Raw genomic sequence first — 72,089 nt, 5'->3', positions numbered from 1 at the left:
AGTGTCATTACTGAAAAAGGCAGTTTCAGGTGTCACATCCACTCATGTCTCACACTGTTCAGTCTTTATTAACCTACCCACACTTATTTCTTTTTATACCCCAGTCATACTGGTATTTCTAAGCATTCTGTTGGGCCTGTCCTTATTCTACTCAATAAGTATTCTTCAAAAGTATTGTTTGCTCTGTTGTGGGAAAAGAAACTGAGAAATGGAGCTGAGTTTTCTGCCTTGTTTGCTCTGTATTCTTTTCTAGACTGCATCACTCTCTTATTTTCTTTTTTAAGTACAGCCAATTCTTTACAGTCTCCTACTCTTAGCAATTTTTCTTATGATGTTTATTGCTGACAGTGTTCTTTGCTATGTCACTCTAGTCCTATTTACAGCTGGGCTGGGCCAGTGTTGTTCCAACTGCTCTAGCTGAGGTCCTGGGTGACATGACAGACAGTCACACACCCCCTGAAATACCACGTACACATACATGTGTATGTGCTCAGTGTTTGGTTTTGGTTTTTGTATATATATATAGATAGTTTATATGTTATCTGTACATCTGACAATGCCTCTTAGACAAGAACCAAAACTTGCACTTGAGGAAGAAGACAGTAGGTTTGGGATTAACCTCATCTGCTGTGGGTGCTTGGTCTAATCTTAGACAAGAAACCTCTATTCTCAACACAGACAGCAGCACCTTTATCTGTAGCAAGTTCTGTTTCACTGGTGACACAGAAACCTTGTCCTTATCATGAAGCTTTTGTTAGCTGTGTGTAAACTGAACCCCAGCCATCAGAGGCCAGAAGCATGAGGTCCAAAGCCTTGAATTTTATTTGGACTTCTGCAGGTTGGTTTGGGGAAAAGATCTTATGTTTGTGTGGGTTCATGTTGTTTTCTGCAATGTGCTGGAATGGTCAGAGTGCCAACCCTCTCCACACTTCCTATATATTTATCAGAGATAACATCCTGCTACACAGTGCTTCTTTTATTCTGGGGTTCCTGTATGCAGTGAAACAAACAGCAGCAAGGAAGCACAGATATATCTGCCAAATACTGTTTTCTTCTTCAGGTTCTGGAAAATTTTTATATTTGATGAACAAATATAGATGTGATTATTACTTTAAGACCTTTTTTTTCACTTGAGAGCTGGAAGTTTATCTAAGAATGTATTTAAGATCTGTAGCATACTCTTTTTTTCTGCATGTTTTGCAAAAAGAGGCAGTCAAAACTTCATTTTTTCCCTTTCAGTTCTCCCTATTAATGTGGATGTTGAGAATTTGATTTTATGTCTTGTTATTGACAACATATTAAGGCCACACACCAAGAGTTTGCTCTTGAATACCACATAACCAGTAGAAACACATTTTTAAACTGGTGACTTCTCATACCACTGGAATTTTCTTCCAACACTGGAACAAACTTCTGATGAAAGAGAGGCACTTATGCAGTTGATAGACAAGAGGTCACACCTGTACAAAGCAACGGACCTGTGTCCATAGATTTCTTCCAGATGCCATTAAATGCACCAGTCCATGTGTATTTTTCTTGGAGTTACTGATAAACTATTTTTCACAAATGAAAATATCTATGAATCCTGTCTGTAACTCAATCAGCTATAATTTTCAGCCTCAACAGCGGTACAATGTGATAGATAAAATCCCTTGTCAATCCAATTCCTTGATCACAGCTGACTGTCTTGGACAATGCTGTGAGGAGTAAGAAAACAAAGCATTCCTATTTCATAGTAATGCCCTGGTTCTCTAATGACAGTGAGGATTGTTGCTGAGAATCCTCTTTATAACACTGACTTCATACACTTCTATCTTAGGATATGTTTTTCAAGCGATCATTATCTAATAATGAATTCATTCAACAAGAACTTTGTCTTCACACAAAAAGATATGATGTTATACAGTTTTAAATAAAACATGGAACTGCAACCATCCATGTATTTAACTTTTGCTTGCAATGCCAGAATACACAGTTATGCTAGCTTTTCAGAGGAAGCACAAATTAAAAATGCATATTATGAAATGCATTTCATGTGAACAAATGTCAAAATGGTACATAGTTTCACCACTTGACTAAGCTATAGAATTAATTTAATATATTAAAATGAAACTACATAAATTACAACAGAGAAAACATTGGCAGAGTAGCAAATTCAGATTAATATTACCTGCTGTCCTACAGAGATTGCCTAAAAATGAAGGATTCTATATTCTTGTTTTTCTACTTCAACTTACCATCTACACCACTCACGGTTAGAGATCACATTTAGTTTAAGATATACTGGGGTGGCAGATGTAGCTCACACAAGCCTGTGGGTGAGCTGTAATGCAGAGTTGTTAAATCTTAGGAGCAACACTGCGCTTTACAACCTCTGCATCACACAGCCCAGCACCGACACTGCGGGGATGCTGCAGGGCCAGGGTGCACCAAGGTACAGCCCTCTTTAAAGGCCCTTCACTGCACTTCACTAATACAAATTACAGTGAGACAGAAAGGACAAGATAGCACAGATTACCCTGTGCCACATTAACAAAATTTCCTACAGCCGTGGATTTTTAAAGGGTAAGCAGAATCTGAAATCTGTCGTGCTTCTAAAAGATGAGAAAGGGCTGAAGCATCTGCACACATACAGCAGGTAGCTAATTTCAGTCCTTTTCCCTACATATATTCGGGAGAAACTAACATAATTATTGATAGCAGAATCCCCATTTTGAAAGCTTTTTCCAGCACAACAAAGTATGTAATAACACTATCTCATGGACATTAAATGCACATAGGACATGCAAAGAAGCTAGAGAAAACAGTTCAAGTGGGAAAGCACACTGAGTTTAGCAGCTGTTTTCCTCAGCCTGGATCCCATTCAATCCATTAAATAAGGGCATAAATAGTTAAATAATAGCACCTTCTGAAGGTGCTCAGCTTGCTCCAGGGTGACCCAGAACAGGCTATCTAGCCAATGGCCATTTACACCTCCCTCCTGATCCACTTACTGAAATGTTTTTCCCCACTGATAAAGGCTGTAAGCATGATTTTCCTTGCACCTGCTTTGGGGACTTGCCCAGCTCTGTAACCAGTTCAGCTACACAGGGGAAAGGCTATAAGAAACTTGGGTTTCATAGCCTAAATTTTTTAAGTATTCATTGGGAAAAGGTAAGATCAGACCTCATTCTAAGAGAGAAAGAAAGTGAACAATGGTAAGACTGAGCAAGACATAAGTATTTTGGAAGAATAGACCTTGTCCTTACAAAGAGGAAATGATAGAGACAGAAACTGCTTTCTGCTGGAAAAAAAAACTGTACTGCATATGCAAAGCTGGAAGATGCCTAGGGGAAAAGACAAAGTTGATATCAGTGTGAGTGGCATCTTGGGGAAAACCCCAGCTGACAGAAGGAGGTTGCATAGAGGGAAGAGTGCTGGGAACTACTAGACGACTGACTGGCACATATGTGCTTTCTGGTGATTAAAATAAGCCATTTAAAAACAGACCTGCCTGAAAAGCAAAAAAGTAAATTACATTATACTGGATGGAACAGCTACCAGATGGTCCAGTTACCAGCAGCTACTAGATTTTGGTTTTGTTTTTTTAAATGCACACATGCACTCACACGAGCAAACGCTCATGGGCCAAACTGGACTGTAAAAGCCATCTGGCACTGCCTGTGTAAGTTTACTACACTGTGAAACCTCATTCTCTCTGACATTATTTGTGGTTAGAAGACTAATTCCAGTTTCAGCCAGGCAACTAGACTGCAATCTGGAGCATAAGAATCAGAGGGCAACAGAAACAAAGAGGGAGCCATAGGGTGAATTTTCAGCTGTGAAGAAGCAACTTCCAAAAGGAAAGTGAACTTTATTCTCTCAGTTCCTAAAATGAGTAATGGATAGTAACAAGAAAATTTCCTCCATTCTTTGCTAAATCAAATACTGTAAAACACACATGTACCCCTTTATACATGGCAGAGGTCCACAATCCTTTTCTAAATAGGATTTGTATTTTTTACAGTCACCTACTGCTTTAGTCACCTACTCTCCATTAGGACATCACAATATTAGATGAGTTTCTATTCTCTATTTACTCATCTATACTTCCAGTTCAATTCCATTTCCCTGCTTTGGCATATTAAGGGGTCTGTAATCAAATCCAGGTATATCCTAAAAATAAAGAAGTATCTGCCAGCATGCACAAATGCCATTTGATATGTCATCACAAGGCATTTATAAAATATGCTTATAGCACTCATCATATTAATCTCCTATGCACCCTTTTTCCTAACTTTTAAGGAAGATGTTTAACAATGAGTATTCCTAAAGAATTTCATTCTGGTAGTAACTAGGAATTATTTTATAAAACAGTCAAGGCAATAAGAAAAAGTAAAACATGTACCTATTGTTGCACTAGAGACAAAATCCTTGCCCTGAGATCTAATCTGGCAAATAACTCAATACAGTCAGAATTCAGCTTAGTTTCATTAAATACTCTTCTTGCCTATAATTTTTTGTTGTAAAGAAGGAAAAAGAAACAAAATGCAAACAACAAATTTCAGGTCTACAAATATGCACCAACAATCAGTATAGAGCTAGTTTTCTACCATATTAAAAGCTACCATATTAAAAGCTACCCATAACCCATGTGTTATGGGTACCTCCCCAGCTGAGGATGTAATACCAGTGCTGCAATACTGGTGCTAGACCAATGCCCAGAGCCCAAGCTGAGGTTCAACACACAGTACAAACACAGCCCAAAGTAAATGCTTGGCCCCTATTTACCTTCCATCTCCAAAATTCACTCACAAAGCTGTGAATTGTGTGAACATGAAATATCTCTGATCTTCAGCGCATCCTGACAAAGCTTAAAGCACTGCAACCAATGCACAAGGTACTAACACTGCCATGTGGCTCACCTGTGAGGGTGGAGAGGCTCAGCCTTGTTGAATTCATCTACATGGACTTGTCTTTGCTGTATTTCACAAAGAAAATTCTAATAGCCTAAATTGTGGCTGAGCACGTTTACACAGGCACTGGATATAGCTCAGTTTGTTTCCAGTATTCTGACATGGCAGTTTAGAACGCTGAAGAAGGAGTTTATAAAATTTATGAGTCTTCAATATAAGAAGAAAAATGCTTGTGAAGGAGGTAGTAGAAGCTTCAAGCTCCCCCCTGTAGGCCTACCAACTCTTTGCAACCAATTCAACCCAAAATGTTCCCAGGAGAGTAGCACGTCAGATAAAATGTAATAGAACGCCAATTATCACTATATAACTCATTCTTAAATTAATTCAGGTTACAGATAATGCTCTGGTCACAAAAGATGACACCTGCAGTGCTTCTTAGCCATTTTCTCCTCAGAAACACTCTAGAAAAGTAAAGCAAATAACGAATGTGAAAGCTAGGATAGCTCACTGGCATTTCCATAAACTCCTTTCCTCTCCTTCCCATCTTAAAAGCATTGTTTTCATGCTTGAAAACATCTGCTGAGGAGGCTGATCCACAGAGCTCCAACCCAATTCTCTCCAGAGGTCACGGTGGGCTCAGTCCCACATCTGATTATTGTCTATATTTTAGAACTGAGATATCAGCTATATATAATAGACTAACTTTACAAAGCAGAAATATCAATATTTTGATTACAGCAATTTGATTATAGTCAGGCTGTAGGTATTTCATTTTACAGCAGTGGAAGTACTAAACTTTCATTATGATAATTCTGTGGAATTTAGAGAGAAAGATCCATTCCCCAAGGACCTGTGAATCTCTTCACCAAATGTTAGAGGCAGCCTCTGAATTCTAAAACTTGAAACTCACTAAATCTTCACATGCACTTATGATGCCTTTAATGGAATTTCACTGATGGAGGATAGCTCTTCAAAACTTCTTGTTGTAGGACCAGAAGATGACAAAGGTATTCTTTGCTTGAACTCTTGAGAAGCTGTGTACAAAAATGTTCATTGGGTCAGACTGGAATTTCTCAGCCCTCTCCCAGTCCCACCACTAACAAAAAGTGGGCTGGAGGTCTCACTTCCTCAACTTGTAATAATCCCTCTCATTTAAAAAATACAGTTTGCAGCAAATTTGGTGTAATTTAAGGATTTCTGGTTCATTTGTGCTCATTTTCTGATCACATAAACTAAGAGACATTCCTTTGGATTTTTAAGTTTTTGACAAAACTAATCCTTGGGGTGCACTGATATCTTTTAGGCAAGCCCCAAAAGATCAGACCTGAGCACACTTTCCCAAGGAGGACACAATCAGATGTGCCATAGCACAGAATGTTCTATTCCTGTGGTCCTGGAATCCCTGGTTACTCAATACACAACTTCCTATTTAAAAGCAAATGCTCCCACTAAAAGAAAATACTTTTATCCACAGCTGACCTACCCTTCTGCAGGCACCTGCCTCGTCTTTTCTACTTGCAGCTATATGCATTTTCTGGAGGGAAAAGAAAGAGTTAAAAGAAAAGCAGCCTAATCTCCACTCACACATTTGTCAACTTCCCCAAAATAGCTGCAGAATTTAAGCATAGTATGCCATTTTCCTCCCTGACAGGTTAATCCGTTTATTATTCATCCATTTAATGAAAATACCATGTCTCCATGCTAAGAACAAAACAAAACCTCCAACAACACTGGTTCTCTTCAAATCATATTAATAATCTTGCACAATTTGATTTGTCTTTGAATTCAGCTTCATTTTTAACTCCAATTTAGAAGCAGGAAACCTATTTCTTCAGATTTCATATTGCTGCCTCTAGCCACATTTATGGAATGTTTTCTGCAAAATTATCAGCATTTCATTACCTGCTTCTGCAACAGCCATGTATCTACTGTGAAAAGGTCACCCAAAAGTTAATGAACCTCATGCTTATCCAAGCTGCTCTTCTCCGGTGGGACAGAAATTTTCATGAAACTCTGCAAGGCTCATCTTGCAAAGTTTCCTGAATTTACTCTAAAAAAAGAATATTAGTAAGTCACGGAGAAAATCTGTCTCCTTTTCACAGGCTTCATTAAGCTTTCTACAAAAACATGGGGCTTGAGTTCTCAAAGGCATTACTCCTAAAGGGAAGCTACAGCAGTGTTTTGAACCAGTCACAGAACTATTGTGACCATGTACTACACAGAACAATCATACTCCTTTTCAGGATTTAATTCTTTTGCAGGATTCCCTGTCTTACCTGGAAGCACCTTTAATACAAAAATGTGGGGTTTTTTACAGATTAATCCTATCAGAAAAGTGGATTCATGATCCATTCAGGTAGTGTGCCTAGATCTTTCTAGCCCAGCTCCGGCCAAGCAGCATGGTTCCCTATGTTTCATTAATGAAGGGAAGAAACAGGAATGGCCCCATGAACAATATTTGATTATCTCTCTGGTATTTCTTTCTCCAGTACTGATGACTGTTGCCATGGTCTCTGCCTTCCAGTTCCTTCAGGTAGCCTCCACTCCAGCAGCTCTCACTTGAAGACCACACCAAAAGTTTGCTTTCATCAAGAGGTGACGTGAGAGAAGTGCAGCACAACCTATTATTTGTGAGCCTCTTTTATTATGCCTCACTAGCCTTTATTAGGTCCTAACACCAGAGAAAAACCTGTGGCCATTTACTGCCTGTTTAGTTGGAGCTCACAACACTCTGAAACATTTTTGTGGAGCCTGACACTGTCTCAAAAGTGAAACACTGCTGTGACTTAGATTTTTAATCCAATATAGTGCTTAGACAGAATATGTGTCTGAAAAAAATTGCTGGGAAAAAAAGATGATGAAAGGATGATGATGATGAGAATGATGATTATTAAATTTTTGGAAGACAATTTCTTGTACCGAGGATGACATTTAAAAGAAATTAAGAAGAAAAAACATAAAAGTCAAAGACAGTTGTTTTGGAATAGTTCTGCTTTGCATTACAGGCAAATTGCTCCAATAAGAAGAGGGATGTTTTGTCTTTTACTCTCAGAGGAAATGATTACAGCACTAAATGTCTGTAAGGAACTACAAATAGAACAAGACTTGTGTTTAAGGATTGTTAACTCAACTGAATGCAGATTCTGCTAGACTCTGTGGAGTCTGGATTTCATTCACTGATATCCAGAGTTTCCAGTTCAAGTGAACTGTGATTTCCACCTGCATTGGCCACTCAATGTCATTTGACATTGACAAGTTCAAACAATGTCATTTGCAAATGAAACTATGTTGTCTAATGCTTTCATCTCACAATTAGGAGTTGGTGTTTCCCAGCTAGATGAGGTTATGGAATTGAAAAATGTGTGTTCTAATAAAAAGCCAAATTAACAGCAAGGGAAAAATGTAATAGGGATAGATAGATAGATAGATAGATAGATAGATAGATAGATAGATAGATAGATAGATAGATAGATATAGATAGATAGACAGATAGATAATTTTTAAGGGGGGAGGATGGAGACAGCTGAGTAAGTTTGTAAAAACTATAAAAGCTTCTGGTAATGACTAGAAAAAGACTAGGAAAATCCAAAATATCTATCGGTCAAAAAATCCATGATGTTTCTCATTGGCCCAGAAATAGTAACCTTGTCTATTATATGTCCTGCCATTGCACCTCTCAGTTATTGGTTATTCTTAGATCCGAATAAAAGAAAAAAAAATCCTTTCTCTATCTTGTATTTGAAATGTCCATATTTCAGCCTAGTACAAAACAAGAAATTAATTTGGAGTGGAAAAATTGTTCCTTCTCCAGCTGCATTACCAAATCCCAGTCTCAGCCCTCATGGAGGTCTCCCTGGGGCTTCAGCCAGGGTCACCTATTTCATGGTTTTCCCGATAGTAATATGGGATAGCAGCTCCCAGAACAACTGAAGGGTAAGTGTTGTCTGAAGCACAACTTGGAAATGACAGGCACTCACAGACGTCTTAGGGCCAGGACACAGAGGCACAGCAGGGCTTGGCCAGGTTCAAGGTTTGAGGCACTGCAGAGGACCATGTGCATGATCACAACAACTCAGGCTGGAAGGGACCTCAGACCAACCTCCTTATCAAAGCTGGGTCAGCTGTGAGATCAGACCAGGGATTTAGCTACTTGGGTCTTGAAAACCTCTGAGGACAGGGACTCTAGAACCACTCTATCCAAAATGTTGGATATTTTAAACAACATGTTTAAAATACATGTTGTTCAAGTGGTGCCTCATAACAGCAGTTATGCCAGGGCTGAATATCCCACTGGTTTTAAGTCAACAACCCTTCCTGCTTATCTGTCTTGACAGGAGTTGTCACCATGGCATCCAAGCACCTGAAACAACTACCCAAGGAACAATACTGAAATTGCAAGGCAGCTCCCAGCACAGCTATGAGAACTCAAGGACAACACAATACCCAGTGCATTTGCAGGCTGCCAGGAGCTAACAGGATGCTCTTATTTCTCCCTAAACATGGGTGACCCTGCTCCTGCAGGAAACCTCCAGCTGCCTGCCTGTGGTGAAAGCCAGCAGTGCTTCCCAGGCTGCCAGCAGATGCTCATTACTCATCACAAGCAGCAGAAATGTAGGTGGAGCAATGAGACAGGTCATAAACAAAGCAGGTGAGGCTCTGAATAAAAGCAACTCTCTTTGAGAAGTTACACTAGAAAATGTAAGGAACTCCATTTTTCCTCATCTGCTGCTGTAACTACAAACTGCATAAAGCTCTCCCCTCAGTCTTTAACTGAACAAAAATAATGTTTTATATTCTGCTTTTGACCACCAGACAGAATGAATCCATGCAGGTTCATTTGTTCAGGTAGACTGCATGCCTTAAGCATAATTATTTAACTGTACCGTAACATAATTTCCTAATAATCTTCATCAAATTTCCTCAAGCTGCCAGAATACAGACTGTATTTAAGTAGCAAACTCTAGGTATTAATAGTCAAGAGTAATTGGCAGTGAAACAACGAAAAACCTATTTTTTCTTGATACTGCCAATAGACAAGTAATCACAGTATTTTAGCTTGCTTATGTATCTCAGGCAGAAAGGCTAAGATCAAAATACCTGTTGTGAGAAGACTTATACATATGTCTCTCCCACTTTCAAAGAGAAATTCAAATATTACACAAAGTTAAAGCAAAAAAAAAAATCAGTATTCAATAATTTTCATATTTTTCAACTATGACTGCTGTAACATTTTGGTATGCAAGAGAGGTCTCAGAATGGGGCAGGGAGAGGGAATGTCAGTACTGAAAGAACCTCAGAGCTGCTTTGCAACACTACACTTACACAGCAGAGAGCTCAAGGACTTGCTGACCTTGGGTACAGTTACTGGCCAATTGTTCCTCAAGGAAAGGACATTACATTGCTTGGACCTAATAAGTGAGGCAAACACTTATCAACAGGCATGGAAAATACCTGCTTCTTTTTTGCTCATTCCATTACCTGTTTACAAGATTAATTTGAAATATGAATAAGTAACATTAAGTCTGGATGTTTGAACATGAAGTTTATGAGGTCTGAGTACTGGCATATTAATTAATGTCTGTGGTTCATGATAAAAGACGATACACACAACTTGATTTATATGGCTGAGTTTTGAATTGTGGGAGTTTCTGTCTGTAATTGAGAGCTGGGAATGGGAAAGGAACAACTATGACTTACAAAGCAACAGGCTTTCTAAGTCTGCTTTTAGAAATACTTTGATGACTAAGTAAGCGCTCAGATGTTAAGAGAGATTTGGAATGAGATCTCGCCCCGCCGCCAGCCAGAGCCGAGGCAGCTCTGAACGGAGCTGGGGCTGGGGGGGCACAACGTCCCAAAGTTCGCACCGAAAGCAGAGATTGCCACCTCCTGGCCGAACCCAGGGACACGCACACACATCCAGGCTCGGTCGAAATTGTGTGTGGGGACCTTATAAATGCCTCAACCACAGAGGCAAGCTTCAAACCAGAGCTCTCAAATACCAAATATAATCATTGATGGATAATCCTGAGGAAATCAAGCTACATCAGAGCAGTGCCTCGCACTTTTACAGGGGACCAGGCAGCATTATGTTGTGCTAATTCCTTTCCATACTGTCAACAGAGAACAAATGCTCAAGGAAATACTTGCTTTGTTTTCTTGCTGAAGCAAAACAGTCTATTCCAACAAGACATGCATTGTACACACTACTAGAAATATGTAAAATATAAACCCTAAAATATAAATGTTGGTATTCTGTTCCCTTTTTTATTTTCCCTTTCTCCCCCACCTCGATTTTGGATTTTTTCATTCAGGGTTGAATTGAAAGCAAAATGTCACATTTTTCCAACCTGAAAACACAGCCTGATGTGCTCAGGGGCAACTGCAAGAGGCCACTGGACACTGGATCTGGCTCATTTGGCTCTGAGAACAGAACCAAACCACAAAAGTTAAAGCACTGGAGAGAGATTAGTTTCATATTGCCCCAAAAGACCTTGTGTGGACTAGCACCATGTCATCAGCACCCAAGCTCTGCGTTAAACCCCAGTGCAGGAACCATGGTGAACTCCAGCTGTCCTAAGGAGTCCCTCCCTTTCTCCCCTGGCTCAGGAGCAGCTGGAGAGCTGCCCTGCAGGAAGGGTCTGGGGGTGCTGCTGGCCAACAGCACCTCAGTGGGAGCCAGCAGTGGCCCTGGGGCAAACCCCACCCTGGGGTGCATCAAACACAGCACAATAGCCAGGAAAAACAGGTCACTGTCCTGCTGGGTGACATACAGGTCACTGTCCTGCTGGGTGACACAACAGGTCACTGTCCTGCTGGGTGACACAACAGTCACTGTCCTGCTGGGTGACACAGGTCACTGTCCTGCTGTGCTCAGCCCTGCGGTGGCCTCACCTGAGCACTGTGTGCTGTGCTGGGCCCCACAAGTCAAGAAGGATGTTCAGGTCTCTGAATGCATCCAGAGGAGGGTAACAAAGCTGGTGACAGGGCTGGAAGGAATGTCCTGAGAGGAGTGGCTGAGGACTCAGGGCATGTCTAGTTTGGAGAAAAGGAGGCTGAAGGGTGACCTCATTGCTCTCTGCAGCTTTCTGAGGAGGGGAGATGGAGGGGGAGATGCCAGTCTCTTCTCCCTGGTATCCAGTGATGTGTGGGAATGGCTCAAAGCTGGGCCAGGAGAGGTTCACACTGGACATTAGCCAGCATTTCTTTACCAAGAAGGTGACCAAACACTGGAACGAGCTTCCCAGAGTGGTGGTCAATGCCAAAAGCCTGTCAGGGTTTAAACAGCCTTTGGACAGTGCCCTAAACAACACGTTTAAAAACTTTTGTTCAGCCCTGAACTGGTAAGACAATTGGAGAAGAGGTTTTTTGTTGGTCCCTTCCAACTGCAGTATTCTATTCTAGTCTAGTCTATTTCATTCAAAACTGTATGTTAAGCAAAACCAGGAGCTCCCAAATTGCCAGAAAATAATTTATTATTGTGAAAAAATGTTGCTGCAATAATGCTCAAAGTGAAAAGAGCTTTTCTGTGCTGCAGGCACAAGCACATGTACTGAACCTGCTGGTCTCTCACTGCTAACTTGTATTCATGACTTCTAAGCAAGTTACTTGCTTTGTAAGAACATTATTTCTTACAGGTATGTATTGGCCATTCAGTCAACTACTCTCTTGCACCCTCCTTCCTAGCCAACAGATTATTTCCCACTAAAAAAGCTGTTGAAGTTTGTCTCAGAGCTGCCATTTTGCAGCAAGTGGCCCACAAATCCCAAACTGGCTATTACATGTGTTGTTGATGAAGGCAAAAGAATTGTGCCTGCTCCAGACTCCTGCCAAAATTTGTAAGTCACACACCAACACACAAACAAAGTGATTTGTTGTAAAGGTGAATTTACGGCTGAGGAAAGTTGGAGGAGCTCAGTGGATTACTGCCTATCTCTTCTTACAGAGAACATGGGAACATTTTCCTCAACAACAAATTTAAGTTTTCTGGATATTGGAGGGGATGTGCCCCTTTGTATAAATGTTGGAGAGCTTCTTTCACTGAAGACAAGGTTCAAACATATGTAGCTATTGAGTTACACAGGTGTACTCAATGGAAGACTTTGACAAAGCATCTTGGAGAAGACACAAGGAGAAAAAACTAAGAAAACTGTCATCCTTCAAAAAAAATGTGGAGACTATTGCTATTGATTGGAAGAAACGGAATTATATGGTCCTTGTTTGGGAAATAAAGACACTAGATTGAAAAAAAACATCAACAGAACTAAGCCTGTACATCAGCAGAAGAAATAAATATTGGCAATAAATAGACCTGCAAATACTTTTGTAGAGACAGTAGCATGCCTGAACTGTCTAAAGTTTGTTACTTTAAGTCAAAATGCAGGAACTGTGAAAAGAGGGTTAAATGAGAAAGCACAAGGAAATAAACAATTGGAAAGTTTTAATGAGTTTTGCAGTCCTTTAAAAAACATGAAAGACCGCTGAAGATTTACAAATGAACAAAGGCAAGATAGAAAAGGAAATCAGGTGCATGTTAGCGGAGATAAGAGCAGCATGCAGCCAAATAGCAAATACTTAAAGAAAATTTTCACCTCATTATGTTTAAACCTCCAAGAGAAACTTTGCTCTTTTACACTCTCACAATATGAAGGCTAAAAGTAAAATTATGCTTTGAGACTTTAAATAGATCATGACTCCCTAGCAATTTTAATTAGGATGCTTCTGTTTATACAAATGTGTCTTTGGGGAACTCATATGAAGAATAGAATAAGCCTAGATGAATAAATGGAATAATTTTGATATCCATAACTTAGGTTTCCTTTGTCTGCCCAGGAGCAAAAGGATACAAAAATGCATAAAATTAATCTTTTTAAATTAGCAAAATCCCTGTTCATTTAATACATTATTTGCATTTTCCTAGTTTGCTCATATGCTAGTGCAAATAGACATCTTAAAATAGCATTGCAAGTACACACAGAGCAGTATCTCAACAGAATGTAATTGTGAAAAGCAAATTCTACCTGCAGTTAAACAGGAGTTTAAAAAAAAATACAGGGTGTGGGAAGGAAGGAAGTGTCGGAAGGAAGTGTCAGAAGGAAGGAAGGAAGTGTCAGAAGGAAGTGTCAGAAGGAAGGAAGTGTCAGAAGGAAGGAAGTGTCAGAAGGAAGTGTCGGAAGGAAGTGTCGGAAGGAAGGAAGGAAGGAAGGAAGGAAGGAAGGAAGGAAGGAAGGAAGGAAGGAAGGAAGGAAGGAAGGAAGGAAGGAAGTGTCGGAAGGAAGTGTCGGAAGGAAGTGTCGGAAGGAAGGAAGTGTCGGAAGGAAGTGTCGGAAGGAAGTGTCGGAAGGAAGTGTCGGAAGGAAGGAAGGAAGGAAGGAAGGAAGGAAGGAAGGAAGGAAGTGTCGGAAGGAAGGAAGGAAGGAAGGAAGGAAGGAAGGAAGGAAGGAAGGAAGGAAGGAAGGAAGGAAGGAAGTGTCGGAAGGAAGTGTCGGAAGGAAGGAAGGAAGGAAGGAAGGAAGGAAGGAAGGAAGGAAGGAAGGAAGGAAGGAAGGAAGGAAGGAAGGAAGGAAGGAAGGAAGGAAGTGTCGGAAGGAAGGAAGGAAGGAAGGAAGGAAGGAAGGAAGGAAGTGTCGGAAGGAAGTGTCGGAAGGAAGTGTCGGAAGGAAGTGTCGGAAGGAAGGAAGGAAGTGTCGGAAGGAAGGAAGGAAGGAAGTGTCGGAAGGAAGGAAGGAAGGAAGTGTCGGAAGGAAGGAAGGAAGGAAGGAAGGAAGGAAGGAAGGAAGGAAGGAAGGAAGGAAGGAAGGAAGTGTCGGAAGGAAGTGTCGGAAGGAAGGAAGGAAGGAAGGAAGGAAGGAAGGAAGGAAGGAAGGAAGGAAGGAAGGAAGGAAGGAAGGAAGGAAGGAAGGAAGTGTCGGAAGGAAGTGTCGGAAGGAAGTGTCGGAAGGAAGGAAGGAAGTGTCGGAAGGAAGGAAGGAAGGAAGTGTCGGAAGGAAGGAAGGAAGGAAGGAAGGAAGGAAGGAAGGAAGGAAGGAAGGAAGGAAGGAAGGAAGGAAGGAAGGAAGGAAGTGTCGGAAGGAAGGAAGGAAGGAAGGAAGTGTCGGAAGGAAGTGTCGGAAGGAAGTGTCGGAAGGAAGTGTCGGAAGGAAGTGTCGGAAGGAAGGAAGGAAGGAAGGAAGGAAGGAAGGAAGGAAGGAAGGAAGGAAGTGTCGGAAGGAAGGAAGGAAGTGTAGGAAGGAAGGAAGTGTCGGAAGGAAGTGTCGGAAGGAAGTGTCGGAAGGAAGTGTCGGAAGGAAGGAAGGAAGTGTCGGAAGGAAGGAAGGAAGGAAGTGTCGGAAGGAAGGAAGGAAGGAAGTGTCGGAAGGAAGTGTCGGAAGGAAGTGTCGGAAGGAAGTGTCGGAAGGAAGTGTCGGAAGGAAGGAAGGAAGGAAGGAAGGAAGGAAGGAAGGAAGGAAGGAAGGAAGGAAGGAAGGAAGTGTCGGAAGGAAGTGTCGGAAGGAAGGAAGGAAGTGTCGGAAGGAAGTGTCGGAAGGAAGTGTCGGAAGGAAGTGTCGGAAGGAAGTGTCGGAAGGAAGGAAGGAAGTGTCGGAAGGAAGGAAGTGTCGGAAGGAAGTGTCGGAAGGAAGTGTCGGAAGGAAGTAAGGAAGGAAGGAAGGAAGGAAGGAAGTGTCGGAAGGAAGTGTCGGAAGGAAGTGTCGGAAGGAAGTGTCGGAAGGAAGTGTCGGAAGGAAGGAAGGAAGGAAGGAAGGAAGGAAGGAAGGAAGGAAGGAAGGAAGGAAGGAAGGAAGGAAGGAAGGAAGGAAGGAAGGAAGGAAGGAAGGAAGGAAGGAAATTCGTAGACAGCAGGCTATCTTTGCTATTTTGTGACAGGATGAGAATCTTGAGATGAGCTTTATAGAGGAAACAGATATTGGAGCCCCTCCCTTCCCTATTCACTCTGCCTGGTTTAATAGCAGAGGGGTAATCTATAATATACAATCCCAGGAGAATCTAGAAACACTTTCACCTGTCCCAGAGTTTTGGATTACTTGTCTAATAAATTATTTTAATCCTTCCCTCAGGCAAAGTGAGAAATTTGGCATATGGCAAATCTGTCCTTCCTCCTCTGCTACATAAAGGTAAAATCCCACTCTGATTTACATGCAGTGCTCTACCACCACAACTAATGAAATTGTGTCAGGAAAAGTCAAGGCATAATCTAGTGATACAGATGTTTTTCAGGAATGGTAGATTTCACAAACTTTCACTGTTACCAATTTCTATTGAGTTCTGAAAATTCATGTATCTTTCTCCTGACTCCCTTTCTCTTTCAAGATACTTTATTGCAGGCTTGTAAAGTTCTGTTATGGTGCATAGGATTTTAGTATATGGGGAGTGATCATATTTTTTATAATCTTGTCTCTTCAGACTCTTCAACAAGAGGTAAATCACAATTTTGGCTAAAACAAGAATGTACAGAAAGACATTTTAATATAAAATAAAATAAAATAAAATAAAATAAAATAAAATAAAATAAAATAAAATAAAATAAAATAAAATAATAAAATCCAAATTTTGCCAGGAAGATTTTTGTATCAGTTCTTCTTAAATAAAACTGATATTACAATCACTCAGTAAACAAAGTTGAAAAAAATACCTTCCAAGCTCATACCAGGAGAGGCACAAAACCACGATATAGAGAGTTGTTCTATTCATATGAATAGGCAAATTTTGAAACAATCTAACAGACTGATTTGGAGGCAGCAGTCCTAAGAAGCTCCTTTCCTCTTTAGCTTTCTCAATGGCTACACAGCTTCATGTTCTTGCTCCTTTTTACTTTAGAAATCAAGAAAGGAAGACTAAAGTATTCTTGTCTAATGTGGGCAATTACTCATTCTGTCTCTGTGGAGGAAGAGTTGGAAGCTAGTGCTTTTTTCATTAATGGACAGAAGTAAATACAATCAAACCTCTGGAAAATTTCAGACTGTTTTCTCACAAGAGAAATCAAACAGTCCTGGGAAAGGAATTCGGACTTATGGAGAGTCAAAGAAACAAATTTTCATCTATTCTCAACACCCAGAATGAGAAAACTGTCACCAATTTAGATCATTTCCTTTGATGCCAGCTGCCCTGGCAGGACTAGAATATTTTTTTATCAGTGATAAACACTGCAAAACATCCCACTGTGTGTATCACCTGAGGGTAACAGAGCAGTCTGAGTTCCAGGGAGAGCTGTCCTCATTTCTCAGGTTGGACACCTTAGCTACCAGCCTCTGAACCTGGCACACATGTTTTCAGCAAGCCAAAAACCACCTTGTCCCCCTGCAGCATGCAGAAGCATTCCTTTCCCTCCACCAAAGCACCTACATTTCTAACTCCAAAATAAATCTACTGAAGTGCAATGCTGCACTCCTAAGAATTCCTTTTACTAAACAAGCTCTATGACATTAACAAAGCCAGTCAGGTGATGATCACTAACACACAGCAATAAAGATGACAGGAAAAAATCTATAAAGGACCTGTTTGTGATATCCAAGGCACAGAAAAAGCTGCACACAGAGCACTCCTGCCTCTCCTCTCAGAAGAGGCTACAGCCAAGCCAGCTGGATCCCGCAGCTCTGTGACAGCAGAGCTGTTTCAGCCACCCATCTCCCTTCCAGCCAGCATATCCATAAAACAGGAAAAAAAGGCTCTTGCAAAGTTGTCTTCCTTTACAGCCTCACTAGCTCCTTTTTACTGAGCAAAAATGTATTTTTACTAATCCCATTGCTGAAGAAAACACGACACTTCTCCATTTCAGGAAGGTTTAAAACCTTGCTAAGAGCAAATAAAAGCTAAAATCCCAAGACATTCAGGAGAATAAATTTTTAAAATGCTCTCTTCCTACTGTACAATCAAAATTGGGATGTTGGGATGTGTGAATGTTGGGGCTTAGCACTGGTAATACTGTTAATACTTTTTCTTGACTTTCCATTCTCCTCTGGTTAAACAAATTAAATAGGAAACCTTGCATTTCTCACACTCCCCAGCGTGAGTCTGGGATTGTTTCCCCTTGTCTGACTCCTATATCAGTTCCTATTCAGAAAGCAGCTGGTCTCTGAATAGATTCAGAGCTGGTTATCTCCACACACAATATATCATAGTCGATCCAGGCTTCAATTATTTTTTTTCCCCAGGAAACAATTATTTCACTATTTGTCAGTCTTTCTCCAACCCCTGCCCCATAACTTTTGAAACGGTTGGCCAATTTTAATGAAACCTGGCAAAAAAGCACAAATCTTAAAGACATTAAATTCATATCATCTTTGTGCAAATCAATAGGTGAGGAGGAAAGATTTTGAGCAAGCATTATTATTTCTGCTGTTTCACTGAAGATTTTTTTTCCTCACGTTTTCCACATTCTTCAGAACAAGTCCCAAGAGCTGTCCTTGAAGTGCAATAGCTTGGGGGCACTCCTCTGGGAAGGCAGTAAATCTCAACTCCCATTCAGACACTCCACCTGGATTTACAGTGGTGTCAGCCGCAGGTGGGCAACACACTCCTTTCTCTCTGCCCCTGAGACAGAGAGACAAGCAAGGATGCCAGGCCTGTGCTGGGGTATCTGCAGCAGACTGGCAATGGGGGCACCCTGACTGCACCTGAGCCGCTGCCCCAAGTTGCAGCCAGAGCCAGCAGGGTGGGGTTTCACTACAGCACCTTCTCACTGGCCCCTTCCACACACCCACCTTCCCAGTGACCTCAGACAGCGTTCTCTTCGTGCTCAGCAGCACCAGGAACCGAGCATGGCAGGCAATCAACAGCAAAAAAATGACCCAGCTCCTTCCCTGCCTCCACCCCACCTCTCCTCAAGGAATGCTCTTGAAATGTGACTCAACATTCCTATTCCTCCAGACCTTTGGCACCTCCAACACAAGAGAAAAAGACAAAAGCCCAAATTATTATTTTTTATTTTTGTTATTTTCCTAAATAACACTTTAAAAATTTTCCACAGAAAATACTATTTTTGCACTAGATACAATAACTCTCATTTTTGCTTGAGGATTACAACCAAGGTTGCAGAAATGATGGCATGAGTAATTTTGAGCACCCTATTATTTAGTAGAGTCCTGCTTTGATCCATCTCCCTGCTGACTTCAATGGAACTATACCAGGTATAAATTAAAGCAAAATTCAGTCCATCAGCTCTACTTTAAGCTTCATGCATTCCATTTAAGCAATGCTTCCACCTTGATTTCACCTTGCTGTAGTCAGCAAAGAATGCTGATATAAAATGTGTCATGCTTTTGTGTATCCACTCACTCTGCTTTCATGTTTGAGCTGTACCATTTTACCTTACCATTAAAATTACATTCAGGCAAAAGTGAAAGAGTGTAGAAAGAATGTATAATCTCTTATGCTCTCTGGAGAACAAGCTTCCATTAAATTTTCTCTGTTTCCCTATACACAAATAGCAAAAACATGTATTTTCCAGTCAAAAACAAACACCAAAGTAAAAACTCTATTAAAAAGAGAACAGTAACTCCTTCTAACATTTTTCTCCAGAATGGAGAAATAAAGTGGTATTTCTCCATCATGCAGGAACCTACATTTCAAAAAAGGAAAAGAAAAGGCAAGGGAAAAAAAAAGGAAAAAAAAAAAAAGATATGCTGAGATCATCAATCACATTAGCAGGAATTAGAAGTCTGACTCCCTAGATGCCAATAACAATCCAAACAATATTACATCCATTAGTCATTGTTTGCTTGTGAAGAGGTAAGAAAGCTGTAATGTGCCTGTCCCTTCTCTCATTGCCATGAAAGTGAACAACACAACCTTGTATCACCAGTCACAGCCACGGCCACACAGATGGGCTTTCCTCTCACAGGCAGGTCAAGGTTCCATCTGCCCCTGAAGATTCCTTTCTTGGTTACAACAACAACAACAAAAACACCCACAAAAAATCATGTAACACTGTGTATTAAAGTTATTTGTGACAGTAATATTTTTTTGCTCTCAAATGTCACCCTCTAAACAGGCTCTATTCATCTCACAAAACTTGGGCATCCAGAAACTCAATTTCTTGGCATTGACAGAGACATAAAATAAGAAAAATTGAAAAGAGGCATAGCTGTACCTTCAAAATAATGTACTTTAAAAAACATTATGTGTGAGTTTTGTGTCACACTGAAGTTCTGAAATTGGAAAAAATAATCCTAACTTTTCAGATAAAGTTATATGCAGATCTGTAACTTTAAATGCTTCTACCATGTTAAGCTGCATAAAATAAAATGAGTTAATGTCTCTGTATATCAATAAAAAGTATTAAAAAATGCAGGTTGATAAAATGTGAGTTAGAAGACTTCTCAACTTTTTCTCAAATTATAACCAGGCAATCTTCCCAGCAACCAGGTATATTAGCTACTGAACATGAAACTTCAGTATTTTTACAAAGCACTTCAGTCTATCTATTTAACTTGCCAATTTGACAAGCCACCAAATGTCCATCTCTGCTGAGCTTAAGCATCACTGACAACAATTATCCTGCTCTCCCTGCTGGGAGAACCAGGATCTCATGGTAGTTTTAGTTTTGCTCAAGGAACCTCTTTAGAAGTGACCAAAAAGTTTTAGAAGTGTCAGTGCAAGGTCATGGCAGCCTATTCCAAATAAAAGATTTCCTTTCATCACTTTAAAATGTGTTGTCTAGTCACTGTTTTCATTTCTGCACTTGCCAAAGGCTTGCCTGTGGAAAACACTTAGGACAGGCAGCCTTCCATTGAAGTAAAATACATTTGCTGTTCTACAGATAATTCACTTAAGCCACAAGCTTCACTTATGCCACAAGCTTCACATTTTACACAGGGCCTACTAGCCAGCCAAATAAAAGATATATATACCTGTTTCAACAAATAAAAACACGACTGACACCTGGAAGGAAACATGGTTACAAAGCCAGAAAGAGCACTTCAGGCATGCACCATTAAACAACAGTTTATCTAAATGCTTTTATTTACATACCAAAAAAAAGGATGGCAGAATCATGTCCTCCATTTCTGGCAGTCCAATAACATTTTATCTACTGCAGCTATTCCCATGTAAGGATATGGACATCACTGCAGTCACATCCCAGCTGAAGGTACAGTCCGTGCCTTGGCTACATTTCGGTCTTGCAACTACAGCATTTCATGCTGCAGCTCAGCTGAGCCACATACGCTGTTATTGATGAAGCATAAAACCTCAGCAAGGCTGGCACCATTTCTCTGCTGCTCCAAAACACAGTGCACTAGATTGTGATTACTAGCACTGCTCCTAGGCATAATTTTGCCTTTTTTTTAGAAAAATTCCATAACAGTAAGCACCAGAAAATCTGAGGCTTTCTCTAACTAGAGACAATCATAAAAGTATACTGTTTATGCACAGGGAGAAACAAAAATGAAATATGCATCAGGCAATGCACATTCATACAACAAATGAATTCAGCATCCACAGTTCTGGGGTTTATCGTGCCATAATAAACAACATACCAATAAGCTACACACTAAAAGATAATAAACCTCAGAGATGGATGGTAACACAGATGGTGCAAGGCACAGACATGTTACCACATATGTAGAAGAAGAAGTGAGCAATTCATCCAGGACAGATCTCTTGTTGCTGTCAGGCAGCTTAGAGCTTTTACTATCCAAGAATCTGCTCAGGCATTTCAGTTATTCCTGTTGAAAAGTCATGATTTTTACTACAGAACTCAAAATGTTACTAAAGAGCTCCCCTTTCTGCGTAGCCTTGTCTGTAAAAGGTGACAGTGGTTAAAGAGGAACATCACCTTTGTAGGCTCAGTACTGACAGCAGTACTTTATCTTTGGAGACCACAGAATTTTGCAATAGAGTTCATCATAGAGGAAGGGCATCTCCTATCACTACCAAATTTGTTCAGATTAATCCTTGACTCCCATGCAAAGTGAAGGACTTTTACCTTCTTTTTTTACTTTCTTAATCCAGCTGTCAACTGGATTTCAGTTACTTCATAAATTTAGATTCATTATCAGCATACTCATCATGAACGAAGTTTTGAGGAAAAAAACACACAAAGTGTTTCACTGAAAAACAGAAACCAGAAAACATCAACTAACCTGTCAAGTTCAGTTACCACTTTTATCAATTATGGTATAAACTGACCTCAAGAGAGTTTAAATCTATGAACACTCTGAATCAGCTGGGCACTTTGGCCACTCTGAATTTGACACTTGTAGTAGGCATCCACAGAATAACATTTCTGCAACATTGTCTTAAAAAGAGTGAGCTATTGTCAGTGCTTTATTTTTATTTAAGCTACTACAAGCAACAGTATTTCCAAATTCACCATAGTATTTTATTCCTATTTCTGCTTCAGGTGAAAATCATGCCATTTGTGCCCCTAGTTAGACAAAAATGAGACAAAACATGAGACAAAAATATGTTAATCTGAAATCACAAGTTGCATGGCTTGCTGATGTGACAGCAATGGCTGAAATGGCTCTGCCCAGCCCTGGAGAAGTTCTCATATTCAGGGACAAAAAGCAAGCGTAGAGCCAGAAAGAAAAAAATATCTTCCCAGTCCCCTACAGAGCAGGGATTCTGAGCCACAAGCACCTTCCCTGAATTTTGTGAATTGTTCTTTCAAATACTTGTCCAGCCTGAAGTCATGTAACAATTTGTTCCCACAATATCATATACATTTCATTTCTGTTTGCCTCATATCTAAGTATTTTCTCAGCAATTTAAATATTGCTTGAAGTTTAGGAACTGCATCTGGAACTACACTTTACTTAGAAGACATGATGAAACTTACTGAGACTTTATATATTAAATATATGCCAAAATATTTAAAAGTTAGACTGTCCTAAAAGAGAATGCAAAAGCAACTTTAGTTATGACCAGTTGGTAGACACATATAGCAGGGGCTACAGGTTAAATTGTATCACACAGCACCAGGTCCAGATGCCTCAAACAATTCCAGGGACGGCGGCTCCACCACCTTGCTGGGCAACCCATGGCAACGCCTGACCACCCAAAATATGAAAAATATGAAAAGTGAAAAATGTTTTCTAATATCTAGTATTAGATATTAGAAAACATATCTAATATCTAATAACTTATCTAATATTCCTTGCCTCAGCACATTGGACAGTTGTCACCGTAACACTGTCACATGAAAAACAACTGCTAAGAAGGTAACCAGGAAACAAGAAATGGGTTGAAACCATTTTTTTAACAAGAGCACGTCAGAATACACTGATGTGTAAAGGTGGCGAGTTTCAATTCAAGTATTTTAAGCATCATCTTCCAGCCGCCTTCTCCAGGGGTGCGGCGACAGCGGCTCCTGAGGCCGGACGGGGCGGGAGCGGAGGCAGCGCCTGCTACACTCCCAGTGCCCCGGAACAGCCCGCAGTCGTCCCAAGCAGCACCCGGACCCGGACCCGGACCCGGCCCCGATGATCCCGATGGTCCCGCCCCGCCGCCGGTGACCCCGCGCGGCCCCGCCCCGCCCCGCGCCGGCCCCGCCCCGCCCCTGAGGGAGGAAGCGCGCGGCGCCGCCCGCACGGTGATGGCGGCGGGCGCAGGAAGGGGCGGGCCGCAGGGCGGGGCCGGGGCTCGCCGCCGGGAGTGCGGCAGCGGCGAGGGGCGGCCGGGGAGAGCCGCGCGCCCGCGGTGCCCGCAGCGCCCAGCGGCGGCCGCGCCACGCGGGGGGCCGTGGGCGCGGGGGGAGGAGGCCGAGCGGCGCCGCGGCCGCTCCTCTCCCCCCTCAGCCCGGCGGGTCGGGGTCGCACCGGCCCGGGGGCCGCGAGCGGCTCCGCCTCCTCCGCCCCTGGGCAGGGCCCGCGGCGGCTGCGCGCGGCCCCGCCAGTGCTCGTCCCGCGCCGATGGCGCCGCTCTCGGCGGCGGCGCCCCCGCCTCCCCCCGCGCCGCTTCCTCCCGCCGTCCCCTTCCGCTTCCGGGGTCACCGCCGCCGCTGCTCGCTGAGCAGCCCCGTCCCGGGGCCCGGCCGGCACCGCCGGCAGCAGCCGCCGCCCCGCCGCCCCCATGGCCACCAACCCCCAGCCCCCGCCGCCCCCGCCGCCGCCCCCTCAGCAGCCGCCGCCGCTGCCGGGGGCCGGGGCCGGCGCGGGGGGCGGCGCGGCCGAGCCCGAGCTGGTCTCCATGATCGTTAACCACCTCAAGAGCCAGGGGCTCTTCGACCAGTTCCGCCGCGACTGCTTGGCCGACGTGGACACCAAGGTGCGGGCGGGCGGGACCGGAGGCTCGGGGGGGGTCCCAGCGCCCCGGGCTGTGGCCGGTCGGGGACGGGCCCGGTCCGGGACAGCGCGCTCGGCGGGGCGGAGCGGCCGCTGGGCCCGCGTGGGGCTCCGGCTCCGCTCGCGGCCGGGGGAGAGCCGGAGCCCCGTGTTGCGCGGGGAGCGCGGCTGGCCGGCCGGGCACGCACGGTCACACACAGCCGGTTCGCGCGGGCTCCGGCCGGGCAGCGTTTAACGCGCTGAATCCGCAGGGCAGCGGCTGCGCCCGCACAGCACCGGGGGTCCGACCGGGGCTCCCGCTGTACCAGCCTGGCCTCCGGGAGGATAACCAGCCGCTTTCATGATGCTACCTGTCCAACATCTCTGCTGTTGCTTTCTAGCCTGCCTACCAGAATTTGAGACAGCGCGTTGACAACTTTGTTTCCAACCACTTGGCAACTCATACCTGGAGCCCTCATCTCAACAAGAACCAGCTGAGAAATAACATTAGACAGCAGGTTCTCAAGTAAGTTACAGCTCTGGGATTTCTCTGAACATGCCCGTGTGCTGTGATAGGTGACAGATGGTCTGGGTCAATGTAAAGTGGGTTGCTTTCTTCAGAGACGCTTCTGAAGAAGTTGGGTTGTTTTCCACTCTCAGTGTTTAAAAAGTTACTACTGGGGTTAGTAACTCTCCATCAGTAGTAGTCAGAATGAGACTGCAGATGTTCTCTGATCTGATCCAAGCTTATGCAGGGAGGGGACCTCAATTTTGACTTGAGATGTAACTCTAGCTAAAGGCTACCTTTACTTTTTCTTTTAAGGGCGATGTTAATAAAATTGCAGTTATCATTTTTAGAGCTAAGGAGAAACATTCCACAGACTAAACTCTGCAAAGTATAAAGCTAAGGTCATGACATCGAAAAATGGATTTAAATCTGACTGGACATAGAAGAGGTTTTAAGAACTGGTGTTATGTTTAAAGTATGTCAGACAGTTTAACCTGTATTACATTATTTCACAAAGGTTCCTGCAGTCTTTCTTCTCAAATTTTACACTCACAAGAGACATTAAGAATTTTTTTCCAGGTACCATGAGTTTGGCCATTAAATTGGGTCAAACCCTGGATTTGGGGACAAACCTAATCACTTGTGCTGTGGTGGTACCATTGGTAACTTGTACTGAGGCCTGTTTGGTTTGTAGGGAGGAGAGCAACTGTTCTTTGTTGTTAAAGAAGAAATGACAACAAGAGATAGCATGTGTCCAACAGAAGACTACAAGGGGTATAAAGAGATAAGCTTTATAGCTGTGGGTTTTCTTTTCTGTTTTATTTTACTGAAGATTAAATGTGTTCTATACAGCTGCAGAACTTGCCGCCTTATACTGGGCAGAGAGTAACTTAGGGTAGTGACCAGTAGTTTAGTAGTTATTTATGCCTCATGCCGTCTATAATTAATCTCTTTTTTGCTATGGTAATTGGTGATACAAGGTTTCTTCTAAATTTTTTCCAAAATATGTTTTTTGCAGTTAGATAACATTTTTAAGTGTGACCACTAATCATATAGCAACAGGCTGCTTGTTGGATTAGTTCCGTGTGCTTGCATTGTTTTTTTTCTCTAGCACGTTTTTTCTTACGAGTAAGGCACAGGCTAAATACATAGCTGTGAGAATGCTCAGAAAACATTAGTGCTTCATTGGAGCACATCTAAATGATCATATTTCATTAATATATTATTTAAAACTAATTTTTCGTACTAATTTATGTAACTTTGTTCCAGGTCTGGAATGTTGGAATCGGGAATTGACAGAATTATTTCTCAGGTTGTGGACCCAAAGATCAACCACACATTCAGACCTCAGGTGGAAAAAGCTGTCCATGAATTTTTAGCCACATTGAATCACAAAGAGGAGGCAGGCCCCAGTACGTCTCCAAGTGAGGAGAAAGCAGATGCTTCTGTTACAGTACAAGGTATTCTGCTATTTCTGAGTAGTCTGTTAACAAAAGAATGGGGTTTGGGAGTGCAGAATCATTGACTAGGTTTTCTGTTGCCATAACATTGTTAGTATCAGTATTAGCAAGCTAAGCTCCAGGCAGCATGCCAGAACACTTGTCTCTTACTCTATGTGTAAAGGTAGAAAGCACAAAAGATGTCACACTGTTATGACCATGTCACTCTTTCACTTCTGCTTGAGATTGTGGGATCAGTTTATTGTGGGGAGAAGAGTTGGTCTCAGTATTAGAGAATCAGATAAGACCTAGACTGTAACAGAAGAATGATGCAACTTTTTTGTCTGTCAGTAGAGAGAATTCTTTAAGAGGTAGTTAACAGCAGTTGCTGTTGTCATAAAATTTGGATGGCTAAGGTCCTCATATTACCTCATATTAATTTCTGAACACTCCTGCAGATAATTGTCTATTCTTTCCTGTTCTGAGAGGCTCTGCAGCCATCCATCTATTTGTAACCTTTATTTAAATCCACGCCTTTTTCCTGTGAAGCCCCCTTCCTTTAAAATGGGTTAACAAGTCAACTGCAGTAGGTAGTACTAGTCTAGTTGTCCAAGTTCAGAGCTGGTTCTAAAATGATAGAAGAGTGCTAAGGTATTTCTGATAATCCTGTTGTTATATAGTCCATATGCTGAGTCAATTTTCCATTACATTTATGGAGATATTAGAGGTGTGAGCTACTGCCTTTCTCTTGCAGTGTATATACATGTATATTCATAGAATATATATTATATACGTAGTATTTTAGCCACAGTCATCATCCTACTTGGGATGTTGGTGAAGTTGAACAAGGGCTGTGCTCAGATGTCCCTCCCATTGACAATCCTCACTTTCTCTAGGCAGAGCTCAGGAACTGTGGTGTGTCACAGAGCAAAATGGGTCTCTAGTAATTGTACGGTGTTTGCTGCAGGAATGCAACATCTTGGAGATTTTTGTTCAGTTCTTTTTTTTTAGCCAAAATCTCTCAAGGCAGAATTAGTCAAATATTTTAGTTAGGTATATGTATTTTGTAGAGAGTGCTTATTCTGTTTCTTTTCACGTGTTTAACCCTCTATCAGAACAGAATTACGGAAACAGCGGTGAAGTAAAATTCGTTTCTTTCTTACTATTCAAGGTGTCTCTGCTACAACTTCAAGTGCTAATGTAGCTAGTGATGCAATGTCCATTTTGGAAACAATAACTTCTCTTAATCAAGAAGCAAGTGCTGCCAGGGCTTCCACAGAGACCTCCAATCCCAAGAACAATGACAAAGTTGCAAAAAAACTCTCATCTCAGCAGAGTGTGGATGGTAGTACTGATAAAGAGAGAAATGCAGAGGACTTGCCAGACAAAGCAATTTGTGACCTTTCTGGAGAAGGGGCTGAAACACTTGCAAAGTGTGAAGATTTAAATGAGCTTCCCTGCCAAAGTGAAGAAACAAAAAATTCAGCAAAGGATGCTAATACGTTTACAAGTAAAGATATTCCACAGGAAAGTGAAGATGTGAAGAGTAAATTATTGGATAAATCTGACAGGAAATCAGAGAGCAGTGAAAAAAGTGAAAGAAGAAAAGAAAAGAAGGAAAAGCTAGACAAGAAATCTGATCATTCAAAGAAAAGTGATGATACTACAAAGTCAAAAGAAGAAAAGCAAGCAAAAGAGTCGGAACCAGTGAAACACTTAGTTCCAGAAAAAAATAGCAATAAACACAAAACAACTGAAAGCACTAAAGAAGGTATGGTATGGGCAATGCTCTTCCTCAAAATAGGATGAGGAGTGAGGTTTTTAAGTTAAATCAGGAGTTGAATCACTATATTTGGAACGTAAGTTTTCTGCTAGTTCTGGCAAAGTGGTCTGCTAATGACAATTGGATTTGATCCCTCTCTTAACTGAGGTAGCTGAATTAGGAGTCAGATGACCTTTGATTTCTCAGCTATGTGATTGGTCATCTTAATTTGGCAAGTTCTCTCAACAATTTCAGTCCTCATTTAAAGTTTATAGTTCTGCCTCAGTGATTTTTGTTTTGAATAAACTAGAGTTAGCCTGGTTATGTCGTTTCAGTGTTATAATTTTGTTTTCTTATTTCTAATTCTTAGCATAGTTTTGTTTTCAGTGACAGAATTGATGTTTTGTTAGGAAAAGTTTAACAGACTCAGTGTGCTGCCTTACAGCCCTTTGTTTTTACTTTTTCCTTTGCAAGAAAACATGTTAATCGATTCAGATGTGGATGTACTCAGTGACATCACGGTCAGCTCTGTCCACACCAGTGACCTTTCTTCCTTTGAAGAGGAGAGCGAAGAAGAGCCTGTAATTTCTGACAGTACTGAAGAGGGGGAGATCACATCAGGTGGTAATACAATTACATTGTTAACTGGCAATAAGTATGTAATGGTTTTGTTGAGTGCACCATGTTGTAAATGTGAGGGTTTGCGATATTGTACCTACCTATGGGAGAGGCTTTGAATGTGAACTGGATGATATTTGTGCAGTTGCAAAAGATGAGTAGTGGGTTTACTTTTTTTAATATTTTTATTCATATAATATAGTATATTGTAAACATTGTAAATCTTTTTTATGCTACAGTATTACATAGGTGACAAAAGCACTTAATAGTGAATGTCACTGTTCTGTGGGCTTTCTTCCTGTCCCATCTGCCATGAACTTGGAGTAACACCTGGAGTGCTTTGTGGTTGTAGCTGACTTTGTAGCTGACATATTGGGTTTAGAGCTTTAGGGTTCAGGAGCTTTGCCACAGTAGAAAGAACAGGAATGGATCTAGTTTTAAAAGTTCAGAAACACCAAGTCATTTCACTGATTGCGTTGCCTTTTTGTGTTCTCCCTGTGTAGTACAGACTTTTTCATTTCTGTAGTTAATAAAACTTTCCACCTTATAATGCAGAATGCCTTAGTCCCTGAATGAGTTCTCTCAAGTATGCTCACAGCTTACCTTTTCTGCTTCTAGCTTATATTCTAAAAATCTAATTTAGAAGCACTGAATCACTTGTGTATTCTCTGGCTTTGGTCTTACTTTGAAACATGACAGATTGTGTTAGTTATGACTAAATATTTATGAAATGAAGGCAAGCCTTAAGTACATTTGATGAATACAAATAATTTGTACAGTATTGCACTATATCTAGTAATACTGATAAAACTGGAATATATTTATTTATTTTTATTTGATTAATACTTAGATGTGTGTAACCAACAGTGTGGTTTTTGTATGTATTTCAGTAGGCCAGCTAGTTTTTATGTGCTGAAATACTGTACTGGTATTTTTGGTGTGGGGAGAGCTAGAATTTAATACACAGCAGAAATTATATTGACTTCTCATGCATAGCTAGCTACTAAATACTATGTGCAAAGGGGCAGTGGGATTAGAGGCAAGAGGGGTAAGCCCAGTTGTTGTGTCCTGGTTTATTAATGGGCTTGTGTTGTGCAATTTTTTGGCTGAATGATATACACAAACACATCAATGCACTTTGATTTTTTCATAATCTGGTGATATTTTGATACTGAAAGAATTTAATTTGACTGTTCATGGTTTTAGAGTAAATAACGGTTGATACGTTTTGAGTAGTTTTGCCTTCTCAAAAGTTATGCTGAAAGCACTGGCCTAATTTATCAATATACTCTACCCTGACCAACCTTTGTTTAGATGAAGAGGAGAAAAACAGCCAAAGTAAGACGAAGCCGCAGGAGCTGAGCGATGGGAGAGCCAAGCCCGTGCGCCACGCGTACGTGCGCAAGCCGTTCCTCTACTCCAAGTACTTCAGTGACTCTGACGATGAGCGAACCGTGGAGCAGCGCCGGCAGTCCATTGTGAGTGCCCCTGTGCTACTGCTCACATCCCTGCCCCAAAACTTTTTAGAGCAGAAATTCCACTGCTGGTTTGGTGATGGTTTGTGCAAGGGGGAATCTTCAGTTTCTTCTCCCTTCAGGGATTTTTCTTTTAATCCTTATACTACAGCTGCCCTTTATTCAGGTTTCTGTCAATATGGCACAATCTGGTTATAGTTAGAAGGCTTCTGGCAGTGAAAACAATGATAGTTTTCTATCTCCTTCCCCTCCACACAAAATACTGCAACAATATGGATGAAAAAAGTAGCATATCTACCTGCAGCCTGCCTTCATCACGGTTTTTTGGTAGATCAGGCTTGTGGTAGAGTACTGCAGGCTACTTCATTACCCCAGCACTTAACAAATGTAGTCCTTGCTGACCGTGAAATCAGTAGTTTGTAGCAAGTCTGCAGTCGCTGAGAATGGAAACAGATTTAAGCATGTGCACTCTGTTCTGTGGCAGAAGGGCCAGCAGACAGAAGAAGGAGCAGCAGTTCTTTTAGATTTCTCTGTTGGCCAGATGCATATATTTATACCTATAATAAATATGTATATATTGTATGTACATACAGAGAAAAAATACATTCTTTGAGAAGGTTGCATAGCTTCAGTCTGCAGTGTTGAGCAGCAAGGAAATTCTGGAACTCAGCTAATTTACCGTCACAAAAATATTAGAGGATTCCATTAACTTTTATATGATTTCTAAGGTGTATTTATGTTTTACTTTTCCGTAAGCTACAGTGTTCTGTTTTCTGGGGGGTTTGGACTTCTATTTGTAGTCAAAGAATGATCTTTAACCTAATGATAAATCATTTACCTTGGTTCTGTATCTCTAGGCCAAAGAAAAAGAGGAGAGACTCCTCAGAAGACGAATTAACAGAGAGAGACTTGAAGAAAAACGTAAACAGAAGGCTGCAGAAAAGACAAAATCCCTAAAACCTGGAAATCAGAATGTTAAAGGTATGAGAGGAAAAGCTGTGAGTGGCCCACACCACCCTGCTCTCGCTTACCCTCCATAGAATAAAACATTCAGCTTTGAATAGTGGTCATATAGGGCTATTGTCATTTCCTTCCCTTAATAACCCAACATCTCAACAGTGATGTAACAGAAAAAATTATAATTCAAAGAATTAATACAGAATTTCTTCTTCACTTTTTCATATATCCGTTGCACTACTTAGGCTTAATTAACACCTAACTGCTATTCTCTGCTATGCCTTAGTACTCTCTGTACTGCTTTCTGTCATGTTTATAGCTGAAACTCTAATATAATGATGTGTATGTGTTTCACCATTTGTGTATTATTTTAGGAAAAAGTGGCTTGCAATTAGAAGAACCTTCATCAAAAAGTCTAGAGTCAAAAACAGCTGGTACCAGCATTAAGGATGTGCTTAAAGAACAGAAATTTTTGGAAAAAAAAGTGGCCCTGAGCAGAAAAAGAAAAAGACATTCAAGGTATTTACATATTTGCTCAAAAGGACTTAATGTTTTGAACATTAATTTTTGCAGATTGGAAAGGTTCTTTTCTACTTTCTACTTAGCCTTATCCATTTAAACAGTTTTTTCTTTAAATATCTGCATAATATTGTTGCTAATAAGCATGAAATTCTAGCAGAAAAATTACAACTGATTAAATATGTTGCAGCTCAGTAGCTGTCTTTGTGGTTTTTCACAGAATGGTAATAAAGACATGAGAATGGAGAGCTCTTACATGTTTGTGAGTCTAATAGGCAAGTCAAGTTGGCTTCATCTTTAGATAGATGTTTCATGTAGATACGTACCTTTGTACATAACTGTCTACATATAGGTAGATAGGGGGCAAGGAGGACTTTTACCCATATTAGGACAACAACAGTACTAATGTCATCCTAATACTGCTTAAAAGCACTGGTATTCAGGGTATTTTTGAAGCTGATATGTATAATTTTATAAGAGAAAAAAGCCTGGGTGCATTAGTCAGAAGTTTAATGATCATGCTCTGTTTCTGTATTTTTAGTGGCATTTCTCTTGCATTCAGCTTTGAATGCAGAAAGTTTGCAAAGCAGTGTTAGGCTGGTACCGATTGTTCTTTGTTAAATTGTCCAAATACCTGTTTCAGGCATGCTGAAGATAGCTGCAGAAAGAAAAATGAGCCATCTGAAGAAGATTCTAAAGAAATACAAAAGACAAATGAGGTATGTGTCTCCTAGGTATAAATCTTCCAATCTTCCCTTTAATTCTGATGGTACTCTTTCATATGTCCACATCAAACTGCATATAGTTGCATTCGCTGTCACTCATAAGTTTTTCCCTGCCTGTTCCTTCAGTTGTATTAGTGATCTGACATCACTGTAGTAATGTTTTCTGAATTGCAATAGCCACTGAAATGTGGTCTGTGTACTCAGTGCTGATGCATGTTGTAGTAGAATCTGAGATGCAGTTTGAGCCCTAATCTGTGAAGCATGCTGGGTTTTTAAAAAGAGCAGTGTCTCTTATATGCAAAGACTTGAGCTTGGTCTGTTTTAACTTCTCATTGGAAAGTGAAAGGAAAACTGACTGTGCTCCACCACAAAAGGAAAGAAAATTTTTATGGTGAGAATTTTATGAATGAAATTGTTTAAACTAAAAAAGGTGGTGTGGAAGTTCAAGTAGAAGTCTACATGTATCTTTAAGTTTTGATGTGTTGTTCAGTTTCAGATTTTTAGCTACAGTTTTGTTTTACCAGACTGCATAATAGCTATTTAAGGTAGCCTACAGAGTACTTGAAATTGTGATTGTCTATTCAAAAACCTTTTAAAGTCATTTTAGAAAAATTACCTTATGAAGAAAAAATAATAAAGTTCAGACAGCTTAAGGATAACTTCTGCTTTCAATTTTTCCACTATAGCAGATAGCTGAAAGAAAAACGGCAATTTTCATTTCCTGGCTATAATGAATTTTTATTACAATATTAAGTGTATTCCCTAGTGTATTAAGGTTTTTTTCAAAAATTTGTGCTTGTCAGTTCTGTTCAGGCACATTAGTGAGGGAACTGTGTAATGTGTACTTATATATACTCTTTAAAAATCTCTTTTGTAGACCTTTGAAAAAAATTCTTCCAAAGAATTGAAGCACAATCATGGAAAAAATGAAGTCTGTAAACAACTTAGAAGACTTTCGGAATGGGGGCATTTGGCTGAGGAAAGCAAAAGTGATTCTAAAGCAGAAAAAGAACATAAAAGAAAAACTTCCACTTCTCTTCATGCTGATGGAGCTCAGCAGGACAGCGAAACAAGGGATCCAAAAAAACAACTGGATAAAGCAGAAGTCAATACTGAAGAACCGCAGAAGCAGAAATCCATATCTAAGAATGAAAAACATCCCAAAAAAGATACTGACACAGAAATTCAACATATGAGAAATTCTGCCAAAAAAGAAGCCAAGTCTTACAGAGATAAAAATGAAAAGGAAAGAACTGCTTTAGAAGATAAACTTCCTTTAAAGCACAAATATAAAGGAGATGGTATTCACAAGTCAGGTGAAGATGTTGAACTTCATTCATTTGAGCGAAGTTTGAAAGGAGAGGATGGTGGCCAGAAACATAATCAACAAGTAAAGGTTTCCTCAGATGACAAAAGTGAAAGAAAAAGCAAACACCGAAGTGAACGGAAAGTGTCAGTAACAGGGAAAGATGGAAAAAACCCTTCTGAATCAACCTTAAAAGCTGAAGAATTGCTGCGGAAGGAAAACAAAAAAGACAGACATCTCTCAACAGACAAACCAAGAGCAGAATGCAAGACCAAAAGGTCCTTGAGTGATTCTAAGCCACAGAAGGATTCCCTAAGTGCCTCAAAACAACCTGGTTCAGCATCACACAGAAGGAGTGAAAGCTACTCAGAGGATAAACGTGAAATAGAATCAACTAACTCTGATAGTAATGTAAAACTTGAAGATGGTGTTCATAAAGATAGACGAAGATCTAAGAGCCTTGCAGAAGACAAGATTTTGTTAAAGTCCAAGTCAAAGAGTCATAGTAAACAGTTCAAAGCATCTGAAACAGAATTACAAGAATTAACAAAACAAGACACTGGACAGAAGCTAGACAAAGATAAGAGCATGGAAGACAATGATTCAGATAAACAGCAGAAATCCAGGAATGAAGATAAAGGTTTGGAGGAGAGTGGTGCTGAGTTTCAGCTTGCAAGTGGCCCACAGTCAACTCAGGGATCACAAAAAGACTTTAGTCACAGAGTTAAGTTACATTCTGGAGAAAAAGGGGCTGTAAAAGAGAAATACAGAAGTGATAAAGACTTAAGTAATTCCAAACTAGAAAGAAGGTTCTCTGCTGAAGGTCATAAAAGCAGAAACTTAAAGCACAGCAACAAGGAAATAAAGAAGAAAGAAGAGAGCATCAAATTGGAAGATAAAGATACTAAAGAAATGGATAGTGGGCATGAAAGATTATCTAATGTCACAATGGCAGTGGATAAAAAACAAAGCAAGAAAGTCTCCTGTGAAAATAGGAAAGGCAGTATATCAAACCAAGATTTACTTAAGGAGGGAAAGCAGTCAGCTAGCACAACTGAAAGCAGCCAGGTTCCAGCCCCTCAAAAGGCAACTATGAATAATGATGACTTGCATGCTGGTCATGAGGAAGAGCTTGTTGAACTTGATTTGAAAAAAACAAAAGCACAGGAAGCATCTAATATTGATGGAAAAAACATTCAAAACTCTCTCCATGCTACAGATGCCAAGTGTGCAGTAAAACAAAAAGTATCTCGTTCTATTTCAAATAAGGAGTTAAAACACAGTTTGGCAGATCCTGTAGCTTGTGAATCACAGTTTCTGCCTGCAGCTGAAAAAACTGTTGAACAAGATACTTCTAATAAACAAGTTGGTGCCTTAGACTCTTTGTCCAAAAAAGCTTCCATGGCTCAAGGTCCCAGTAAACAAGGGGCTTACAAAACAAGTACTGTGTATGAAACAAGTGGTAGAATCTTAAAGAATGCATCCAGTAAGGATCAGGCTTCAAAAGATAGCAGAAGACCAAAGAATTTAAAAACTGTGATAAATTCTAATTCAGATGATGTTCCTTTAGCAATTAATTCTTCAAGAGAAGATGCTGCTGATGCAAAATCCATAGATATGGATATGTCAGATTCTACAGATTCTTTAGGTACCGTGTCTAAAGAATGCCACAATTCAGAGGGGACTTCCTTATTGGAAGATGCTTTCCTTATGAAGAATGATACAGCACAGGTTGTATACATGGAGCAAGATCGTGCAGTGCCAAGCTCTGTCATGAAAGATGGTGATAATACCATCGTGGCAAACAGTACGGGAAAAGTGAATGAGGTGTCCCGGCCTGATGAGCAGGCAAGGGAAGACAGTACAGCTGGGGTGTGTAGGCAAGAAGATTACAATGAAGCAGCAAAGTCAGATGGCTCTCAAAAAAGGAAGTTAAAAAGAAAAGAGGGAAACTTGATGTCTGGCAAAACTGAAGATCATGGAGGTGTAGCAACAAAAGAACTTACAAGAAGAAAAGGAAGAGAGTGCTTGAATATAGATCCTTCCACAAAGGGAGAAAGAAGCACAATGATGGATAGTGTGGAAAAGAATAAGGTGCATGACACTGATAATATGATCCAGTCTTCCTCCGTTTTAATGCCTGAAGGAGTTCCTGAGGAAAGTTTCAAAGGCTCTGTTATAGCCAATGGGCAAGAAGGGACTAATGTGGTTGGCATGGACAAAAATGAAAGCAATGCTGTAGGTACCAGTGCAGGAAGTAGTAAGCATAGTTTGTTGTATAGCAGCCTACAAAAAACTCCTGCCAGTGCAATAGGAACTAGCACAGAAAAGATCACTGAGAGCACTGCAATGGCAACCAGTACAGGAGGAGAAGGAGCTGAGGGTACATCACATTCTGGAAAGGACAGTGATGCTACAACCACTTGCTCAGAAGAAGGTGAGGTGACAGTAATCTGCACAAGCATAGAAGCTGATGAAGGTTTCACAACAGGGATATGGGTAAAACGTAGTGAGGACTGCAGTTCTGTCACAGGAGCGGATATTGGTGACTGTACTGTTGCAGCAGCCGAAGAAGGTGGTGGCAGTGTTGTCACTGAAGGATTAGCAGAAAGTGAAAGCTTCCTAACAAGTACAGAAGGAGAAGCAAATGGTGACTGTACCATGGTTGATGCAGAAGAAGGTGGTAAGGATTTAGTGAACCCAAGTGGAGTGGAAATCGAAGACAGTGTAAATAGTGCTGGGACAGAAGAAAAAGATGATGCTGTGACTAGTGCAGGCTCTGAAGAAAAGCCAAAGACTTCAACTTGTGTAGATACAGGCAAATTGGAAAGCTCTGTGTCCTGCTTAGGTGAAATGGAGAGCGATGGAGCTGTAACTAGTGCAGGGACAGAAACAGGTGAAGGGTCAACCAGTGGTGATAATTCAGGTGAATTTAGGGGCAATGTTACAGCTGGCCAAGTAAAAGAACATGAAAGTACTGTGACTTGCACGGGTGCAGAAGAAAGAGGTCATAACTTCATTGTGTGCTCTGTGACTGGTACAGATACTCAAGGAGAAAGTACCGTAACTGGTGCATGTGTTGCAGTGGTCACAGACAACAGTGCCACAGCTGGAACTAGCGGTGACAAATCTGAGGATATTGTAAATGGTGAAAGTGCAGTGACCAGCACAGGCATAACCCCAGAAGATGATGCTGAAATTTCAGCCGTCTGCACAGGGATAGAAGACAGCAATGAGGGATTTGTAGTTTGTTTAGAAACTGAAAAATGTGAAAGTCTAATGGACAGTACAAGGGCAAAGGAAGAAACCAGTATCACTACAGTCAGTGTAGGTCTGTGTGATGATGAAGGTTTTGTGACTAGTACAGGCTCAAAAGAAGAGGATGAAGAAGGTGAGGACATCGTGAGCAGTACAGGAAGAGGAAATGAAGAAAATGAACATGCTTCTACTTGTACAGGAGTGGAAAGTGAAAGTGCACTGATTTGTATCAGTGCAGAAGAAGGTGAAAGTTCCATTATCTGCATAGTTGCTGAACAAATGGAAGCTGAGTCAGGAGTGGCTGGCACAGATACAAACAAGCTTACTGTCGACAGCATGACAAGTGCAGAGAAAGAAGCTAATTGTGGCGCAGACGGCAGAAGTGATAAAGGCATTGTTGAAAGCAGTGTGACCAGTGCAAGTGCTGCAGATGAGGGTGCCTTAGCTGCACAGACAGGAAAGCATGAAGGTACTTTGCTTCCCTCAGATGCTGGGGAATGTGAGGGTCCCATGACTAGTGCTATGGCCATGCAAGATAAGACACAGTTTGGTGCTGAAGATAAACATGAGAATGCCATGACTTCCTTTGACAGCAGAGGACTTGATGCCTCTATAAGTAGTGCAGTTCCAAAGGATGAGGCTTCTCTTACTCCTGCTGACAGAGAAGTAAAGGTAAAAGGTGATGTAATCTCTACCAGCACAGTGGAAGATGCTCCTTTACATTCAGCCACAGATGCTGAAGAGGGTCCACTTGCTGTTGCAAGAGTAAATGAAAGTGGGGAAAACTCTATGATCTTAATAGACTCTGAAGACACAGTGCCTATGCCCAGCACAGCTGCAGAGTTTAAAGAGTGTGTGAATACTTCCAGCAGTAAGCAGGAGAAAGATGAGTGTGCTATGATTTCCACCAGTATTGTGGAGGAATTTGAGGCTCCTATGTCAAGTGCAGCTATTGAATATGATTGTCAGATCCCCTCAATGAAAACAGAAGAAATAAATGAGAATACCATGGTTTCCGTAGATATGGAGGTGTATGAGGTTCCCATGCCTAGTGAATCCAGCACAGGAGGAGATGATAATGGTGATGATGGAAGTCACCCAACTGCTAGTGGGAAGGAAGAAAAGGATGAGTGTGCCATGATCTCCACAAGTGTTGTGGAAGAACAAGTAATCCTAATGTCAAGTGAAGTCACAGAAGAGGTGATTCAACATATCTCAGACACAGAGTCAAAGAATGAAACATTAATGATCTCTACAAGTTCAGCAGAATGTTTTGAAGCTCCTATGTCTAGTGTAGCTGTGCGAGATGAAAACAAACTCACTGCTTCAGAAACAGAAGGAAGATATGAAGCTGCTATGATCACTACAAGCATGACAGAAGAATGTGAGATAGTCTTGATCAGTGCGGCACCACAAGCTGAAAGTCAGCTCATCGTAGCAGGAGATGAAGGTGCCATTCTCTCTCCAAATGCATCAGAGGAATGTAGGGTAGTGGAGACCACTGCAACTGTAGATGAACAGTTTGGACTAACTGCTTTCAATGCAGATGGGAAAAACAAAGGTTCTGTGATAATTGTGGGAGAATGTGGAGCTCCTGTGCTAAGAGTTGCAACTGACAGTGAAGATCAACACACTGCTTCAAATGTAGAAGGTAAGGAGGAGGGGGCAGTGATCACTCTGAGCACAATGGAAGAATGTGATAGTCTCTTCACTTTCACAGTCATTGAAGAAAATCAACTTCCTGCTGAGAGCACAGAAGTGAAAGACAAAAGTGAAGAAATTTTTGATACTGCTAACCAGATTGAATGCATGCTTTCAACTACAGGCCCAGAAAAAAGCGAGAATTCTTTGCTTGTTATTGGGAGAGAGAACGAGACACATGAGAGTGGGGTGAGGACAGAATCAGCAGCATCTCAGGCCACAGTAGACAGTGAAATCACAGAAGCAGATGAAAATGCAGTGAACCTTATGAGTGTAGATGAGGCCCTTTGTGTGGAGATTAGTACAGAGACTGCTGAGAGCCCTTCCCCAGAGGCAGGTGGGGATGATGAGCAAGCAGAAGATGTTTTGCACGAGGACGACACATTGGAACTCTCCAGTACGATTTCAGAAGCAGTGAAAGAGAGTGAAGCTGTAAAGAATGTAAACTATCAATTAAATTCAAACGTACTTCTAGAAAGTGACTCACCTGACGTAAGGACTTCCCTGCCTAAGACACAGGCTCTTTCCTTAGTTTCTGCAAATGAAGTGACTGTGAGCACCAACCATGGTGAAGTAACAACAGAAGCAAAACTAGGGAAGAAAAGGGACCTCACTTCGTTGCCTGTAGAAAAGCTATGTGACAGTGATGACAAAACCACCTTGGTCAAAACAGGTGATACTGGCACTGAAGTTGCTGTTCAGAAAAGTAATGCAACCTTTAATTCAGGTGAGCATTTATTTTTGTTTTTAATTCTTCAGTTCATAAGTTGTCATAAATGAATGAACATTATAGTTAGGAATAACTTATACTGTTCAAATATACCTCACTTCTTTGTTAATACACTTAAGCTGTTAATACACTTAAGAATTGGTGACAAATAAATAAGCATGTGATTCTGAGCAAACAAGGCTAACTGAGCACAATTACCTGAGCTGTGTTGGAGAACAAATATTAGAGTGCAAGAAATTACTAAAATACATTGACTTAAAGTTGTCAGCCAATATATAAAGTTATTTGCAAGGGGTAATTATTATGAAGGTACACATGGGTTTTGTTATTAATGTGTTATGAAATTCAAAAAGTTTTTTAGGAAAGAGGATGCATGTCATTTTGACATATGTTCATCATTTTAGAAAGGTAACTTCATAATAATTTTGAAGATTGAGATTGGCCACCCTTAGTCATAACTGCAGATTTTCTCTGGGTTATTATTTAGAGATCATGTTCAGATTCACTATATTACACTTAATTTTGTCTTATGAATGTACTTGAAATGGTTCTGCTTTGTGTTACAAAGGAATCAGCCAGTTATCCTAAATAAGTATTTTAATTTAGCAATAGATGTCTATTTTAAATAGAAAATTATATGAGTATATGGCATGAAGGATATCATACTCTGTATCCAGATCTATTTTTCTACACTAGCATTTGAAGTGAATCTGCATGATTGCTGGTTCCTAAAATACAGTGTAATGAACATCCTACTATTTTTAACCTTGCATGTATTTAACCCTCTGAAGTAGCTGAAGCACCAATTTTTTTGAACAATGATGAGGTACATAGATGCTGTAATGAAGTCAAAGTTGTGACTTCATTATAAATTTTAAACTGTAGAAAAATCTGTTTATGCCACAGAAAGTGGAATGATGCTGGTCAAGTACTATTTTTTAAATCTTTTCCTTCTCGTGTCTGTCTTTGCTATAATTTAAAAAAATATAATGTGGATTTAGGTCCAGTTTATTAAAGGCTGGCTTTATTCTCCAGTCTTATTGACATTTGGGTTAAGAGAGCAGTCTCTGCAGATTTTGGGATTTTAGGAATTTTTCTAGGAAAGATGCTGGTGTAGTAAGCTTGAAAAATGTTGCTATTTATGCAAGAGTCAAATGAGCCATGAAAGTGTAAAATATTACACAGTAAAGTATTCCTATCTCAGTGCTTGCCTCAATCCTTGTTGTCCATTGATGTAGCTTTTATAAATGGTAATGGTACTTATTCTGTGGATTGCAACCATAATTTAATCATTTTGCATGCATCATTGGTGAATTATCATGTTGTAACTATTTCTCTTTGTTTAAAAGAGCTGTCCAAACAGGGTTCTGAAATAGGTTTTAAAGAAATGTTGTGAAACTCATGTGACTGCTGTTGCCATGGCCTGTTTTTAAGGTGTTACAAGCATACAGTTGATCCCCTGGGGAATGAAATGGGAAAGGGTTTATGATTTTCTGAAACTGTGTTGATGCTAACCGGAGCTACTGAGTTTTCAGTCTCTGTAGAAATTGAACATTTTCAGTGGTTGTGGTTGTAGAGCTGACAGATTTAGACCTAATTGTCACTTAAAACAAAATATGTCATTAGTGTTAACTCTTAGCTGTGCATTTATTAATACAGAGGTAGTTTGCTGTTTGGAATTTGATCTAAAAAATCTGTTGTTGGCTTCTTTTTGAAGGAAAAGCAAAAAGTAAAAACCAAAGTTAGAATTCATAAATAAGCAAGAAAAAAAAGCCAAAGTCAGAATTCATAAGTAAGCTGTGGTAAATCCTGATACCTGGTATTTTCCAAGCCTTTTGTATTTAAGGAGAACATAGCAGTACTTGTGTTCTTGCAGATGCCAGATTTGGGTTTTATTGAGCTGGTTTGCTGTAAAAAGACTGGCTATTGTTTCTCTTGTCCACAGGAAGGGTTTAAATTTATGTGCCATATTCATGAGGTAGTACTCAGAAATATCATTCTACTGTAGCATGAGATAAATGCATAATGTATTCTGATCAATTTAACATATTTCTATTTCATTAGGCAATAATGCAGCCTTACCAAAGTCAACAGAAGAACTAGAAAGTACCTTGAGAACTGACAAGGTATTTGTTATTTTGAAAATTTTTACTGCACTGTTTCTTGCTTATTCATACATCTTGCAAGGGTTTCTTCCTGTACCTTTTGATTTTTGTGCAGCAAAAATGGAGATTTAAAAATTTAAACTGAAGAACTTTCAAAAAGTAATTTTTCAGATTATTCGGCTGTAGTTTTCTAAGCAGCTGGCTTTTAAATTGTGGGCTGTCCATGTTATTCTGTGTTAGGAATAATTCCCTCCTTCAGCCATACTCCTTCTGTGATTGAGACATTGAAGCTTATTTTTTTAAAATTGGTCATACTGTGTGCATGTTGCTTGATAGGGCCTGCAAAATAGTCACCCACACCCCAGCTCTTAGGGCTGGCAAGTTATTCCTTTGAACCAGTAAACAAACCTACACTGCTGTGCATTGTGTTGCAGCACTTCCTGGCCAGTCCTCAGAGTCACACATCTGTGTGTGTGAGCAGCACTTGCTGCTGCTGTGTTCTGATAACCACAGCCCCTTATCTGCTCTCCCAGAAGGGTGGGGCACCCTGCATCATCCAGGGTGTTTGGGCTCATGGTCACCTATAGCCTGTGTAAAACCAAAGCTGGCTCTGTGTGTCTGGGCTGTGTTCCATAGCAGGCTGGATTCCACATGGTTTAATTCTTCATTCAGAGGCAGGAGTGCGTTCATGTATCCTGCCGTGCTGTGAGAATAAGTTTTTGAGGGATAACACGGTTCAGAGATTCAAGCATCTATGAAAGGGTGGACTTCAGGAGAGTGGAAGTCAGCTTCAGTCTGGTGGGAGTTAATTCCACCTGCAAACAGCTGCACTGTTGATAATTCCACCTGCAAACAGCTGCACTGTTTACCAGCATAACATGGTTCTGGAGTCAGTATAGCCATAATGTAGTGCTGTAGCTGGGTTTACAATGTTCAGATCAGACTTAATACACTTAGCTCCATGTAGCATTATTTCTGCTATGGTAACTTTGAGCTGATCTGCAACTTCTTTTTTTTTTTTTTTTTTTTTTTTTTTAAAGCAAACATAAAAAAATCTGCCTGAAACACAACTTGAAGGGAGATCATTGTACCTTGTTATACATAGCAGATCCTTTTTTTCCATGTACAGATGAACATTTCTAGGCTATTGCTTTTATTTGGAACTCTGAGTAGGTGTTGCCCGTTGAATTCCTGAAATCTGCCTTTTTAAGCTAATCTCTGATGCTAATGTTAACTCTAAGGTCAAATCTAAATACTGTACTGTTGAACTTAGCTCTTACTGTTCCTTCTTAATATATGTGCTGATGTCTTTAAAAGAAAGCTTTTGAAGACTTTTATAATTCATGACAAGACAATGTTCATTGTGACACGCAGGAGCAGAGTGAGACATACTTGTTCTGAATATCTGCAATATTCGTTTTTCATTTTGTGCTTAGTCACAACAGCCTGAAAGTGCAAGAAGTGAAGAAGGATCTGTGGATCTTCAGACTAAAGAATTGCAAAAAGGTGATTTTTATGCTTGATAGCAGCTTAGTTTCATGCTGAAGGGACTAATACTTATGATGGGAGGATTACAGATTTGTTATATATGGCATATAAAGGAATTGAAGGAAGCCTTCATAAGTCTTTATCTCTATCTAGAAGTTCAGGGGGCCTTCAGTTTGATTTGTGGGAAAGGATGGTCAGACTTTTCTTCCAACATGATATGCTGAAAGTAGGAAAGGATTTTATAATTTGAGATAAAAAAAAAAAGTCAACTGCTAATAATCTACTTAAAATCAATAAATAAAGAAAAGCATTTGTTCAGGAAAGATAGAGAAACTTCTCCCAGGAATGGCTTTCATCCATATAGGTTTTGAACATCCTGGTTTTAGGGTGCTGTGACAGGCCTTGTGAGAATATGAAAATAGTAAGTACTACGGGACAAGTCATAGAGAGTTTACAGAAAATTGCTGGGGTTTTTTTTCTTCTTAATCTCCAAAAGGTTAAAATAATTGTGGCATTCACTCAAGTTTGAAGAGCAGTTATAAGTAGGTAATCATCTAGTTAGAAACCTCAGTTAGTCACCTTGGATCTGTGCTCAGTGATTACTTTTCCATGTATTTAAACTAATCTTCAGAAGGACCAAAACTGAAAAAGAATCCATTCCTCCCAAACCCAATTTATGCATTGCAATTGTTTGGCTTTCCTGTTAAAGCAGAAACAAACGCCTGCTTTGTGCCCATCTTGATGGATTTTGTGCTCCAGATGTGTTACAAAGATGTTCACAGCACTGCCAGATGAGAGCTAATCCTCAGTTATTGGAATAGCAAGCAGAACTAAAATGAGTCCCAAGAGGTACCAGTGTGACTGCTGCTTATATTGTCCAGGGAGGTTAAAGATGCATTTCCTCTGACAGAAAGTTGCAGCTGAAGGCCTACATGCTATGAAGGGACACACTGTTAAGCTCACTGCTAAATTTTTAGACATGGAAAGCAAAAACAGCAATAAGGTGAGATATGAGCATTGGTATAAAACTTTTGAATTCTTTTTTTATTCTCACAGTAGGTCAGATGCATATACCTGGTTATAGGGTGGTGTATATGCATCTGAGTGATAAGAGACATGCTCTGCTCACAAGAAAGCAAATGTAAACCCTGAGAATTGGTTAGAAGAATGTAGACATCAGAATGACAGATCTAAAATTTTAACAGATTTTTCTGTACTGTGAGGTTTCTTTGAAGTGCCTTTAAAACTCTGCCACTTCCCATCACTCAGTCACCCAGCCAGACAGTACTTAAAATTTTAAATGTGCAGATTGAGCTAGCTGAGATAATCTTGTTTCTTGTAAAATGTTTAACAAAAGTCCATTTGTTGTGTAAATCATGTTGGATGTGACATACTGAAGACTAATGCTTTGTAGATCTTGGTAGAGAGGTTTTTTCTCCCCCACAATAATCTCTCTTATATGTATATATGCATGCATATATACATACAGCTCAACATACGTAAAAGGAAGTTGTTTAAAAGACAAATGTGTGTCCTGTCATGAGTATGAACAGCAGACACAGTAGTTTAGTAGTCCAAGATTCTTTGGAATGTAAACAAATCATTGCTGTTTGAGTAGGTAGGAACTAGCTCTTAATTTGACACTGCTTTAAAAATTGAAAGATGTGCAGCTCAGCAGTATAGCTATGGAAGAATTGTTGCTAAAACATGGAGATATAAGAAACAAGCTACAAAATATATAAAACTTTATATTTAAAAAATGTGGGTTTATTTGATTTTAGGTTTATATTTTTAAGGAAAAGTTGCTTGGAATGTTTCAGCAGCTTTTTTTAATCAAGGTATTAATTTGGTGCTTTTATGAATCAGATTTTAAGAACACTTGATAGAGCAGCTTCTTTATAATTCTCTTTGTGTATTGAAAGTTATGGAATTCTTTCAAAACTCCAGATCACTCATCAACTGTCATAATTATTTTCCCTATTTTTGTGATATGGAAGGCTGAGGCTGTACTTCATCAGAGTATAGTGGAGTTTAGCAACTGGACAATTTCATTATGTGCATTCTGTCAGCTACAGGTATTACTAGTACAATTAAGCAAACTTTAGTTCTCTGAAATTATAATGTAGCTTAATCACGTTCTACTTCATCCCATGATCCAGAGTCTAGGATTGTGATGGATGAAATTCTGATTAAGATGGTGGAATTATATTTGAAATTTCAGTCACCATAAATTTGAAATATGACAGCCCCTTAATTACCTGTATTTCAACCATAAGGTGATTCTCAGTTATCCTGTGTTGAGGAATTCATATTCTTGTTTTGTTTTGTGGGTATATTGTTAAAGAGAAGATTGGATGTCTTTTACTTCTGACATAGAAAGTTTTATGTAGTTTCAGATTCTCTGGAATCCTTTCAGGGAGGTGAAGTAGAGGATACTGTGATACTTTGCATTTGCTCAGCTTTTCTAATTGTGATAAATTATTTTTGGTAGATATCCCGCAGAGGAATATTCCTTTGGAAAGAGAAACTTCTCATGTAAGTACTTTTTTTTTAAATTTATTTTATAAATCTGTACTGTATTTCTCTTACTTGAATTTACTTTTATTTATATTAAGTATTCTCTAAAGGAAAATATTATTTTTGTATATGCAGAGATTATGTTTATTGAGACTCTGCAGCTGCATAGGTTGATGTCTAATTATTCTTTCAAATCTGCCAGTAAATAAATCTTGCATTGTTATTCTGTAGTCTGTGACTATTTCGAGGCTGTTAACTGGCAGAAAAGAGAAGCTTGACTGATCTCCATGAGACTAGAGAAAAAAAAATAGGGATTATTCTTGGAGGTTTATATCACTATTAGAAACCTATTTTAATGCAGTCTGCTGTCTTTCACAAGATTTTATAAGAGGCATAACTCTTGCATTGCAAATGTAAAGTGTATCTTTTGGAGCAAAACTAAGGCATTTAATACAGATAGCAGGCTGAAATTGTGTTTGTGGTTAATTAAACTCAGGTAGTAAATATATTTATTACTATATTGAAATGCTGGTTGGCCACATTTCTGATGCTAATGAGATAATTCTATTGTTCCTGTGGTAGGAGAATGTTCTTTAAACCCAGAAATATTCTTTGTGATTTACTGTGATGAAGTACTTTTAAAACATGTACTAGGGTGCTTAATTCTGATCTTGATAGAGACTTTTTTCAATAAAAATATCAGTCAAAAATTTTGAAAATACAGCAGGTTTGAAGTTTTTTGATCATTTTGTTCTATAGTAGGAATGTTACTTGAGTCCTTTGTAACAGCTGCTTTCCGTTTTAATGTATGTTGTGCTTGGAAGTAGCCAGTAGGGAAAAGTTTCTCCCTTCTGTGTTTATAAATTTCACTGAGAAAAAAAGAAGTTATCCTTCTTTGTGTTTTGTGTGTAGGTGGAAAACTCGGCTACCCAGATAACAGAAGAGCATAGATCTGGAGGAATTCAACTTAAATCTCCAGAAAAAATGGATGAAAAAAAGTGTAAGTGATACAGAAGTACAGGAATTTCTGCAAAGCTTTTCTGTGAGAAAACCTTGTTCTACTGTGTCTAGGCCATAAAATGGTATTTTTGAGAAAATAGTAGAGATGGGTAAATTCCAAACTCCAAAGCAATTTATACTCCCAAAATAATTTCTAATATTTCAGTTATTTGATAAAAATATTGCAACAAATGTAATTACTGCACAGAAGAGCATTATAGTCATTTTCTCAATCATAGGTGAAGAAACATTTTTTGTTCAGTCTATAAAATAATTACTAATTTTATCGTTCTAAAATAAAAGATAAGGAAGCTGATCATTAGGAAAATCTAAACTTTGTGGGAATGGATGCTTCCTTTTCTTAGGTGGAAAGAAATAAATTTTAGTGTAGCCTTTTATTTGTCTGCAAGCAAAAAGTGAGAAGGAGTGTAGTCCATTGAATGGCATAAACATTTCTAAATTTCATTTAGATGCAGCTAGCATCAAAATAAGTTAGGCATTTTGTTGATACAGTATTTACAAGACTGACAATGTAATACCTCTTCAAGCTCTGGATTCAACGTCTTTTCAGCATCAGAAAAATTTAGAAAAAAGTTAGTATCATTAATAATAGCATTTTTTCATAAGAGCTTTTATTCCTCTTCTAAGAATTGTGATCTGATGAAGTGAGTGATTAAAAGTCATGTATTCATTAGTGTCCCACATAGCATTAACTGCTTTCCCTGTCTCTGGGTGAGTTGAAGTTGAGGTTGGTGTTGTATTTCTTGATGTGTTACTTACCACATTTCAATTTTGAGCTTATCTTTAAAAACAAACAAGCAAACAAAACAATCCACACCTGTAATATATAAGAAACATGTAATTCTCTTCTGTTATTGTGTTGTCTTCCCATTTCAAAGAGTGATTAGAGTAACTTTCTGTTCATATTTTTGGTAGTAAGAGACTATTTTTCAGACTTTTGAATTTCAGTAATGGTGAGCTGGTATGTAGGTGACACAAAAACATGACAAATGCAGAAGACACTTTTTTAACACTTCAATTGTTACTTGTTTTTGCAGGCAACAAGCAGATTTCTCAGGATGTGCTAAAAGATGATGAACAAAGTCAGTGTTCCAAAATGAAACCTGGTAACGTTAAGGTATTTTCAAGAACTCTTATGTTCTGCAATTGTAAATAAGATGAAAATCTTAACCATAATTTCTTCAGCAGTTTATTTTTGGAGATGTTTCCATAATTAAGCTACTTTTGCATTGTATTGAGTACAAAAGAACTGATTAGCAAATGAAACTTTTCAGTAAGGGAGACAATTAAAAAACAAAAAAGGCAAGTGTCTGTGTGGACTCTTTGAGGTGTGGAAGTGTGAGAGGACTGGGTTGCACAGAGGTTGGGAGCTGGGGATCTCATGGAGCATTGTTGGATGCCAGTGCTCCAGTCAGTTCAGTGTCTGCATGGGTGTACTGATCTGAGCTCTTCAAGAGAGGGTGCATTGCACTTTTCCTGAGTTCTGCTAAATCAAAACAGGAATTAGGACAAGATAGATGCTCTTTTTAGGAGTATATGCAGTATATTTGGGACTGCCTCACCCACTGATTTGTGATGAAGCTTCTCAACATTAAAGCTTTTAAGAGACAGTACAAAACCTTGATGAGTAAAATAACTGCTCATGTATTGGTGTGGGGTGTTTCTTTTAGTGTAACTGGCCATGATTTTTAATGTGTAGTAAAGCATCTTTCCTCTCTTGTTTCAAAATAATGTAGGACGTTATTTCAGGTGATGCAGCAGAAGTGTCCAAAGAAATTGATGTAACACAAACACCTCCTAGAAGTACTGTGGAAGGAAAAGGTAATTAAACTGCCCATTATGGAAGATTTTCTGAACCCATATTGAATGCTTATATCTTTTCATTTGAATGATTTTTGAGAGAAAGTGGGAACTTGATCCCAGCAAATATACTTGCATATATTCTCCGGTTGATTTCTGCTCTATTACTGCTAGCAAATAATGCATTAATTTTAGTTTCTTTAATGATGACAAAAGTTTTGATGCTTTTGCTGTTTACCACCCACTGGCTCCATTATTGCTTCAGTATGTATCTTGGGTAGGAAAGCCAATGGGAAATAAACAGGTAGGTAGGAAAATAGAACAACCAGCATTATGTGATAAGAACATCTACCTCTGACTACAAGCAAGGGCTGTCCTACGTAAAAATCCATGACATAACCATCAGATCAGTTTTGTTTGTTTCTGTAGAGTAAACAACCAGAGAAGAGTGCAAGTTGCACTGTTGTAATTGACTAAATTGCACTAAAATAAATAATAAAATGTGGTGTGTCCACATAATTAATGTGGCTTTGTTACTTCGGTCTGTTTTTGTGGGAGCACTCTGAGAATGTTCCCTAATGTTAGTTTGGCCTATTAATAGTTTTGTTTCTCATTGAGCAAGTTGACGAGTCTGAATCTGTTCTGCAATGTGCTTTTGTATCCTCAGCTTCCTGTTTCATGGAACATGTGAGAAAAGGGAATAAGGGCTTGTATTTGTCCTACCATTTTATAGAATGTCACAAGTGTGAGCTTTTGTTCTTACCTTAAAATAGAAGACCTCCCTAACTCATCTGGCATTAGTGGGAAGCATTTTGGCAGATCAATACACTGTTGCTACAAGGCAAGCAGTGTTGATTTCTGATGGGTGTTTTTAGGAAATTTTAGGCTAAAGAATGAAATAACATTTTCAGTGTTGAGGTTGTGGCTTTTATTAGTTCTTTTGCCTAATAAAACAAAGGTATACAATTTCTTTCTTTTTTTTCTTATGTGTGAAGATGAACCTAACTTTGAACGGGAAATGTCTGAAAAGAAAAAGCACAGTCCAGAATCAAATGAAAATTCTCCAGAGGTGAGTGATCTTATTCATGTTAACTCACTGAGATAGTGCAGGTTCCCAGTACTCTTTGTGGTACAAAACTATTTTGTTGACAGCCATATTAAAATTGTCTTCAAAAAGTACTAAGGACTTATGTAGCTCTGTCACAAAGTACAAACTCACAGACCATAAAACATCAATGTCTCAATATGGAAATAGGACTAACTCCCTTCCTAGGCTTAATAGTGCTTACAAAATGTCTAGAAAGCAATTATATAGAGTTGTATTGTATTGAAATCATATTTTTTGAAAACTTGGTAATTGATGTGGACAGTTTAGTCATAAGCAAATAAAACTTGCCTTTTAAAATACTATCAACAGTTTTTAAAGTCTTTATCTCCTAGGCATGTACTTGAGATAATCTGCAGTATGGGTTATAAACAAATGTCTGATCCCTCGAGATTAAAATTGATGTTGGCCCCTAGAAATAGACACTGATCTCAGAAAGGTGTTGGCTTTCATCATTTGGGGATTTTTTGCCTCAAATTTGGAAGAAGAAGAAAATTTAAAGAATATGTTTTTATATTTGTTCACTCAAGGCTTGAGTCTCTAAGAACCATTCTGGGGGAGATATTGCTAAACCTCAGTAAATACTGAATGGGGCATTTAAACTTTCCTTGTGTATAAGAGAAAGTCCTATTGGGGATTTTGCATCTGACTTTGTTACTTAAAAGTTCTCTTTCAAAGCTTAAAACTTCAAAGGAAGGGGCCCTTTTTTTGCTAAAGATCCTGTTTATACAAAGAATTCAGCAATCTGTGTATTGGGATAATTAGAATATTAATTGTTTGAAGCACTTGCTCAACATACAGGATGCAGCCTGTGCTATATGTGGCACTGGGAAAAGGGGCTCATGGGATGTAAAGTCTGGAGTTCTTGTATGGGGTAAGCCAACAGCATTTGTGACACTAAGAGATTTTGGGGCTAGGGGAACAGAAGGTACTGCATTCTCAGACATGCTTTGTGCCTCAGTCAAACCACTGAGAATTTTGTATAACTGGGAGTTGTCTTGTTTCTTTTCACATATATTAGTGGATTTCTTAACAGCAGTGTCTCTTGCTATTAAACTTGCCTCATCTGTTTTTTTAATTGAAAAATACTACTTCTGCCACTGTCACATTATGAATTCAGTTAGCAGTCTTTGTATTGTATTGTATTCAGTTACAGGAAGCAAAATATTTTTGTCCTTTACTTTTAATAGGAAAATCAGCCTGTAGTAGTGAAACGCAAAAGGGGCCGGCCTCGTAAATACCCTCTTGAAGCAGTACAGCCTGGTGGTAAGTAGCTCATAGTACCTGCGTGGGAAAACAAGGATAATAGTGATATTCAAGTTCTGAACTCATATTTCTTCCCTCAGGTGGGGAGTCAAAAGCTGATATGAGCACTGGGAATGTAAGTGCCTTTATTTTGTTTGGGTGCATTTAAACACAGTATTTCAAGAGCCATTTATCTGTTTAACAGTTAACAGCATTTCAGAAACATCATATGGAAAACTTGATATTTGAGTTCAGTCTAAGCAAACAAAACTTATTAATAGTATCTCTTAATGTAGATGACCTTTGTAAGCAAAATATAGTGTTAATTCAGAATGTAGCAAATTACCTACCAGCTTCACACTTAGTTCACTTAATACAAGTGTTATTCTAGCTAGCAATATATACCTGAGTGCAGGGTGAGTTTTTGGTGGTGTGCATATGTGACTTTTAGTTCGTGCTGGGAGTAATTTTGGCCTGAAGAGCAAGGGTGACTTTATTTCAAAAATGAGAGTTTTTTCCCTCTACTGAATATATCATAATAATAGCACATAGAATCTTTTCATAGCTGTAAAATAAAATATTATGTAAAGCAGTTGTATTACACATCATGTGAGAGATGGAGACATAGTGATGAGTAACCTAGGGGCTCCTGAAACATGTCTGTTTTCTAAAGTTCAGTGGTAGTTTTATTTCCTAAGCCCTGTGAAGGATATTCACAGCTAGGAAGGTGGTCTGTTGGTATTGTTTCTGCAATCCAGTTGGATTACAGCACAGGACAGTGGTGGGTCAGGCATGTTTGTGGAGTGCAGTCAGTTAGATTTATTCTGGTTAAAGGCTTCTGTCTAGGAAATGCCTCTATTTCAGAATCAATGGTATTGCATAGAAAAAGGTGGATTTTAAAAATGGAGTTGTGTTGAAACAGGTTTTCCTACTGCTTGCCTGGTGAGGCAGCAGCTGGCATGGCTGTTGGAAATCTTGAGAATTTACCTAGTTTATGGATAAAAGGAATTATTGTCTCTGCTTGTTCTGTCCTCATATTTCAGGCAGTCCTTTGAGTCCTGTCCCTTCTTACAGGTTGACTGGAATTCTGTTTCAGAATTCCTAGTCTTTCCTGGTTGATTTTTTTTTTTCAATGTTAATTCAATGAAATGTAATTTGAAGTGGTGTGGATTTTGATATTTGGTTTTTCTGTTTTGGTGTTGTGGATTTGTTTTTGTTTGGTTGATTTTTTAGGGTGTTTTTTTGTCCAAATAATGATTAAATTTAATTTTTAAGTCACCCCCAGAAATGAGTGTACCTTGGCACCCTCAGTACTGGAACAGAATCATCTTGTTCTGGTTCAAGTGTTCAGAGGTCTGGTATTTCCTAGTGATGAGTGAGGGGTTGGTGTGAGCTGCAGGCTGGCTCAGGGAGGAGTGTCTCACCTGAGACAGGAGGGCAGGACAGTTTCCCCAGGGCTGCTTTGGGGGCACGTTGCTACTTTAGGGGAACCATAGGCATCCTGGTGTGGTCATTCAGTGGGGAAAGCACTGAAGTTTTTGGGCAGTCATAGGATATTGTGTAATTATATATAGCTTTTCCTGCATACTGAGTAAATAAACAATTTCTGGTGACTTATAGTTCTAAAGTGACTGTACTAACTTCTTTGTTGATAATTAAATACTTGGAAATGTGTTTGACTGAAACTGCTTTTATCTTTTGTGTCCTTTATTGCAATGACTTTAGTGTCAGGTTACTAAAAGTGCTGTGATTTGTTTATGGGCTGATTTGTTTCAGCTATTTATCAAAATGAAAAAATGCCTCCTACTCTTAAACTACAGTACAAACTTTGTGTGCTCATTAGTGTTCATGTTTTCTAGATTTACAGATCCATTCTACATTGAATGTGAGCAACTTTCTGTGATAATGTAATGCAATGCTGAATTTTCCTGATTTTTTTTTTATTAAAAAACCCATTTTTTTAATTTCAGCCGCAGTCTCCTACCTCTGCAAGTAGAGGGAAAACACCTCAAACAGGTAAGCAAATTATACCTGCTTCAACTTGTAAAATGAAAGGTGGAAGAAATGGAAGAGGATTTTTACAAAAATCACATGAGTCCTTCATCCTGACATCATCTCTGGCAGTCAGTGTGTTATTCGTGAATGAAAGCCTCTGAAGAAAGAGATGAAATGAAGACTTATCCCTAATTGCTACCAAGTGTTTAGCTCCAAAAAAGAGCAGCTTGATAAGAACTTATCTCAAAGATGTAGCAGCACTGCTCAGTGCTGAATAATGCATTGCAGAATATACCAAATGATTGAGTAGGCTAAGTAGATGGCAGAGCTTCAGAGGAAGGTAGGTGCCCCATCAGACTGGCTCTTAGTGATTGTTTTCCATTTCTGCATGTTACCTTTCATACACTGACTGTCAATCACACTTCCTACAATACCTTTCAAATTTTATTCTGCTAATTGTTGATCTGTGGGTATGTATCTAAAGATCTTAGGGGTATCTTGAGAGGATATTTCTTTCCCTTTTCACAATTGCTGTAAGATCTTTGGAACATGGTTGCTTAGCTTAACTCAAAAATGTATTTTAAGTGCTTCAAACTAAAATACAATTAAGTGAAATACCTTTCTATTTCTCTTTTCTAATTTTTCTTGTGTATAGAGTCTGAACTGCACTGGTTGTTTAAATGTGTCTTTTTAATTATGGCCATTCATAAAAAAAAAACTTTTTAAAGCCATTTTAGGAAGCAGGTGAACTGAAAAGTAGATTAAAATGGTTTGTAAGCAAATGCAAACAAACAGGCAGAAAATCTGAGAAACCAAACCTTCAAAACAAACCTTCTGGAATTTCCAAAAGCTTAGGTTTCTACAGATATACTAATCTGGCTGCACTGAGCAAATGGGCTGTTTCCTATTTTCTCCACATTTGTTAAAATGTCAGCTTTAATCCATATGCTTCAGAATTGTCTCTGGAGGGTTAGCTCATTGTGTGGTACTTGACTTCCATGAACTGCCAAGAGAACAGACAAGAATGTGAGAATGAAATGAAAGTGCATTCTGCTTTGCTTTTTATTCAAAAGCACAGACACCTAACTGTGTACTTGAAGTTTGAGTGCGTTATGCAACATTTCTATTTTCCAGGTAACAGGCTGTTGCTATTACAGCAATGTTCAGAGGAATATAAAGGGGAATGCACTGTTAAAATTTTCATCCTGTATTAGCATTCATGGGCATTAAGGGGTTGAGAACACCTGGTGATGAAAAGGAAACCAAGTTGAATCCCCCTGTGCAGTTCACCTACTCTGGTATTTTCTGGGTGTTCTGCATAAGGATTTGCAGTAGGGACAGACCCACATGTGGAGTGGAATGCAGAGTTTTATTTTTGGTCAGTACAGCACATGCAATTAAGAGACACATGTTTTCTGAAGGTATCATCCTCCCATAACACTAACACTGAACTTGAAACTAATTACTTAACACTAATTAACAGTTGCTGCTCTAAAATTAGTATGATTTTAGATACTATGTCTTAATATTTTTATACTTATCTTTAGGTGAAATGCTACATTTTGGTATCTTACAGAGGGTAATCTGTTAAAGGCATGTCATGGACCTAGATGGGATTATTCTTCAGTCAAAAACCCCTTTGCTACAGATTTGCCCAAGTGAACCAGAATTATGAAGTATCTCTTTTGAACACAATAGAACTAATACTGATAATGCTGATTGTATTATGCATGTGCTTATGTTGTGTGTAGAGCTTAATACAGTGGACAGTCCAATATTCTATTTCGGTTATGTTTTGAACACTTAACTATATTTCTGTTTTACTTCATTTGCATTTGTATAAAAGTTTTCCCCATAACCTTACAAAGGAGTGCCAAAAAGCTTGTGAGTTTCAGAATATGTTTCTGCTCTTTGAGATCTATTTTAGGTCCTTTGCATTGTCATTCTTTTGTTTTCTCACTCTAATTGGTGAGGGGTTTAGAGTTTGTGTCCTCTCTTATTTAGCTTTCAGAAATTAGACAGCAATTTTATGGCAGGGGAAAAATACATAAAAACTTGCTTTTATTTAGGTTTCTCCTTTTTACTGCTAAGGATTTTTATCCTTGCAGTGTTGGAGATAATTCCATTTGACAGAGTTTAAAAGCTTTGTAAAATAATCTCTCTCATCACAGAGTTAGGATAGAAATAGTAACCATAGAGAGAAGCCAAGTTGAGACATGGGATGTAAAGTTAAAAATCTGTTTTAACATGTATAGGTTAGCCTGTAAAAATTACTGAGTTTGAAGTAAGAAGTGTTTCAGCAGAGAAAGTCATGTAATTCCCATGAAAAAAAGTTCTTAAATAGTATCTTTTTGAGCTTCATCTTAGTCATCTTGGTATGAGAATAGTTAAGCACTAGAACAGGTCACCTGAAGGAACCATGTTCTTGGAGACTTTAAAAGTTGGACTGAACAAGATCTTGTGCAAGATTTGATCAGTTAATTCTTTGAACAGGAGATTGGACTAGGTGACCTCTAGAGGCCCCTTCTAAGCCAAATTTTTCTATGATTCTGTGATTGGTTGACAGTAGTTAAAGGGGGTAAGTATCTTCTGCTTTTCCATTAAAACAAAACAGCATATGCAACAAAGCAATAAATACTGTCAGTCATATAAAGCCTTAGTACTTAACAATTTAATCATTGTCCCAGTCTCTGTATGTAACAAAGTACAAGAAAGCTATTTTCTAAATTAGAAAGAGACTTGAAATATTTTAGGGCAACAGTGATGTTTACACAAAGTTGAGAGAGTATGAAAGAACTCCTTTTAAATTGATTGGTAAAAGATTTGAAGTTCAGGATGAAGTTTTATTCTTTCCTTTCTTTTTAGGTGCAGACATATCTAATAAGAAAGAAACAAAAAATGTAAGTGTGATTTGTAAATTTACAAGCAGTATATAATGAAAAATGTCTGTCTTCTGTGTAAAGTAAATAGTTCTTGACTTCCATGGTTCCATTTTGTCTCTTCAGGAAGATGAAGCTGAGAAGGCAGAACTGGTTGTGCGTAAAAGGGGAAGAAAGCCCAAGCGCTCTCTGGTTCAATCTGAGGAAACGGGTAAAAGCATGAGAGGCTGTGCCACTCCTAACAGAATCAGAAAATACTGCTGTGCCTTTCTGTTTACTAATAGCAACAAGATAAGCTTTATTCAATTTTCCTTTCTTGAGGAAAAATCATTGAGTTACAGCTAGTGTAAATATTATGTAAATATGTGTAAATTGCTGTAATCTCATGTCAGAATTGCTACATCCCAGATGCTTCTATAAAACCTCATGAATTTTCTATGAATTCTGGCTATGAGCTGTGTAAGTAAACTGTGGTGAATGTGTTAGCAAGATTAAGTCAAACAAGTGTGAATTAAAAATGTTGAAATATGAAGGAAATGGAAAATTACTTACTGAAAATGGGACTTGTGACTAGAATACCTTTTCTAAATTAAGTGTTCATATCCTTTTGGAGGCCTTTTGGAAAATTATAGCATATGTGTAAAATTTTAAATGGACAGAAACACTGGAGCCAGAGAAGAAACGTCGGAAATTGACTTCTTCTGAAGATGAGCTAAAAGAGCAAGAGGAAGGTGAGGAAGAGGATGGTGAGGAAGATGATGACGCGCATTCTGGGGCCACAACTAGATCAGCCACAAGATTAGAGGCTCAAAGGTAACTGTGTAGACACTCCAATAACAAGCTTTTTTTCTACCTTATTTTTAGGTGGTGTGGGGTTTGTTGCAGGGAAGACTTGTGACTTCCTCTTTTTGCCTTTTTCTGATTATTTGTTTTAAATGGATAAGAGCTTCCCAAATATTTTTCATTCTAATTCTAGTACCACTCTTCAAGGAACGAAGGGACAAAAGGTGAGGTTAAGGGAAATTGTCAGGGTCTCAAAAGGCATACTTGAGTATGTAGCAAGGTAAGAATTGATCCTATTGGCATTCTTCATCCTAGTGATGCCTCAGAATTTAAGTCTAAGGACACTTGGTTCTGATGGGTAAAGTGGGACATCAGAGTTGACTGTGCACTTCACCATTTGGTGTTGGAACAAGTTGAAAATAAAATTATCCCTGTTGGTTTCTTTAAGTACGCTGTCCAAGTTAAATACATCAATCTGCAGTACTGGACGACTTCATTTCTAGTATGGTGATCTGCAAGCTTGGAAAGCAATCTTGCTGTGAATGACAAGTGTGGGTAGCAAGAGTTCTGTTTTCAGGAAGCCATTCCTCATCTGCCTTAGCACTGGTCTGCCTTTTGAAGGCATACTGAATTCTAGCAGAGCTCATCCTCTTGATCTTATTGTGGAAACAATGAAACAGCAGCTCTGGGAAGTTTTGATGTGTGTTGCTGTCTTTCAGAAGAGAATTGAAGTGCAGGCATTTTTTTTTATGTTGGTGGTGGGATTACTTTCAATTGACTGTATCTACTTCCCTCTTAAGGATATTATGTTTTATTGTATATATTATATGTTAGCCACAGTGCTCTTGAACTGATAATTTCAGAACTGAATCTGAAAGTAGTTACATGATTCTTCATTTACATAAAAACTGTGAAGGTTTACCACTACTGCTTAGTAAACAACAGTTTTGTTTTGGTAAAGCCACAGGGACTTCCTTTAGTGTCACATAATTGTTAACTCTAAAATTGTAATAAAGGATTAGGTATTTGTGGGTTTATTCTGCTTGCTTGTGGAAACATCTGCTTTTTTTATAAATTCGGGGTTGTGTCTCAGATTTCCAATGCTACCTTTCTGACACTGATTGCAACAAAGCATTTCTGCCTTAAGGTGCTGTGTACAGTATGCATTTTATAAATAGCATCTGGGAATAAGTCTGTGGAAGAGGATGCTTCTTCATATTCAGCATTGCTGGATTTCTCTGACTTAAGTCACCTGTTTTCTTAACTATTAAATTAATCACCAATAACCAGATTTTCAGGTTTCTGAACTTGTGGATACCAAGACTTACATGAGTGAATTCAGACTATAGTATGTTCTTTTAAACATAGACACTTATGTACAAAAATTATTGCAAGATTTGGTATGGATTGGTTTGGTTTTGGTTTTCTTTGTAAATACCAAATACTGACAGTAAAGCAATCTTTTGATTCTACATTTGATACCAAAATACCCAGCCTGGCTTCACAGTGTGTCTTGAAGCAGGCAAATATGGTTTTCTCACTGTTTCTTTTGGCAACTTTGATTTACTTGTTGCAAATAATGTGCAGTCTTGATTATCTGCACTTGGAATGCAAGAAGAAATTGACTTGGTAAAAGTATTTGGTTATATATAAATTCATCATGCTTTTGTGTTACAGAAAAAAGGCCAGCAAGCCAACCACACGTGCAGCTTCTAAAGGCAGCAGTCCAAGTTCAGTTTCTCCTAGAAAACGACAGAAACTAGCAGCTAAAAAAAGATCTCCAAGTGATACAAAAATTAATAAATCTCCTCCATTGACACAGTAAGTATTAAAGTTGAATTCACTTTGAGGATTTGTTCTGGAAGCCAGTACAGTGATCCTTTCCTTATATGTAACATACTGCTTCAAAATCTGAACAGCAGACTAGTTTTGTTCTGTTCTCATGTGAATTATAAAAGCTTTTAAAGGATTTTCTTCTGTTTACATTTTTTCTTTTTCTTCCTTTATTTGACATTTGGAAGACTAGATTTTTTTCTTATATCCTTGGAAACCTCTTGGGAGAATCTGAAAATGCTGTTTATGTAGTATTTTAACTTCAGCTGTGATTCTTTCCTGGATGGGGGGTAAGAGCATCGGTGGTTCAGATTAAAGCTAAATATGATGACTTGATTCTAATGCTTTAAAGATCTAAGATCAGCTGATAAAAAGAGGAGAAACTGAGAGCCCTTATAACCAAGTTTTGAATATATTTCCCTTTCCCTCCTTTCCTGTTATACTTTTTAATTTGCAAAGCTGAGATCATAGTGCAGAATCCCAAGGGAGTAAGTAACAGACGTGGTGCACAGTTGCTCTGCATCTTGTAGTTTACCTGTAAAATGTGTTGTATGCCAAACAAGTGTAGCTGTCATCCTTTCTGAAATGTGTCAGTGTCTTCAGGCTGAGCCTGGAGAACTTGTGCATTGTGCACTGATGACTGTCACAGTACACCTCAGCTCCATTATTTTGTGTGGTTATGAATGGCCAAGAGTTTAAACCCATTTACAGTTAGTTACAGCTGAAATATGGTGACTATATAGATGAGTGTGAATGCACGGGGTATGTGAAGTCTGCCCCTTACTCCCTCTTGTGTATGCTGGGCTTGAGACACTGTTGCTGCTCTTCTTTGTGAGACAGGGGACAGGATATTGAAGTGCATTATGTTCTGTTATAAATCCACAAATCTTTCCAGAGAAAGAGAAGGAAGAATAAAATCCTAGCCCCAAATTGTACATGTGGAGCACTCTCCAACATACAGAATCAGTACTCCATTTCTTACTAAGAAGTGGGTTTTAGTAGTAAGCTTTTATATAATATATTAGAGATGGACAGTTTAGTTCAGCTCTGAATAGAATTGTGCCTGACCACTCTTCATTGTGGAAATAATTATTATGTTTTTCAGGTTAAAGGTGCAGTCTGCCAAGCGTAAAAGGGAGGACAGCCCAACAGTGGTACGGAGAAAAGGCCAGCAGAAGGCAGAGGAGGCACCACTAAAGAAAGCAAAGCGATAATCTTTACCAGCCAGTACTGTTCTTGGAAGAGTCAAAAGGAAAACAAACATCTGTGCTTCTATTTTTTTTAAAGCAAAGGGATTTGCACGTGCTTGTTTCAGAGCTCTAAGTTAAACAATGCAGTACTTTTAAGTTACATTTTAAACAGCTTTATAAACTATTGTTTATACAAAATATTATGTACATTTATTTCAGATGAAAAATAAGTTTACTTTGTATCTGAATGAAAAACAAAGTAGTTATATATTTTATCACTGACTTGGAAAGTTGGAGTTTCCCAATGTGACATGCTAATGCAGATGCTTCCAGCCCATAAGGCACCCATGTGCCTACTAATACTTTGTACATAAACTTGTAAAAATAGGTTGTATTTTACTCTGTGTATGAATCTGATCAATGATGGACATTTTATTTATTATATGGAAAGCATTGGTCTGTAAACTTTAGTATATATCTTAGGGTTTTTTAATTATATATTTTACATTCTATGCAGATGTCAGTAGGAAACTTCCCCTCCGCTCCCCCAGGGCTGTCTAAAATCTGAAGTTCTCTAAAATATGCTCAGACAGTTGGTAAAATATTTTTCTCGCATGCATTAAAGTAGTTTAGCATAGTGAAAGGGACTTGGCTCCTTTCTGTTCACATTTGTGGCAAAGTACAGCATTTAAAATGTAATCTTACTAGATTATATTTTCACTTGGAAATTTACTACCAACTTCGAGAAATAAATAGTACTAGGTTAGATTTATTCACAGTCAACCAATACCACCCTAAAATGAAAGTTTTATTTTGCAACTAAATACGTGTTCTTTCAGTATTTATCTTTCAGCAAAGAGGGACCCATTGAAATCAAATGTCACTTCTCCTAACTATAGAGCTTCAGCATTTTATGTTACATTTTATACACAGGTATTAAAAATAGAAGCTGGTATTATTGCCAGAATCTTTTTTTAATGTATATTAACTCTGGTAAGAGCAAATGTTCAAGTGAAGTTGTATATAAAGTTAAACTTTTCTTATGATCAAATGTGTCTCTTGTTATGATGTGATGAATTGCCAAACAATCTGAGATTATTTTAAGTGTTTTGTTGATATTCTGGTTTATAATTAAAAAATATTTTGGGGGTTGGAATTTTACTTTTTTTTTTTTCTTTATTTCTCTTTTTTTTGTGAGGTTTTTTTTTCGAACTTGTAAGGCAAATGTTTTGGTCAGATATTCTGCTAGGTTTCTTACTGAGATTTTTGTATAAAATATAAAATGTTTGCCAAAAATCTGAGTTGCCATATTTTATTTTCCTTTAATTGTTTTACTGGGGAACAGCTTGTCTTTACACGTGTCTGGTTGGAGTCATGTCTATAAACTTTACCTGGTTAGTGTCTTTAAAAAATGTTCACAGGTGCTTACATGTTAGATACGTAAACATACGTAAACTGTTTGCCTGCCTTAGGACACTATAAGAGTGCTCACATAATACTTTTTAGGTAAATTAGTCTGAAAGAGGAAAATACCTTGGCTCTGAAAATTAATTCCTTTTACTTTCTACCTTAACTCTGCTGCCATACATGCCTTGCTAGCATACTGATTGATATAGTCCTTTATGTTACTAACACTGATGCGTATGCACAGCTGTAGGATAAGTTGAATCTTTCCTTTTTTCCATTTTTTCCCCTTTGCCCCCTGCCGCATGCATGGACTGAAATTGTATATTTTGTCTCAGCCTTTGTTCTGTAAGACTGAGCTGCTGGTTTTTCCATGGGTGCTTTCCAGTCTTTAGGTGGGATTTGGAGTCCTTGCCTGCACCTTTCCATTTGTTTCCTTACACCTGGATTCAGTAGTGAGGTTGCTCAGGGGGTTCCTAAGGAAGCCTTGCCACTGCACTCTACATTTATTCTCTCTGCTGGTAGTACCTGTCCTGCTCCAGGACAGTTCATATTTGCCTCTTTCACAAGCAGAGCTCTTCTGAGGGATTATAATGATTGACAAAGCTCTGACTTGTGTCAGATCCTTTTGACTGGCTCTTGTCTGATATCTCAGTAGATAAACAGCTCTGAAGATCAGTGTCAGTCTCTCAAAACTAAGCTCTTAAGGCCTACTGTCCTTTCCCCTAGTGATGGATAACATTTAGGAATAACATCTGGCAGCATCTCATGTATGGAATGTATCTTTGATTGTTGATTAAGTTTTTCTGTAATATGAAAGCATTAAAGGAATTACCTTTCTGCAGGACATCCACTTTCACTTAAAGAGAGGGTAAAACCTGCCAGTTCCACAGACTTTCAGCTTATGCATATTTTTCACTTGCTGCCACCTTTCTTGTCAAGAAAGGCCAATCACTGTCAATCCCTATTGGGAATTTTTTCCCAATGTTTTTTTTGCTCAGTAGTTTCAAAGTGTCTAAATTACTGTTGCACTTTACAGGAACAGTACTGGTCTGCTGTAGTTAAGCAAAACTTGAGAGGTTCAGGTTGGCCATAAGGAAGGGTTTCTTCACTGAAAGGGCAGTTAACCCTTGGAACAGGCTGCCCAGAGAGGTGGTGGAGTCACCATCCCTGGAACTGTTCAGGAGTGACTGGATGTGGCACTGTGCTGTGTTTGAGTTCACATGGCAGCATTTGATCAAGGATTGGGCTCAATGATCTTGGAGACCTTTTCCAGACCTTGTGGTTCTATGATTGAATGTTCACAACTTCCACTTCTTTTGTACCTTCTGTCGCCCAGAACCCTTCTGAGCATGACAGGCAGGGAAAGAAAAATCTGTTTTCCTTGGGTGTATGCAACAAGAGTCATGTTAAGGCCAAGTAGTAGAGAGAAGAGTCAGGCTCAGTAACTCTGACACTGGTTATGTGGATGATTTTGACTGGATTTATTGCTGACACAGTATCTGAGTATTACCAGTGTAAGACAAGCAGGTCTAAAGGGTTTATACATCAGCAGGAAGAGCTAGAAGTGTTTGCATTCTTTGGCTTTGCAGAATCCACAATTACTATACAAGAAGCACCTCTGGAGCTACTTCAGAATTTTATCTCATTATGTGACAGTTCTTCCTGCAATTCTCACCTGGTTTTCATCTTGGGACAAATCATACTGTCTGTAAAAAAGTCTTCCTCCCTTCCTCCCGCTCCCTCTTTGCACCTATCTTTTACCACAGACACGCACAACCCATTTTCAGAAGTGAGGTTTGTACTCCAGCTTGAATCTTGACATATGTCCAAAGCAGTGACACTTTCCTAGCCCATGCAAATTTTGAGAGGTCAGGAGAAAAATACTGTCTTGCATTGTGTTGAAACAGAATGTCCTGAAAGTGTTTTGTGGAGAGATTTGCTCAGGGCCGTTTGGTGCAATAACATGGCTAGGCTTCAATCCCAGTCAATTCCTAAACCACTTGGCTGGTTTTTATGTTTTAGTGGCTGTTTGTTCTTCCAGTTCCTTCTCTTGGGACAACTCCATTTCTCTGAATATTAAAATACTGAGTGTGCAGAGATGTGCTGGTGGAAGACTGAGTTCAGCTCCTCCCAGAGTTTTACAGAACAGGACCTTGAGTCCTGCTTGCCATACCTCAGCTGCCTGTGTTACCAGCTGCCTGTTGGCTTGTTCTCAGGATCTCTTCATATTTCTGATGCATTCTACTTAAAGGCTATTTACACCTCTTAACTCTCTTCAACTTGAAATACTATGGTTTTATGTACTATATAGATTTTAAATCACACTAATGAATTTTCTTTTGTGGTGGATTTTTAAACCAGCTAGAGGGTCACCAGTTACAAGTTTTCAGTTTTCCTTTTTAGGTGGGGTCTGGCAAGATTTTCAGTCTTGCAACTGGTGAAATTTCCCTCTAGAGCCTGATCCAAAGTCAGTAGGTGCACTCAGCAGCTGGGGCAAGGTTTTGCTGATGTTGGCAGATCTCTGAGTGCCTCAGTTTTCTATTCCAACAGCTTCTCTAGTAACACATCTACTTCTCTCTTGAGGGAGGCCGGGTTAATCTGTGACATCCATCCCAAATACACATCTACTCTTCTCTCCCAACCAATGTTCCAAGACTATCCTATACAGAGCAATCTCTGGCCCCAGTCCCTCAAAAGCTCCATAAGGTCCTGAGCTGCTTTAATCTCTCCAGAAACTCAGTAAAAAATTGTCCCATAACACTTGGCAACCAAGAGCAGCAGGTGCTCCTGGTTGTAGTGACAATCAGCAGATGTCCACTGTGAAGCAAGTCCAACACCAGCTTGGGTGTCTACACCTAAAAGTGGTTTAAGTCTGATACCTGTATCAGGTTCTGCATTAGGAAAAGATTGTTTTCCACCACAGACTTTTGGTACTCCCCTGCTTTTGGAAGAGGTGGTGGCACCTCTGCAATGCTGAGCATCACTGGTCTGAAGAGAGAGATCTGCTGCCCTGAATCTGGGATGCACTGAGTGCCTTTACAGATCCTTCCAAAGCAGCACTTGATTTTCTTGAAGCTGCACCTGTTCGTATTGTAAAGGGTGAAAGTAACTGGTACACTTTAATTCTCTTCCCAGTAAAATTTTCAGTTTTAAGGTTTAATGGGACCATCCTGACAAAGGTGACTGCACATTCATACAGCATACACTTACTCCAAACTCTTGATAACTCTGGTATCCTCATAATTGCCTGCTTATTTGTTTTGTATAGAGCTCAGAAGACTCATACCTTCAATTTCAACAACCTTCTTCCATCTATTTCATTTGCTTGTAGCTTCAGTTTGGAGGAAATTGCCCATGTAAGCCTTCTGCAGGTCTTGGCAACTTCTTAAAGGTACTGTGCTCTCTTCTTCCTGAATATTCCTTGTCCCAGCTATGTCCATCACACTCCATTACTTCCACCAGCTCCTCAAAAATCTGGGGCCTGTTTCAAACAAGGTGGGTTTTTCTCTACTAAAACATGAAAGTTTAAACACCAAGGAAATTCTATCTCCATTCTAATCTCTGTTTCAAGATGTTTCACCAAAATTCCTTGAAAGGGTATTTCTCATTTAAACCCGCTTCTCTTTCAAATCTCAACTTTTTAGTTATCCTTTGTGAATAAAGTCCAAAAGAAAAACATAATAAAAATAAATGTCTTGCTGGGAGTCCCTGGATAGCTGTATTTAAAGCTAGGAACATAACACTCTTGCCAAACAACCGGGGAATGAAAATATGATTTGAAATGGCCGTAACGTAGTAGGGCACAAATAGATTTTTGGCACTGTCTGTCAGAGGGGTGGGGCTGCATGGTCAGGCAGTGACTCTATTTCACCAAGACACTTTTCACCTTCCCTTTTCTGCCCCTTTGCCAGTGCCTTTCTCCGTGCCAGTGTTGAATTGTACAGTCACAGACTGCTGGATCAGGGAGCTTGAAACTACCTCTGCAAAATAAAGCTGCAGATTAGTTTTTAATGTGATTGTTTTATTAAACCAGCTGCTGATGAAACTGGGCAAATCCTGCTGCCTGCACAAAGATATCCATGTGGCAGAGAGGGGCTGTGAAATCACCTTCCCATTGTACCATGGATCTGAGTGCCCTTATGTTCATCATCGAGGTGCACCATTAGCTCTCCCATTTATGGCATTTATGGTACCTCTCTATCAATAATTGGTGTATAAGTGAGCAGTGAGGTAATTTGTGGGCTTCATTCTTTCTAGTGACAAAACAAAGAGGCTTCTTGAAAGAAGGACAGATTATGCATCCCCAAGGATTCTAATTTTTATTTCACGTATTTGTTTAGGGTTGACAACAAATTGTACTGACAATTGAAAGGTGTGGATCTCTACCCTCGCCATCAATATCGCACATCAGTAAGCTCAGGTCCCCTGAAATGTAGGAAAGCTCTTGCAGGGCCCTGGTCCCTGGTATCACCAAATACACTGAAAATATCTATGCTTTCCACTGGGGAAACATAAACCTTTCTGTCAGTTCAGTCTGGAGGTTGGGTACCTGCTGCAGTCCTGGTGAGCTCCATTTGGGGCTTTTCCTTGTGAAGGACAATGCTTACATGTGGCTCCAGCTGAGCCATACACAAAGTGCAGCTCTTATCCAGCTTAACTAGCTGGTGGGAGTAAAGCTAAATCTATAAATATTTCAGAATATTTTGGACCCTCAGAAACCACACGAACAGACCAAAACTGAGCCACGTTTTTAAACACAGCTCCTTTGCTGATCACACAGCTGGACAGCACAGGCACTGGCTGTACCTCTGTACGTGTACGGAGGATGTAACTGAGAATGAATAACAGAGCAGCATCAAAGCTATCAGTCCTACTGTCAGCTGGAGAACTCAGCCCTCCAATGATGGCTTTTTCTTTTCTAGATTTCATTGTAAAATGTCACACATGCTGTGCCATGATTTATATAAGTCAACGTACATTAAAATGAATGAATAAAGAGGAATACATGAAAGAAAAATGCTCTGTGATCACATTCATGATACTCCAGCATCAGTTCCAGTATATAAACTTGAAAATGTTAAAATTAAATAGTCATTCCTGCTTTGGTGCCCAAAGCAAGCAGAGATTTGGAATGTGACTTTCCTTTCAGACAATGATAGGTTCACTCTGCTCCTTTTGTATAAACAAGAGCTAAGGATTGCTCAGTAATATAGTGCTTATTTAACTCTATTTGTTCAGGACTTTTCATGCTAAGTAAATAGGCAATATAAGGCCACTTTAAAAAGAAAAATAAAACTTATGATAAAACTTCTTTCAACTAATTTTGAACTTAGAACTCTATGTGGTCCTCAATGACAGGAAATATCCTCTTGGGGAAGCCCTAATCAAAGTAAAATGGTAGTCATCCATTCCCAGCAAGATGCCACCTCCTTTTCTGGATCAGAGGAGGGCATGTGGACAGAGACTGGCATGAAGGTGGAGGAGCCACCAGATATGAGCATGAAGGGCCACAGAGGCCAGGGAGGCCCTGGAGGTTGTGCCCTTTCTACACCCTGCTGCCAGCAGCAGTGGGTGCCACCAGATCACCACAGAGGGGCTGGAGGCTCTGAGAGGTTGGTCCATTTCTTTATGAAGGTTTGGCACCAACACCTCTGGAAGTCAGGCACGGGACAGCCTCTCTGATGGGGAGAGGAAAAGGCTGCCTGGTCCACTGGGCTGGCACTCCAGGCTGTCCCAAGTATGTGATGTCTGACCAGACCCCACAGATACCCAGTGATGGCAAACACACACCACCCCCCATGGCACCCAACCCTTGCTGATCATTAGGTGTAAGGAATTTTTTCTAGCCTGAAATTCTCTGTTGCAATTGTTGCCTTTTATTCCCTGTATGACCAAATCTGTTTACAGTGGGGTCCCACCCCCTTAAGACCTGCACTTTGCTTGATCTAGTTTTGTTACTTTTTTGTTTTCAAAAATCAAAGCTGTATTTGTTCTGAGCTTTCAGTGGCTCATATATTTTTCTTCCCACTTTTCTACTGAAAAAAAAGGCAGAACAGAATAAAACCCTCAATTTAGGCAGAAGCATAGAGCAAAGGTTTTGTCTGTTTTGAAATAAACATATAAAAAGGACAGAGTTCTGCATTAAAAAATAAATAAAAGGATGGGAGTTTTTTTCATTATAAAACATGTCTGGTGGAGGGAGTTTCATACAACAGATTCAGATTTTTGCCCTGCAGTCATGCTTTGCAGGGATACCTTGGTTTGCCTTAGCCTGGAGCAAGCAGACTCAGGGATCCTTTGCAAGTGCATCCAAGAAAAAAGAAAGGCAGCTGGGCCATGTAACACATGCACAAGGCTTTGCTGCCATAGACATATTGTGACCTTCATTTTTCTTGCATGAACAAAATACTGCCCACTTACCACTACCACCTCATGATGAATATTCACAGAGTTTTGTTGTATTTCCAGAACTGGGGAAGTTTTTCTTCTGAAAACAGCAATAGGCTCAGTGTGTAAGTGATAAGCACTTAATAATTGGTTATTATTTGCTATGATGATTATACACCACAGTGGCAATAACCCAAAACTGAATAATCCATCACAAGTGAGCACAAAGCCAAGTAGGTGCTGCCACAGTAAAGGATGTGGGGATGTTCTGTATTGAGGCACTCTATGAGACAGAGAAGGAAAATTCTTCCATTCCTTCATAGTGGTCTCCCTTTCAAGGAAGTCATATAATGGGCAAGGGAGGTACTCCACTTTTTCAAGTTCTCCTAATTCTTTTCTTAAGACTTTTCCGCTTGATCTTTTGAGATAACAAGATTGTTCAAAGACACCAGTGAATAGAGGGCTTGCTCCACAGACCTCATTCCTTCACTCCTCTCCTTCTTTTTCCACGTTTCTCAAATTTTCTCAGCTTTTATCATCTCTTTTAGTGGAAAGTGACTGGCAGCTCTAAAATGAAAAGGAATCCAATTACTTTGTTTTCATTCAAGGGCATCAGTCTTAAACTGTCCCTCTGCACCATGTCTTCAATTCTCAGGGACCAGGGGAGAGGAATGGTCTGGAGCCAGTTCAACATGCCCATTGGACCAATATTTGCTCTGTGCTGGCCCAACAGCTAGAGTATTTTGTCTTGGTCCAGTTGGGATCTAGTAAGGGTGAAAATACTAAAATATACTGATAAAAAACTTCCAGCCTATTCCAATAATCTGGCCAGAATCATCAAAAGTGAGAGGTGAAGATCCTGGTGCTGCTGAGCTCCCATTTGCCAGTAAGGGAGCCAGCCTAGCAGGGCTGAGGTCTTATTCAGCTGCTTTTGAGATTTTCCCAGCCTCCTCCTTCTGTAAAATGCCCACCTAGAAGGCAGGTGAATAATCTATCTAATTGCAAAGCAAGGCCAAACTCTGGGTGCTACAGAAAGGGACTCCAAGCATCGCTCCTGTGCTTCTGAGCAAGTCACTCAGGAGCTCGTGGGGACAAATTGTGCAAACCTTCTCTAGAAAAGCAATCGCTGGGTTGCAATTCGGTTGGGAAAAAACTGTTTTCCAGGCACGGAGAGTCCTACAATAGCCACTAGATGGCAACGGGTGCCTGCCAGGTAAGCGGCGGGCACAGGCAGGACCCCGCTCCTGCCGCTGGAACCCAGAGCCCGGCGCAGCATCGACAGGACACACGAGGGCTCGAGAGAGGAGCAAGGCAGGGCTGGGATGCTCCTGGGCCACCACTCATGGATATCCTGAGCCACCCACCCACTAGCTCCTCCTGAGCTGCTGCTCGGCACGGCACAGCAGGACTCACCCCTTGAGCAGAAACAGCTTTCTTCAACTCTAAATCCATGAGAAGGCTGTGCAGCACACCATGCACAAGCCCAATCCACCAAGTGTTTTGTTTTCAGATATAATATTAAAATCGATATAATGTGGGTCTCTCTTTATAGGCACATCAAACTTCTTCAGGAGCAGTGCATTTAACATTTTTTTCCTCAAGTGTAATGAGTTAGATTTGGTGGTTTAATAGAAGCCATCCATCTATTCCAATCCATGCTGTTTCCTTGTTTAGGTCCTTCTTATTTCTCTCATTTTCCAGTCCCCTCTTCCTAGCACTTTTCCAGACTAATTCCCACCATCCTCACTTCTTATTTGACCTGTCTTTCACTGAATGTCCATTTGTTCCCATCCCAGCACTTCAATTCTCCCACAGGATCCCTTTAATCCCACCTCATTCTCCTTTGCTTTCCTCTTGTTATTTTCTTTTCCCTTTCCCTTTCCCTTCTCCTCATCAGCTTCTTGCACAACCTTGAATCACATACAATATAATGTAACATATATTGTAACCTCTCCCTTTGCCCTTGTCCTCCTTTAATTTCTTAAAATATCCTTTCTTCAGCTCCATTCTTCCCTTGTCTCAGTCTTCTTGGCATGACCAAGAACTTTTGTGGATGAAAGAGTACATGGAGATACTGACATTGAAAGGTTAGCCTTTACCTGGGGGCCTTTACCTTATTTGTACTGGGTTCTGTGAGTCAATATGATGAGAGAAGTTGTGTAAATATCAAGTAAAGCAATAATAATCCCCTTTTCCTTAGCCATCCTTATTCCTCATTTCTTTCAGTTAACTCTGATGTGGCTGGATTTACTTTTTAGGCTTCCAGGATGCAGAAAACAAGAACTGGGACAGACTCAACATCAAAAAGCAGCTGACCCAGAAGTTGGGGAAATAAAACCTGTTCTTCAAGGAAATTATTGAACAGTCTCTGGCTCTTGGAGAAAATGCACAGGGGATTTTTCTGTCAGCTGGGGCCCAGATGCTGGGGCACATGACAAGGGATGTGTATCTAAGCAAGCTACAGCCTGTAACAACCCATTATATTCATAAGCTGGTCTTATCAGGAGTCTCAGAATCAACACTTTCTGAAAAGCAGTTTATTGAATGCAAGAATATGGTACTGCAATGCTCCCAAGCACCACTACTACTTTCAATTTTTCAAGTCCAAAGGGCTAGGGCTATTGGAACAAAACAATTCATAGATCCCTGCCACGACACCGATTTGTCTTTTCAGCTCCTCAGCTGCTAGACTTGCCTCCTCCTCACTGAAAGGATCTCACTATCTCATTCTCCAGGTGTTCTGACATTTACTATATCCTCTGTAAAGGCAGCTGTTACCTTATACCAAAGCAGGTACCTGAGCTGCCCAGGCCTGCTTCTGAAGTCACCATGAGGAAAGCAGCCCCAGGAGCTGTAGGGTGCACCTGGCCATGTGCAGGCCAAGGACTGAGGCATTTGGGGTTGGATGGTGGAAGTTCTCCCATGTCCTCCATGAGAAGGCTGTGAGAAGGGAGACTGCAGGATGTCCACTCTTCCTTCTGGCACACTGCTGCTCTTCCAGAGCCTGCCAGCAGCTCACAGGGATTCGGGGTCAGCATTCAGGTCTTACTCTTGCAGGGGTTTGTTACAGTTAGATGTTGAGGAGACACTAAAATAGATAAATTAAACCTTGTGAAAGAAATATGATTGTACATGAAGGTCCTTGCCCATGAGAGATTTTTGTTCCCTGCATGATGACTATGGGTAAAGTCAGAGGCATGGATATCCATGACTGATCCAGAGACATACATTCCCTCTGTGTTTGGAAAGCTCAGTCAGCCTGACCAAATCATCACAATAGTACAAAGATCTTGGACTACAACAGCTTTGTTGCTTATTTTGCAGAAGACCATACTGCGGACATCTTTTTGGAGCTATAAAGCATAACAACTCATTTTATTGTGTTTCCTGATGGGGGAGCATATCTGGTGCAGAACAGTCTTTGAGAGGTGTTGCACAAAGTGCACAGTGTGTGAAAGAAATATAGCCACATCTGAAGTCCTCCAGAGATCTGAAAGGAGAGTTGATAGCAACATTTTTACCAAAGCCTGTGTTTTAATGCTTCCTACAGGCAGCAGTTTACTTTGGTCCTGTACAGGCTTGGAAACCTAAGAGAACATGCATAAAAGTATGGGGTTGTTAATCAGCTCTCATAAAATACAGATGATACTATAAAGCACCAGAAGGTCACACTACAGACTACCCTCCTTCCAAAGCAGAGAGAGCAGAAAGCTCTCATTTGTCCTGCCAAAAATAACCTCATCCATAGTGCAGGATATCACAGTTTGCCATCTTGGAAAAATTCCTTCCAGACAGCACTCCTCTACTCCTCTACTACAGAAATATGCCTGTTTTACTTGCAGGCATATTTCTGAATCCTTTAGTTGTGAAAAACCCGGAGAAATAAAAGGATTTTCTTCGTTTTCCAAGGAATCCATAACTGATGTTTTGTCCACCTACATTTCTGTCCATCTCCCATCACAAGAGTTTTCCACTAAGTCATAGGAATCCTTTAGTACTGGATGCTTTTCCAACCATCTCATTTACACTTGGTCATGTAATGGGTAGGGTACAAAGAGAAGACAGAGTGCTTATTTGTAGTCATCCACAACTGACGTGCCCAAATTATCTTTCCTTCAAGAAATACTTAGAAAATAAGAACAATACCTGTATTGCCTGAAGACAACTTGTGTAATGTTTGATTTTTTGGTTCGTTATTTTCAGGCAGCCAATTAAATCTGCAGGTGTACTGAACAAAAGAGAGTCACTAATTTAGTTGTGAAGTTCATGCAAGTATTTGCATTCTCACTGAGCAAGCCAAAAGAATTAGTGATTGAATGTAAAAGCTCTGTTCAGATGTAACGTACAGTCACTGTACATACAAAATCATTGCCAGTGGAAACAACTCACACAGTGAACCTGCTAATTGCCCTAACTCCATAAACTCAGCCCTGGATCCCAGCTCTCCATGCTCAAACTGCTTGTCTTGGCTGCTCCACCCCAGGTCACTGGGCAAGGCCAGCAGTGTGAGCTTGCAGGGCAGCTGCAGGCAGGGAGCCCCATCACACAGAAGGCAGAGCTGGAGGCAGAGCTGGGGAATTCCCTCCCAGAGGGGTCACAGTGCTCCCAAGGAGGCTGGGGTGCCTCCCTCACATGGAGTGAGAATCTTGGTCTAAACTGCCTGGCTTCCTCCTCTGCTGGGCACTGCTGGCACCAGACCCAAACCTGGGTGCAGCTGCAGCTGCTCTGACACCTCTGGCTGCCCTTCCAACACAGGAAGGCAATCACACAGGCCTGGGTCCAAAATAGGATGGATATTCCACAACTCTCATCTCCACAGCACACCATGTTTGAGACACTTGAGTCAGTACAGGAGATCCTGAGTCAGGCTGCTCCTCAAAGCAGCATCCCATCAACCAGCACTGCATGCAGGAGACTGCCCAAAACACACAGAAATGCTACATCCCATCTCCACAGTTCAGACTTCCTATTCAGTGGGAGAAAGATGTGAAACAAACAAGTCCTTGATCTCAAAATCTGAAATTTTTGAGCAACCAGTGATCTGTGAAAATGTTTAAGTCCCAAATGCTCCCAGATTTTACCTTTGGTGGGTGTCTACTCCTGATATGAATAATAAAGAGATAGAAACATTAATATAAAATTACTACTGAATTGCTATCAATAAAGAGGTGTCTCCTAGACAAAAAGGTAAAATCACTTCAGAAATGTAAACAGTGCCAGTATCCTGAGACGTTCATTTGATTTAT

At 39.8% G+C, this 72,089-nt stretch overlaps 1 protein-coding gene across 3 annotated transcripts; it reads left to right on the top strand.

The window, feature by feature from the left end:
• The first annotated feature begins 23,900 nt into the window (after window positions 1-23,900).
• BOD1L1 (biorientation of chromosomes in cell division 1 like 1) lies at window positions 23,901-60,305 on the top strand. Of its 3 annotated transcripts, none has more exons than XM_058803552.1 (25): window positions 23,901-24,095; window positions 24,493-24,617; window positions 25,869-26,059; window positions 27,210-27,809; window positions 28,275-28,421; window positions 29,733-29,896; window positions 30,751-30,874; window positions 31,225-31,369; window positions 32,013-32,088; window positions 32,972-39,086; window positions 41,154-41,215; window positions 42,631-42,700; window positions 45,174-45,217; window positions 46,112-46,199; window positions 47,257-47,336; window positions 47,956-48,040; window positions 49,015-49,088; window positions 50,315-50,390; window positions 50,471-50,505; window positions 52,340-52,385; window positions 55,230-55,264; window positions 55,370-55,454; window positions 55,903-56,056; window positions 57,704-57,847; window positions 58,965-60,305. In XM_058803552.1, exons 1-25 carry the CDS (start codon window positions 23,901-23,903, stop codon window positions 59,071-59,073), a joined length of 9,069 nt encoding a protein of 3,022 aa, XP_058659535.1. In that variant the 3' UTR covers window positions 59,074-60,305. The 3 variants fall into 3 exon arrangements, 2 of the variants coding, with proteins under 2 accessions (XP_058659535.1, XP_058659534.1); XM_058803551.1 differs by having other exon boundaries at window positions 45,171-45,217; XR_009274655.1 differs by lacking the exons at window positions 52,340-52,385; window positions 55,230-55,264; window positions 55,370-55,454; ... (1 more) ...; window positions 57,704-57,847; window positions 58,965-60,305 and having other exon boundaries at window positions 45,171-45,217; window positions 47,257-47,301.
• Window positions 60,306-72,089: the final 11,784 nt, after the last annotated feature.

The sequence above is a fragment of the Ammospiza caudacuta genome, chromosome 4 (assembly GCF_027887145.1).
Source record: "Ammospiza caudacuta isolate bAmmCau1 chromosome 4, bAmmCau1.pri, whole genome shotgun sequence".
Lineage (NCBI taxonomy): Eukaryota > Metazoa > Chordata > Aves > Passeriformes > Passerellidae > Ammospiza > Ammospiza caudacuta.
Note: the sequence above shows the minus strand (reverse complement) of the source record. Positions and strands in the feature narration are given on the sequence as shown.

Coding starts and splice junctions, on each gene's coding strand:
- BOD1L1 (XM_058803551.1), top strand. CDS start 23,901: ATGGCCACCAACCCCCAGCCCCCGCCGCCCCCGCCGCCGCCCCCTCAG. Junction 49,089..50,314: donor CAAATGAAAATTCTCCAGAG/GTGAGTGATCTT, acceptor TACTTTTAATAG/GAAAATCAGCCTGTAGTAGT. Junction 57,848..58,964: donor AAATCTCCTCCATTGACACA/GTAAGTATTAAA, acceptor TATGTTTTTCAG/GTTAAAGGTGCAGTCTGCCA.